General features: G+C 48.1%; 2 protein-coding genes and 1 non-coding gene across 4 annotated transcripts in view; 1 reads left to right on the top strand and 2 right to left on the bottom strand.

Annotated features, from left to right (window-relative positions):
* The window catches only part of SCN4B (sodium voltage-gated channel beta subunit 4), a 20,698-nt gene extending 10,134 nt beyond the window's left edge, over positions 1 to 10,564 (top strand). For both annotated transcript variants that reach the window (XM_012470410.2, XM_012470411.3), the window contains exons 4-5: positions 1,863 to 1,992; positions 6,085 to 10,564. In XM_012470410.2, the coding sequence (XP_012325833.1) occupies positions 1,863 to 1,992; positions 6,085 to 6,178 (224 nt within the window). In that variant the 3' untranslated portion in view covers positions 6,179 to 10,564. The remainder of the gene's footprint in view (positions 1 to 1,862; positions 1,993 to 6,084) is intronic.
* Positions 10,565 to 18,373: 7,809 nt separating this feature from the next.
* LOC135274721 (U4 spliceosomal RNA) lies at positions 18,374 to 18,513 on the bottom strand. The gene has a single exon (XR_010342490.1). It is a non-coding gene; the product is annotated as a U4 spliceosomal RNA (small nuclear RNA).
* A 9,140-nt stretch (positions 18,514 to 27,653) lies between these two features.
* TMPRSS4 (transmembrane serine protease 4) lies at positions 27,654 to 69,734 on the bottom strand. Its single transcript, XM_021671187.2, has 14 exons — positions 69,458 to 69,734; positions 51,902 to 51,935; positions 47,922 to 48,035; positions 43,264 to 43,416; positions 41,705 to 41,834; positions 38,749 to 38,850; positions 37,742 to 37,782; positions 34,770 to 34,929; positions 33,205 to 33,371; positions 31,412 to 31,510; positions 31,059 to 31,201; positions 28,676 to 28,825; positions 28,341 to 28,427; positions 27,654 to 28,228 (listed from the first exon to the last, which is right to left on the bottom strand). Exons 1-13 carry the CDS (start codon positions 69,458 to 69,460, stop codon positions 28,389 to 28,391), a joined length of 1,335 nt encoding a protein of 444 aa, XP_021526862.2. The 5' UTR covers positions 69,461 to 69,734; the 3' UTR covers positions 27,654 to 28,228; positions 28,341 to 28,388.
* Between the last annotated feature and the right edge of the window lie 799 nt (positions 69,735 to 70,533).

Raw genomic sequence — 70,533 nt, 5'->3', positions numbered from 1 at the left:
CGAGGAAGGTACATATGACAAGGAGCCAGGTGGTCCCTGAGCAGACCTGGTGTGGTTAGAGAAGGAGGACGTGTTAACCAGGTCTGGAGAATGAGGGGTGGTCCCACGGAGGGGAGGGCCTGGAAGACTAGGGAAGTGAAGCAGAGAGAAAAAGGGAAGGGGGCTTGCTCAAGAATCCTGACTCTGATGTGTTTCGTGTGTTCCGGGGATTTGCTGCTCTCCTGGATGACACCGAGTTCCTGGAGAGGGAGACACTCGTGAGTTCAATCTTGAGTGTGCAAGGGCAGAGCCAGAGGTCGTCCAATCTGCTTTTCTGAGCCTGCCTATGGTGTCACCTCTTTCTTTCCGTTTGGGCTCCCGTCACCCCACTTGTGCTCAGCCTTTTCAGAGGGAAGAGAACCGGCATTTATGGAGCATTTCTGGGTGCCAGGTCCCGAGTGAGGTGCTCTTACTGTCTTTAATTCCTTTGCTCCTCACCAGCTGCCCTCGAGGTGGATCATCTCTCAATCTTTACAGATTCATTCATCCATCTGTTCAACAAATATTTATGGAGCACCCTGTATGGGACAGACGTTCGAGGTTCGGAGGATGCGATATGACCAAGATAGACAAATTCCTGCCTTTGTGGAGATTACCTTCCTCCCCTTCTGTGTATGGAGATACACAATACCAAATAAAGAAGAAAATGATATTGTAAAAGAGAACATAGCCAGTGTTAAGAAGAACAAATTAAGCAGGGAAGGAAGATGGGGTGCCAGCAGGGTGAATAGGGAAGGGCTCTCTGGAAAAGGCGATAGAATGGAGATACTTAAAGGAGGTGAGAGAGAAGCTATGAGGGTGTCTTTGGGAAGATAGGGAGGGAACGGCAAGTGCAAAGGCCCTGAGGCAGATGCGTGAAGAATCACAGGAGTGATAGATGAGTCAGGTCAAGCCAGATTGTGTAACCACCCTGCTGGAAGGATGAGTGAGGTGGGAGCCACTGGGAGCAGAGGAGTTAAGACCTGAACAGGCTTGCTTAGGCCCCTATGCCAAGAATAGATGATAGAGGGAGGAGATCAGTTAGGAAGCTATTGAGACATCCATGCAAGAGGTAGCTTGGGGCCAGGGCCCAAGGAGGTTGTGAGAGATCGGGTTCTGGAATTTTTTAGTTACAGCCGTCAGGATTCTCAGGTAGGCCAGATAAAGAGTTTGAGTAAAAGGCATCAAAGAAGACTCCAAGGATTGTGGTTGGAGCGATTAGGAGGATGAAGTTGTTGTTGGTGGAGAGGAGGAAGACTGTGGGAGGAGCAGGGTCTGGAAGGAGTCAGGAGTTGAGTTTTCGGATGAAGAAACCGAGGCTAGAAGGGTTCAATGGCCTACCCGACATCACCCGCTAGTTAATGACGGTTAAATCCTGTACTTAAAATCCAGACTATCTGACTCCACAGTCTTCTCACCATCTAAGACGTGTCATAGGGATGTTCTTAATTTTTATCTGTGTGGGCAAAGGAGGTCTAGAAAGAGGCGATGACATTTTTGCATGGCAGTCTGGGGATCAAGTCATGACTCAAACTTGAGTGTTATGGGCTCCAATTCTGATTTGTTCCAGAACTTGTGTGAACGCATCTGTGGGAGGACATGTGCGGGGCGGGGGAGAGGGAGAGGCGCCCCTCGTGTGTGCCCTAGCCTGATGGATACCATGTTCTGCCTCTCCAGCTTCCTGCTGCAGGCCTGGGGAGGGCTGGGGGTCTGGGAGTGGATGCACCCCAGATGCCAGGAGGTGGGGTGGAGGCTACACAGCCCTTGCATTGCCATGGTGCTCGGCTCCAGGTGACTCCAGCACCCTTTGTGCCTTCCCTTTCTTCCCTGCTCGGGCCACACAGTGGAAGAAGTGGACAACACAGTGACACTCATCATCCTGGCTGTCGTGGGCGGGGTCATCGGGCTCCTCATCCTCATCCTGCTGATCAAGAAACTCATCATCTTCATCCTGAAGAAGACTCGAGAGAAGAAGTGAGTTGACCTGGAGCACACTCCTGTCCTCCCACCAGCCCAACACCCTCTCATCTACCCCCACCAGCTTTCAGCCTCCCACCTGCCTCCTCATTCCCCCCTTCCTCTTCCCACCTCTCTCTGTTCTATCTTTGCAACGTCCTCCCCTTCTCTCAGCCCCTTCTTCATTGCTTTTCCACTTCCCCATCCTCCCTATATAGATTTGTTGAGTATGTTCAATTCACTGAGTACCAAACACCAGCCACTTGCTCTTCCTCATCCCACTGCCTTCCTTCCCATTCCATTAGCCTCTCTTTCTGTTTGTACCACCCAACCTAGTGCTTTATCAAAGAACTTAGGGAGCCTTTAAAAAATCAGAGAAAATGTAAGATTCCATGTACAGAGATTCTAAAATGGGAAGACCCTTCTAGGGAGATGGGAGCGAGATTCTTCTGTTGGGAAATTCTGAAAATTCAGATGAGGGTGATTTTTAAAAAGTTTGAAAAGGCAAATATGGCCTCCCAGGAAGCCCTGGGATAAGTTCAGGTATAAAAATAGACATCTATAAGGGGAAGGGGAGGGAAGATGGGGGAGGCATGGAGGGTGCAACCCTCAGGTCCAGAGTTTTTGGAGCAGTATCAGACAGGCTCCAGAGCAGCATGTGGTGAACCTTGCAAAACTAGAGCGGGGAAAGGCATTTGAAAGTTGTGCTCTGAGCAAGACAGATGTGATGAGATGGCTTTCCACTGGAACAGAGAGAGTGAAGGTAGTCACGAGAAGCAAAAAGGAGAGAGAACTGGCTCTACCCGGTGTGCTGAAACATTCTGCTCTGCTGAGAAGAGGAAATTCTGCCAGAAAGGGCACAACTTACTCTGGAAAGAGGGGATGGATGTTAGAGATAGGGCAGGGACATACAGGTAGCAGTGTTGGGGCTGGGGACAGGGGAGGACCCTGGAACTCGGTTGTCAATGAAGAGCTCAAGGGTTGTCTGCCTGCCTTGTGGCCAGAGGCAGTGAGGGCTTTGGTGATCTTGAGAGGACTAGAAGTGTGGAGCTTAACTAGGTTCTGTTTTAACAAACAGTCTTACCATCCATGGATGGAGAACAAATTTGTCAATATATGGTTTAAAAGCACTTAGAAAAGACAAGGGTCCTTCAGAGCCACAGTGGGTTCATCAAAAACAAGACACGCCAAGCTGCATATGCGTGCCTGAAGTCCCAGCTACCTGGGGGGCTGAGGCAGGAGGATGCCCTGACCTCAGGAGTCTGAGTCCAGCCTGGGCAACTTAGCAAGACCTCATCTCTTAAAAAAAGAAAAAAAGGAATGCCAACTGTCTTCTTGATAGGGTACTGGCAGAACAGGAGATTGCTCTGGAAAATAACACTCCCTGTCATTCATCACACGCCTACCGTATGTTAGGAATCCCACCAGACAATTTTATACACTACCCATAATTATTATATTACAAAGTGAGGCTTAGAGTAGTGAAGTGACTTGCCCAAGGCCACACAGCTAGCAAGGGATAGAGCTGGGATTGGAACTCTGACTAATTGGGCTTCAAAGCTTAAACCATTGCCAGGATGTTCTGCTGACTCACTGGGCATATCTAGAGTTTATTCATTTATCTGTTCATTTCATGGCTATTTTTGAGACACTGTGTGCAAGGCACTGTGCTAGGTGCTGTAGGAAATTCTGGAAAGAATGAGATTCTGCCCTTAACTAAAGAACACCAGACACAAATCAATGTGTATATAAATAAATGTAATAGAAGGTAGAGGGGGACCAGTGTCAGCTAATAGGTTTGATAAAATGCTGATGGACAGGGTGAAATTCTGGGGAAGGATTTCTGGCTGAATGGGTGTTTGTAGCAGGCCTTGCGAGATGAATGTAACTTAAGCCCTGGGGAGAGTGAAGGGAAGTTTCTTCCAGATGGAGGCACCACCAAGGCAAAAAGTCTGGGAAGTGGGGTTGTGTCTGGAGAACAAGCCTTTTGTTTGTTGAGAGAGCTGGGTATGGTGGGGTGGGGGGAGGGAAAAAAAAGCCTGAAGAGGGGGTTGGGGACAGACACTTGGGGACCTGGGAGTCCTGGCTGTGATTGACTTCTGACTGCAGGGCCCTGGCATGGTCAGAGAGCCTCAGAAGAAAGGTTCTGGCTATGGTGGGTAGAGGGATTGGGTGGGAGGGCCTGGGGGCAGAGGACAGGCCATAGGGAAGCTTGAGGGGGTCCTGGGAGTGGCAGGGAAAAGCAGAGACAGGGGTTTCTCAAGAACAGGGAGGTACTGGACAGCGTCTCACCATCCATTCTGGGCTTCTCTTTTGCATCGATTCTGAAACGTAGGTGTGGTTTCCTCTGCCTGGAATTTACCCTCTCTCTTTTCCTGCTCATCTTTTTGGTTTCAGCTTAAAGTACACTTCCAAAAAAAGCCTTTTCTGACTCCTAGGAGGAGGCTTCCTAGGTTGGGTCTCTACTTCCTGCATCCCCCATCCTGTTATTTGCCACAGTGACACAATCACTTGTTTAATGTCACATCCCCTTTGAGAGTGCACGCTTCCTGACACAGTGCCTGGTACCCAGTAGGTTCTCAGTAGAGAATTATGGTCTGCGTGGAATACAGTTAGGTGGTTAGCAATTGGCTTGGTGAACTATACATTATGTATAGAGATAGACAGCGAGACAGATAGATAGATAGATAGATAGATAGACAGATAGATAGATAGACAGATAGATAGATGGATCCAAGTCTTTAGTGTATTCCACAGGGCTCTGCCTGCTCGTTGTTATTATTAACATTTGAACTACACTAGGGATGCCGTATTTATCAAACTTCCAGAAGCCTACTGCCTGTGTCGGAAAAAAATGGGACCTAGTAAGATGTTGGTAGGCTGGAGCTGGGAACTAAATGTGGCAAGATGAAATTAATGAGAACAAAATACTCAGTCCTTCCCAAAGGCCTCAAACTCAGCTGCCCAAGCCCAGGGTGAGGGTAGGTTGTAGTTTAGCCATAGCAGCTATGAAAGACGTGGCCATTTTCATGAGCAGAAAGCTCAGAGGGGTGCGGGTGCTCCCTGGAGAGCTCTGTGTGCTCAGCCTGGACATTACTGCGGAGAAGGGACCAACTGGAGTCAGAGCATGTCCAGCTCAGGGCAGTCAGGGTGGAGTGGCTCCCGGGAGGTGTCTTCCCATCCGACAGTCTCTCCTTCCTGCTGCCTTCTGCTCCATCCCACCAAACTCTGCTCAGATCTGTCATCCTTGAGGACAAACCACTGCCTGCTCCACCCCTTCCATAGACTCTGTTCTATTAATACCTCTGGTCACAGAGAGCTCAGGGAGGAAGGTCTGGGGGGTCCTGGGGAGAGGGGCTCTGTGTCCTCTGCATACTCCTTGCTGGCCTGGACCCCTCCCCATGACATAGCACAAAACTGGGGAGGGCAGAACTGGTGAGACCAGGGATGGCAGGGAAAAGCGACTCCTGGAACAGCACCTGGTGCCCTTTGCTTTCTGCCAGGTTGAGACAACTAGGTGACAGCTAAGCTTTATTGAGAACTTTCTTTTCTTTTTGTTTTTTCAGAGTCTCACTCTGTTGCCCAGGCTGGAGTGCAGTGGCATGATCTCGGCTCACTGCAATCTCCGCCTTCCAGGTTCAAGTGATTCCTATGTCTCAGCCTTCCTAATAGCTGAGACTACAGGCGTGTGCTACCATATCCGGCTAATTTTTGTATCTTTAGTAGAGACAGGGTTTTTCCATGTTGGCCAGGCTGGTCTCAAACTCCTGACCTCAAGTGATCCGCCTGCCTCGGCCTCCTAAAGTGCTAGGATTACAGGCGAGAGCCACTGCGCCCGGCCAACTGAGAGCTTTCTACGCCCCAGGCATGGTTCTAAGTGCTCATTTCTCCTTCCAGCAACTCCATGCAGAAGGTGTCATGCCTTAATCTATTTCACAAATGAGGGAACTGAGGTGTGGAGAGGTTAGGCGACAGAGCCTTTGGCTACCTTAGCTCTGTAGAAGGCCAGGGAGAGGCACAGGGCTGGGTGCAGGGCCCATGGCTCTCGCCGCAATCCACCCCTGCTCTTGCTCCTCTCCTCGCCATTGTCCCCTCTCTCTTCCTCTCCAGGAAGGAGTGTCTCGTGAGCTCCTCGGGGAACGACAACACGGAGAACGGCTTGCCTGGCTCCAAGGCAGAGGAGAAACCACCCTCAAAAGTGTGAGCCCTGCTTTCGGCTGGGCAGCTGCAGGGAGCCCCCTTTCTGATGATGAAACTGATGCTTGAGCCCCATCCGTAGAACCCACGTGCCTGAGACATCTGCTGCTTGGCTCAAACTGTAGTCTTTCCGGGCACAAGAAACTGGAGTCCTGCCCAGCCTGCCCATCCCCTTCCCAGTCAGGGCTCCCCAGGGACAAGGGATGGCCAGTGGAGGGGGTCTGTGGAAGATTCAAGAGCAAGAAAGGAGAGCCTAGGGTGGTGTGGAGGGGCTGGTCCCCTGACACCTGGGCAGATGGGGTCTCCTTCGGTCTCCCCACCCTGCACAAGCAGGGCTTTGGTTTTCCTCCAGGCTCCTCTTCACAGGGGACTGGGAGGATCCATGAGGGCTGTCCTAAGAGCTGGGCCCTGGAGATGGGGTATAGGAAGCGGTGGTTTCCTCTGGAGGGGGGAGTGGGATCGAGGACTCTGGAGAAGACCTGGGTGGGGGCTGCTGGGGGCAGGCCCACAGTGAGAGCTGCCTTGGCTTCACAGGATGCCAGACTCGCCCCAGTCCCCCAAGTAGGGAACTTCCTTTCCCCTGCCCCAGGACCCTATCTGCCTATCGACTCCCGTTCAGAGTTTTTCAGCCCTCCCAACCAGGGCTGGCTGCCTTGGTCTTGAGAGATCCTGCCCACCTAGCCCGTTCCCCTGCTCTCCAGGTTACTGAGGGGCTCAGGAAGGGCCCCCTTGAGCCTTCCTGCAGCACCTGAGTGCTCCCTATGCCTTTCCTAGCATTTCTACTTGGGGAATTGGGCCACAGAGGTAGCAAGCCAGTGTCCTGGGTCTCTGGGATGCCTGCCCCAGCCCTGCCAATGCTGGCAACCCCTCCCCTGGCATGGCAGGACCATGGCCACTCTGGGCACTCCAGAGCCCGGCTCTCCCCTGCTCCTCCCCCTCCCACCTGAGAGGCTGCACCCTCCAACCTCCTGTGCCCTCCAGCACACCTCCATCTTCCCTGCCCCCAGGGTTGTTCATTTCCCAGCCCTGGGTCAAGGCCTGCCTTCACCTCAGGGACTCTCTTCCTTTGGATGAGGGGGTCCTTGGGTTCCCAGCTGCTTCCTGCTCAGCTGGGCCACCTCCTCCCACCCTGGGGTTGGGGAGGAGCAGGGAGTAGGGGCCCACAGTTTTCCTTTGCTTCTCTCAGAGGTGGTTTGCACGCCCCTTGTGTGTGGGGCTAGACTGTGCCTTAGTCCTGAGTCTTATCCTTTACCCACGTCCCTCTCCAGCCCGGTGTGGTGGCGCTGGTGAGGGTTCGCCAGCCCTCCCTTCCCCAGGGTCATAGAGGGGGCCGTGAGGCTGGAACTGGTCCGTGACTGAATCTTGGAGACATCTGCCAGGTGCTCCCACCGGGGTTCCCAGCCTGCCCTAGGGGGAAGTGGTGATGGAGTGGGATCTCCTGATGGAGCCCATTGTGTGAGTACCTGTGGGGCAGAACTGGTGAGGCCAGGGATGGCAGGGAAAAGTGACAACAGGCTTCTCTGCCCATCTGCTTCCAATCCCTCTCTCCTTTACTGATTTTCTGATGCCCCGTCCTCTGGGCCCCTAGGAGGGATGAGAGAGGAGTAGCCCTCTTTTGCAGAGAGTTTGGGGTCTGCCTTAGCTCTCCCTATCAAACAGCAGCTGCAAGCCTCCTGAGGGTGGAGGTGGGGGAGTCTGAGGAGCAGTAGCACCTGCGGGGTGCCCGTGGCTGTGGCCAGTACCCCTTAGCCAACCTGCTGGGCGCACCAGTTCCCCATCTGATCTGCCTGTGCTCCTCCCATTCTTCTCTACCCAGCACCTGTCATGGGCTGGGATTCAGATTTTCCTGGCTTTGGGAGCAGACAAACCAGAGCCACCAGCCATTCAGAAAACGTATAGTTGCCTTCATGCAAAACTGCTTTCTTCTTCCTTCTCAATGGCAACATTTGAAGAGGCAGAGCACCTTGGGGCTCCTCTTTCTGTCTTAAGAGGAAGCCAAGGCCCATAGAGTGGGGAGAGGAAGGGTACCATTCTCTCTTTCCTCCCCTGGGTCTGCTGCTGACTTCTAGATGGGTCATGTAGATTCTCTGGGCTCAGCTCTTTCCATCTATCAAATGGGTGTAATAATACTTACCTACCTCACAGGACTGTAGTGAGGCTTGGTGAGTTTTGTCTAAAAACATCCTTTTGGCTTGGAAAGGGATCTGGGAAGCCAGGTATTAATTGGAGGGATAGTTCCAAGTCTGTCCTGTCATCTCTGTGTCCCATCTCTGTAACACACACACACACTCTCTCTCTCTCTCTCTTTCCATCCCACCTCTATTAATTGGAGGGATAGTTCCAAGTCTGTCCTGTCATCTCTGTGTCCCATCTCTGTAACACACACACACACACACACACACACACACACACTCTCTCTCTCTCTCTCTCCATCCCACCTCTATTAATTGGAGGGATAGTTCCAAGTCTGTCCTGTCTTTATCTCTGTGTCCCATCTCTGTAACATACACACACACACACACACACACACACACACACTCACTCTCTCTCTTTCTCTCTCTCCATCCCACCTCTATTAATTGGAGGGGTAGTTCCAAGTCTGTCCTGTCTTCATCTCTGTGTCCCATCTCTGTAACACACACACACACACACACACACACACTCACTCTCTCTCTCTCTCCATCCCACCTCTATTAATTGGAGGGATAGTTCCAAGTCTGTCCTGTCTTTATCTCTGTGTCCCATCTCTGTAACACACACACACACACACACACACACACACACACTCACTCTCTTTCTCTCTCTCCATCCCACCTCTATTAATTGGAGGGGTAGTTCCAAGTCTGTCCTGTCTTCATCTCTGTGTCCCATCTCTGTAACACACACACACACACACACACATACACACTCACTCTCTCTCTCTCTCTCTCCATCCCACCTCTATTAATTGGAGGGATAGTTCCAAGTCTGTCCTGTCTTCATCTCTGTGTCCCATCTCTGTAACACACACACACACACACACACATACTCTCTCTCTCTCTCTCTCACTCTCACTCTCTCTCTCTCTCTCCATCCCACCTCCTTGGAATTATTTAGTCTTTGCAATATTAGAAACCTTGACTCTGATGCTTGAAGCATCTTGTCCATGGCTCCTGTTTAATGGCTTTCAATAGAGGTGATTGAGATTGTAGAGGGGGCATTTTTGGATGCCCCAGAGCCTGGGGGCACTACTAAGAAGGCTAAACTTAGTCCCCACAACAAAGACTCATCCTGTCCAATGCCAACATTACACCCATGGAGAAGCGCTGGCATGGATTTGCACTAGGTTGTATATGGGCAAAGCTGTCTTCCCCAAGTGGACCCTCAGTGCATGCAAGTCTCTGACAGTGGTTTCTAGGGCTTGTGGGCTAGAAAGAGCCATTTACAAAGTGGGTCTTGGGATACCTGGGTACATGCAGCTGCGCTGAGAGTGATGTCAGTGAGACCTAAGACAAAGTGCCGAGCTCCCCATCAACTACAAAATGTGACGTCAGCTTTCCACGTTCTGGGCTTCTCCCCATGTAGGATTCGAACAGAAGGCAGCCAGAATAAACCCCCGATGCTAGAGAGGCCTGGGGAGAGCAGCTGATGGGGCTCAGACTACATACAACAGGCTAATGGGAGCTCTTGTGGAGTGAGGGTGTGAGAGCATGCTTGTGAGATGGCAGGAGGTGGGGTGTGCTCGTGTGGAGTGTGTGTGTGTAAATGCATGCATGTGCAGGAAGTGGGGGTGCATGGCGGTGTGACTGTGGAGTGGGTGGGCTCTGCATGGAAGGGGTGATGTGTGATGGGGGAGACTCCAGACATCTCAGGAGCCATCTTTCTTCGTCTGAGCTGTGCCTGTTGAGGCATCTGGAGACTGAGAAAGAATCAAAGACAGAGAAGACCAGCTGTGCTTCTGTGTTCTGTCACTCCATGACTTCATCTCACTGTTACAGACAGCTGCCAACAGAGGGCTGGGGGGAGGGAGTTCCTGGAGGGGGGACTTCTGGGGAAAATCCTATAGCTTGCTTTACTTTACTTTGTCCCAGGTTGGAGTCCCTACCCTCCCACCTCCCACCTGGTATGCAGTGCTTTAACTATCTTATGCATGGTTATTCCTCTGGCTTGGTTGACAACAATACCCATAGTCAGTTTTCCTATGTAACTATAGATCAAACGATGCAGCAACGGGCCTTGGGAGGCCTCAGGTGTGCAAGTGCCTGTGGGAGGCGCAGATGCACACACCCAGCACTGACTTGTGTTCAAGCACAGGATGGATGTAATCGGATTGTCTGGCCTCTACAACAGGTTTTGCATTGTAGACTTGTATTTGGCTTTGCCTTGGATGAAATAAAAATTATGTTTAATAATTTGGGATTTGGGGGCTTCCATTTTTGACTAATTGGGATTTGGGTTCTAGTCTTATTTCTTGCCAGCTGTGCTTAGGACATGTTTCTTTACCTTCTCTGAGCCTCAATCTGTTTGTGTCTCAGATGTTACCTGCCTAGGTGAAATAACGCATGCAAAATGCCTAAGAACGTGTGTCACATTCACAGGCGTTTGGGTCGTTTTCATTCCCATACGTTCTCTGGGGAAGTTGACAAGGTGGCCCTTTAATACTGGAATCATTGCCAGGGCCCTCTGGTATGGATGACCTTGGTCATGACCCTGTTGCACTACAAATGCCACAACAGCTCCTCCCCCGGGTTCTCTCTCCTTCCCTTCTCCAGGTTAGTATCTGGGTCCAGGTAAAATCTGCTTCACATGAGCACCTACCTTCCAAAGAGAGTTTCCGGGTGCTGAGCATAAGGCCAGGGGCTGGGAAGGAACTGGGAATATGTACCAAAGTATAGGTGTTTGCTTATATTCTTGGACTTTCTCATACCGCAATTTCTTACCAAACCATATTTCTCTATTCAATGGATTCACCTCATTCACTCCATTTCAAAAAGTTGTAGACACTAAGTACTCAGAAGCGCTTGTTGACAGACCTTTTCTTCTCCGTCAAGGACCCCAGTTTCAGTAGATGTCCCTGCCCAGCTCTGCTTCCTCCAGCCTCAGCTACAGAGACTATGGGCTGTGCCCCTGCCCTGAATGGATTCACCACCCGGGTTCCCCATGCAGCCACTCTCCTGCCTTTAGGTACTTCCTGTTGCCCAGGACCTCCTGCCACCTTCCCATCCGCAATACATGGGTTGGATATTGAGGTTTCCTGGGCCAAGCCTGGGTTTAGAACGCTTGGGATGCTATGCACTGAACTTGCAGTTACCCCTGTAAGGATCAGTCCCCAGGTCTGATTAGGTCTCTATCATTGCTCGGTTTCATCTCTACTTCATTTCCCCACTCAATAGCCATTAGAACTGACAGATGGCCCAATGTCTTAAAACCACATTAGGGACTGGGGCTGTCCTGGGCAAACCTGGATATAGGGTCACTCCCTGTTAAGCCCTATGCCAGCCCCGTGCTGACTCAATGGGTACCGACATACACACAAATTAAGGTTCTTAATTTGAGCTGGTGGCAGGCACACAGATCAGGTTGACTTTAGGAGGTCTGTACACCTGAAAATAAAGATAAAAGTGAAAATATGGGCTTAGGGGATCTTTCAGAAGGGTCTTGGTACAAAAGCGGGGAGTTACCTTCTACTCTAATGCGTTGTCGTTAGGAAAGAAACTGGTTGCACCTCCTCCCCTCCCTCCCCGAGCCTGTTGTCTTCTCTCTGTTGCTTTCATAAGGGAGAGGGGAACTTTGCTTATCCCAAGGGCCTAGGCCTTTGCATTAAAGGAACAGAAAATATTTCTTTTGATAGACCTTTGGACCTAATTTCTTTTTCTCTAAATCCTGTCTTTGGCCAACTCTCCTTCCTCCCTTGCATTCTGCAACCCCTAGATTGGGTCAGATTGACTCCCAGTGGAGAACAGCCCTTTAACTCCCTGTGTTCAGATTTCCAGGAGGCTGAGGGCATCTGTGCAAATTCAGATACCTAACAGAGGAGGCAATAGCACAGGTGCATCTGCTCCAAAATGGTAGACAGTTACCAAAAAGAAGTTTGGACCTTAGGAGTAACCAATCCGTCGTATTGTGGAGAAGGTAGCTCATCTAGATCATGGGAAGGGGGAACCCTGGGCTCTGACATTCAGGGGCTAATTGGAGGAAAAGGAGGGCAAGAAGGGGACTGATGAGGAAGCCCCCAAGGGCAAGGCAGAGTGATGTCTTTGAGACCAATATAGAAACAGTGTTAAGAACAGGGTGGCCATCGCTAAGTTAAGGATCAATCCTTGACCATTGGTCACTGGTGACCTCAGTGAGGCCAGCAAAGTGAAATGGGTCAGCAAGATGGGGGTAGATGGCAGAAGCTTGATTCCAGTATGTGGAAGAGTCAGTGGGAGGTGGAAAATGGCCTGGTGCATAGGTTACAATTTTAAGTAACTTAGCTTTGAAAGGCATTGGCCCTGGTAGGAAGGAGGGTAGATGGTTTTCTTTTAAAGATGGAAGAAATAAAAACAGTTAAATGCACATGAGGAAGAGACAGTGGAGCCGGCCAGGCTGCAGTAGTTGTGAGAGAGGAAAGAAAGTGTCATTTGGGTGGACCCAAGGGGACAGGATTCAGTGGTCAGGTAGAATGACTGCCCTTAAGACAGGTCAGTTCACACCTCTGCCATGGAGACAGAAGAAAGAGGGTCAAGGGGAAATGAAGGCAGGCAAATTTGTAGAAGGGTCAGGGCAAGAGATGGAGAGACTTGCTTTACAATCTTTGGCTCCTATGGTGTTATGAAGTCATTTGCAGAGCGGACTTGAAAGCTGAAGACCCTCCCATTCAGGAGCCCCAGGGATCCCACTCCCCCAGGCAGATGGCCAGCCCTTCCTCTGCCATTCTAATTGTACCTGCACACACTGCAACAGTAGAGCGCACAAAGCAGGAGGGGGGATGTTCTCTCACAGTTCATTGCTTAAACAAAGCCACCTGCAGCGCTAACAGGAAAGACGTAGGGTCCCCTTTCACGGCCTGCAAGCAGATATAGAAAGGAAAAATCCTGGACTTAGAATCCAGGAATCTGGATTCAACCTGTTATCCACCAGTGAAACAGCACTGGGCAAGCCACCTCACCTCTTCAAGCCTCAGTTCCCTAACCTGCAAAATGGGGATGAAGACACCTACTGCATGGTGTGAAATAAGTGTGAAATACTTTTTTTTTTTTTAATTGAAATAGAGTCTCCCTCTGTCTCCCAGCCTGGAGTACGATGGCACGATCTTAGCTCACTGCAACCTCCACATCCCGGGTTCAAGCAATTTTCCTGCCTCAGCCCCCTGAATAGCTGGGATTACAGGGATATGCCACCACGTCCAGCTAATTTTTTATATTTTTAATAGAGATGGGGTTTCACCATGTTGGCCAGGCTGGTCTCGAACTCCTGACCTCAGGTGATCTGCCTGCCTCGGCCTCCCAAAGTGCTGGGATTACAGGCACGAGCCACCGTGTCCGGCCTGGAATACTTTAAAAACTACAAAAAGTGCAGGTCACATAAATGTTAAGTAGTTTCTAAGCTGAGCCAGCATTACAGGAGGCAAGCCCAGGTGGGGCCATCACTGAGCTCACACCTTCCTGTTCCTCGTCGGGAGGGGCTGTCAGCTTAGTGGGGCAGGGCTGGGAGGGGAGTGGCCAGTGTTAAGAAATGACTTCCTGGCAGACTTGGTTATGTCAACTGCCCAAAACCAAACTCATGATCTCACCTCAATCTGACCCCAGATCTGCTCCTCCCCATGTTTCCCCATTCATCCAGTCATCAGACCAAAAATATTAGCATCTACTATTTCATCTTCAACCTGAAACCTTTTAGTCAGCAAATCCCATTGGCTTTATGTTCAAAGTATATCATCACCTCGACTACCTCTCGCTACCACCATCCCTACAATCCTGGCCCAGGCCATCCTGGCTCTCCCCTGGATTATTGTAATAGCTTTCTCACTGGTCTTCCTGCTTTTGCCCTTGGTCTTCTTTAATCTAATTTCCAGAGTGGTCCTTTCTCTTCTTTCTTTCTCTCTCTTTCTCTTTCTTCCTTCCTTCCTTTCTTTCTTTCTTTCTTCTTTCTTTCTTTCTTCTTTCTTTCTTTATCTTTCTTCTTTATCTTTCTTTCTTTCTTTTTCTTTCTTTCTCTCTCTCTCTCCTTTTCTCTCTCTCTCTCCCTCTTTCTTTCATTATACTTTAAGTTCTGGTGGACGCAGGGAGGGGAACATCACACACCGGGGCCTGTTGGGGGGTGGGGGAGCTAGGGGAGGGATAGCAGCGGGGTGGAGGGAATGGGGAGGGATAACATTAGAAGAATTGCCTAATGTACATGACAGGGGTTGGATGAAGCAAACCACCATGGCATGTGTATACCTATGTAACAATCCTGCACGATCTGCACATGTACCCCAGAGAACAGAGTGGTTCTTTTAAAACAGGATTAGATGATGTCATCTCTACCTCTGGCCAAGATGGAGACATACATAGGGATTTACCCTTGCACCTTAAAAAACTAAAAAATTGGAAAATACATATGATGCAATGATTTGCAGACCTTGGACAATAGGCAGTGGAAACTGTCATTCCTCAGAGGGAGAAGCAAATGAGAGGAGCTTTACTATTGCTCCAGCTTACTGCCTGGAGCTAGTTTCCAGGCTGCAGTGCCTGGAAGGCTGGGGAGGGAGTCCCAGGCTAAGCCCAGCATTCTCTCTGAGTTAAAGAGAGGTGCTGAGAATCTGGGGGAGGTTAGGATAGTGAGTTTGCAGGACCAGAGAACCTTGGAGGGTCTCCCCAAGTTTTCAGCTCAGCACAGATAGTGTAGATGTGTGAGGAAACTACCTAAGGTGAGGGAAGGAGCCTCCAGAAAGGGTGAGGGAGGAAAATCCCCGGAGCTCACCTGGGGCAGCCTCTCATCCAGGGCTGACCTCACCCGACTACTGAGGCAACGCTCTTTGAATACTCTTCCTCATCTCTCATGAATTAGCGAGTTTTGCCATTCCGGTTGGCTGCAATGTGAACTACTACTGGCCCTGTGTGAGCTCCAGGGATTGCTTCCTCTAGCCCTTTCTGGTGGTTCTTTCTCAGTCTCAAGTGTGCCTGGATCAGCAGCTGAAGACTCACAGGGACCATTTGCAGCTCTCTGGAGCGCTGTCTCTGTGAAGCTGTCTCTTCTCTGGGACGCTGCCCAGGGAGCCCTACCCACTGGCCTCCTAACTCCGTCTCCTTGATTCCGGGAGGTTGCAGCCTCTGCCCGAGTCCCCTCTCCTGGTCCTGTAGCAATTGCAGGGCTCCCTCATTTGCTTCTCCTCTCTCAGGGATCAGTGACCTGTACTGCCTGGTGCCCTGTGTCTGAAAGCCATTTTGTGCATTTTTTTCCTCAGCGTTTTAGTTGTTTCGGATGGGAAAGTAAATCCATTTTGTGTCACTGCATTCTTGTCAGAAGAAATTCACGAGAATGTATGTTCACTCAAAAACCCGTACAGAGTTGCTTATAGAGGTTTTGCCATTGCCAAAAAGAAGAAATAACCTAAATGTCCTTTGACTGGTGAGTGGATAAAACAAACTGCTGTCTACCTACAATACGATGGAATATTCCACAAAATCCCATGCACCCTGGGATTCTCAAATGCAGTATGCCAAGTGAAAGAATTGGCTGAATCTCAAATGCAGTAGGCTAAGTGAAAGAATTCAGACTCAGAAAGGTACCTGCTTTATCATCTGTGACCCATACGCCACTCTGGTGGGGGTGTTGATGAAGAGGGAGGCTCTTACCTGTGTGGAGGCAGAGAGTATGAAATCTCTTTACCTTCTGCTCAATTTTGCTGTGAACCTAAAACCATGCTAAAAAATAATTAAGTGTTGGGTTGGTTGCGGCGGCTCATGCCTGTAATATCAGCTTTGAGAGGCTGAGGTGTGAGGATCCCTTGAGGGCAGGAGTTCAAGAGCAGCCTGGGCAACACAGTGAGACCCTGTCCCACCAAAAACACATATAAATAAATAAAATAAAAGTTAACAATAAAACAAAAAGTGAAATCTTAAGAAAGCCTAAGGCCAGGCATGGTGGCTCACGCCTGTAATTCCAGCACTTTGAGATGCTAAGGCGGGTGGATCACTTGACGTCAGGAGTTCGAGACCAGCCTGGCCAACATGGTGAAACCCCATCTCTACTAAAAATACAAAAATTAGCCCGGCATGGTGGTGGGCGTCTGTAATCCCAGCTACTCAGGAGGCTGAGGTGTGAGAATTGCTTGAAACTAGGAGGCAGAGGGTACAGTGAGCTGAGATCGTACCACCACACCCCAGACTGGAGTGGACTCAGTCTCAAAAAAAAAAAAAAAAAAGGAGGCCGGGCAAGGTGGCTCATGCCTGTAATCCCAGCACTTTGGGAGGCTGAGGTGGGCAGATCACGAGGTCAAGAGATCTAGACCATCCTGGCCAACACGGTGAAACCCCATCTCTACTAAAAATACAAAAATTAGCCGGGTGTGGTGACATGTGCCTGTAGTCCTAGCTACTCGGGAGGCTGAGACAGGAGAATCACTTGAACCTGGGAGGTGGAGGTTGCAGTGAGCGGAGATCACGCCACTGCACTCCAGCCTGGTCAACAGAATGAAACTACATCTCAAAAAAAAAAAAAAAATGCTTTGCTTAGCTTTCCCCATAAATAAATGGCCAAGGTTTGCACTCACCATCACAGTCCTGTCCTGGCTTGCTTTTAGGAGAGGGTGGGGGCACCTTCTTGTGGAGGCAGCTCTGGGTTGCAGTTGGGAGAGCCAGGCCTATGCTCTGGTTCAGGCCTCACCTCTCTAGGATTTAGTCTTCTTCCTTCCTTGTGAGAAAGGGGAGGATCTTCTCTACCCACCAATCTCCTCTCCACATACTCCCTTCCAAAGACAGCGAGGATTTGCTGTGTTAGTCAGGTCATAACTTCCTGGCTTCCTCTTGATCTCCCCAGAAGAATCACTTGTGCTTTGAGTGCAATGTGCAAAGGCAGGTGCAACTCAGTCCACGTCCAGATCAGGAAGAAGTGCAAGCATTTCAAGGTTAGCTGCTGAATATCACACTAAAACATTCTATGTATATATATGTATATATATGTTTGTCTGCATATGTATATATTATATATTTTTCATTATCATTCTAGTTAAGTAAATTTTTGTTTATAATTTTTCCTTTGACCTAGGAATAATTTAGAAGTGTTTTTAAAAAGCACATATGTATTTTATATTTTAAAAATTATTGTGTGGGCTCGGTGTGGTGGCTCACTTGAACCCGAGATGGAGACCAGCCTGGGCCACATAGTGAGATCTCATCTCTACGAAAAGTAAAAAAAAAAAAAAAAGCTGGGCCAATAATAGTGGTGTGTGTCTGTAGTCCCAGCTACTTGGGAGGCTGAGGCAGGAGGATTCCTTAAGCCTGGGAGGTTGAGACTTTAGTGAACTGAGACTGTGCTACTGCACTCCAGCCAGGGTGATGGAGTGAGACCCTGTGTCTAAATAAAAAAAAAAAAAAAAGTAAAAAATAAGCAGGAGCCCACGGCAGCTTAGCAAGGCCTCTGCTGGCAGACTGTGTCACTAAACTCCCTCCTCGCTGGGCATGGCATCTCTGAAAAAAGGAGCAGCCTGTCAGGGACTTATAAATAAAACCCCCACCTTCCTGGGACAGAGCACCTGGGAAAAGGGGAGGTTGTGGGTACAGCTTATCCATCAAGATCAAGTCGGCTTCATCCCTAGGTTGCAAGACTGGTTCAACATACACAAATCAATAAACGTAATCCATCACATAAACAGAACCAATGACAAAAACCACATGATTATCTCAATAGATGCAGAGAAGGCCTTCGACAGAATTCAATAGCTCTTCATGCTAAAAACTAACTAGGTATTGATGGAACGTATCTCAAAATAATAAGAGCTCTTTATGACAAACCCGTAGCCAATATCATACTGAGTGGGCAAAACTGGAAGCATTGGAAGCATTCCCTTTGAAAACCGGTACAAGACTAGGATGCCCTCTTTCACCACTCCTATTCAACATGGTATTGGAAGTTCTGGCCAGGGCAATCAGGCAAGAAAAAGAAATAAAGAGTATTCAAATTGTCTCTATTTGCAGACGATAGGATTGTGTATTTATTTATTTATTTATTCTTTTTTTTTTTTTTTTTAGTGATTCAGTCTCCGTAGAGACTGCCAAAAATTGCCAACGCTGACTATATATCAAGTCGTCATGGCGACGATTGGGAAAAGTTTTCAATTAGCAATAATCGCACCTCAGACAAACCTCACTGGCTACGATACTGCCACTGTGCAAAGCTAGGATTGTGTATTTAAAAGACCCCATCGTCTTAGCCCCAAATCTCCTTAAGCTGATTAGCAACTTCAGCAAAGTCTCAGGATACAAAATCAATGTGCAGAAATCACAAGCACTCCTATACATCAATAACAGACGAAAAGAGAACCAAATCAAGAGTGAACTGCCATTCACAATTGCTACAAAGAGAATAAAATACCTAGGAATACAACTAACGAGGGATGTGAAGGACCTCTTCAAGGAGAACTACAAACCATTGCTCAAGGAAATAAGAGAGGACACAAACAGATGAAAAAACATTCCATGTTCATGGTTAAGAAGAATCAATATCATGAAAATGGCCATACTGCCCAAAGTAATTTATAGATCAGTGCTATCCCCATCAAGCTACCATTGACTTTCTTCACAGAATTGGAAAAAAATTACCTTAAACTTCACATGGAACCAAAAAAGCCTGCATAGCAAAGATAATCCTGAGCAAAAAGCAAAAAACAAACAAAAAACACCAAAAAAAAAAAAAAAAAAAAAAAAAAAAAAACAAAGCTGGAGGCATTATGCTACCTGTCTTCAAACTATACTACAAGGCTACAGTAATCAAAACAGCATGGTACTAGTACCAAAACAGAGATATAGACCAACGGAACAGAACAGAGGCCTCAGAAATAATGCCACACATCTGCAACCATCTGGTCTTTGACAAACCTGACAAAAACAAGCAACAGAAAAAGGATTCCCTATTTAATAAATGGTGTTGGGAAAACTGGCTAGCCATATGCAGAAAGCTGAAACTGGATCCCTTCCTCACACCTTATACAAAAATTTAACTCAAGATGGCTAAAGATTTAAACATAAGACCTAACACCATAAAAACCCTAGAAGGAAACCTAGGCAATACCATTCAGGATATAGGCTGTGAAAGGACTTTATGACTAAATCACCAAAAGCAATGGCAGCAAAAACCAAAATAGACAAACAGGATCTAATTATGCTAAAGAGCTTCTGGACAGCAAAAGAAACTATCATTAGAGTGAACTGGCAACCAACAGAATGGGAAAAATTTGTTTTGCAATTTACTTATCTGACAAAGGGCTAATATCTGGAATCTACAGGGAGCTTAAACAAATTTACAAGAAAAAAACAAACAACCCCATCAAAAAGTGGGTGAAGGATATGAACAGTCACTTCTCAAAAGAAGATATTTACGCAGCCAACAAACATGAAAAAAAGCTCATCATCACTGGTCATTAGACAAATGCAAATCAAAACCACATCTCATGCCAGTTAGAATGGTGATCATTAAAAAAAATCAGGAAACAACAGATGCTGGAGAGGATGTGGAGAAACAGGAACGCTTTTACACTGTTGGTGGGAGTGTAAATTAGTTCAACCACTTTGGAAGACAGTGTGGTGATTCTTCAAGGATCTAGAACTAGAAGTACCATTTGACCCAGCAATCCCATTACTGGTGTGTATCCAAAGGATTATAAATCATTCTGTTATAAAGACACACGCACACGTATGTGTATTGTGGCACTGTACACAATAGCAAAGACTTGGACCCAAACCAAATGTTCACCAATGATCGATTGGATAAAGAAAATGTGGCACATACACACCATGGAATACTATGCAGCCATAAAAAGGATGAGTTCATGTTCTTTGCAGGGACATGGATGAAGCTGGAAACCATCATTCTTAGCAAACTGACACAAGAACAGAAAACTAAGCATCACATGTTCTCACTCAGAAGTAGGTGTTGGACAATGAGAACACATGGACAAAGGGAGGGGAACATCACACACTGGGACCGGTCAGGTGGTGGGGAGCTAGGGTAGGGCTAGCAGGGGGCTGAGGGGCTAGGGGAGGAATAGCATTAGGAGAAATACCTAATGTAGATCACGGGGTGATGGATGCAGCAAACCATCATGGCATGTGTATACCTATGTAACAAACCTGCACATTCTGCACACATGCCCTAGAACTTAAAGTATAACAAATAAATAAAAAAACAAGCAAACAAACAAACAAAACGATTGTTTGCTATTGCCTTATAACTTAACAACATTATAATTGAAGAGCTACATCTGTTTGATAGTCTTAGCCCAGGTTTCTTAGAAAACTTAAGTTTTCTACATTAAATTCACATCTTAACACTTTATTGGAGGGTTCAATCCCAGGGAAGTGGGCATAAGGGGAGCAGCAGGGCTGTAAGGCAGGGAACAAGAGAAAGCAAACACAGGCGATCAGGTGATGTATGTACTGAGCTGACTGTAACTCCATCAGCTCCATCAGCAGCACAGCTGGTTGCTGGATCACAAGACCTGTCCCTGGGGAGCTACAGCTTCTCTGAATAGTTCTATCCTGGGGAAGAAGGATGAGCCATTTATCTGCTGGCTCCTTCCTGTCTCCCATCTACCATTATTCAACATTTACCACACAGATTATCATTTCTATATTTTGTTACTCAGCCTTTCTGGGAAGCCCTGGGGAAGCCAGAGTTCTCTGGGGGTGGTCAGCCAGTCTGAGAGCTGGGGCTGCTATGGCTGTCACCATGGTGCATTTGACAAAGGCCACCCAAGCCAAAGCCCAGCTCTGGCCCTGGCCCAGGGCAGGGGAAGACCACTGGTGGTGTTAGGAGAGGAGGCGGTGGCAGTGGTCAGAGCTTTACAGATGTGAGAATGGAAGGGGCTGGAGCTGGGCTCATTCAAAGAAGGAAGACAGCAAATGACTAAAGCCTAGAGATGGGAGGAGGAGGATGCTGATGAGGCGCAAAGCTAGGCCTGGTGCTCACGTTACTTTTGAAATTTGTTGAGACTTACTTCTTGGACTAGTATGTAGTCAATTTTCACCAAAGTGCTTGAGAAGAATGCTTTTTTGCTAAGTATGGAGTGTGTATGTCTATTAATCAGGCATGTAAATGGTATTGTTTAATCTTCCATTCTTTACTAATATTCATCTGCTCGACATATCAATAATTGAGAGAAGGGTGCTGAAATCTTCCACTTCATATGATGGTGCATTTATCAATTTCTCCTTATAGTTCTATCAACTTTTGAGTCTATTTTATATTATGTTTATATACATTTTAAACAAATCAGTGACTGACAAAAATTTCAAATATACAGAAAAGTAAAAAGAATAGTAAAAGTCTATTCTCTAGATTTCACACTCATTGACATTTTACCATATCTGCTTCAACTGTTTTTTTCCTCCTAAAGTATTTTAAATTACAGCTTTGTCATTTTACCCCAAATACTTCTGTATGCATCTCTAAAAGTTAAGAATATCTTTTTTACTTAACTGTATTATTGTCACACAGAATGAAATTAACAATTCCTTATTATCGTTTAATACTGAGATCATATTCACAGTTCCCCAATTACCCCTTTGCCCAAATGCCTTTTCCTGCAGATTTGTTCAACTCAGGATCTGGTCAAGGCCCACACCTTACATTTGATTGTCTCTTAAGACATAACAGTAATTACATGACATTGATTTGTTGAAGAATGGGAATGTCCTGTGGTGGAATGTCCCACCTTCTGGATTTGTCTTTTAGCTTCCAAGTGTTGTCATTTAATTTGTTCCTAGACCTAAAGATTTAGGTTAAACATTTTTGGTAAGACGCCTTTAGGTGATGCAATGTGAAGATGTACTTCCTATTCAGGTTGAGAGGGACATCGTAGCTGCTTATTCCATTATTAGTGGATAAGGTGATGGCAGTCTGATCCCTTCATTTTAAAGTTAGGTTTCCTATTGAGATTAACAAGGTATCCATGGGATGATACAATGGTATTACACGAATATGCAGTTCTCCGTGGTCTTAGACCATTCAGGCTGCTCTAACAAAATACCTTAGACTAGATAATTTATGAAAAACAGAAATTTATTGTTCACAGTTCTGGAGACTAAGAAGTCCAAGATCAAGGTGTCAGCAGATCTGGTGTCTGGTGAGGGCTCAGTCTCTGCTTCCATAGATAGGACAATGTTGGTGTGTCCTCACATGACAGAGGGGCAAAGAGGTTCCTTCAAGCCTCTTTTATAAGGGACACTAATCCCATTCATGAACAGGGAACTCTTCTGACGTAATCAGTCCCAAAAGTCCCACCTCTTACTACTGTCACCTTGGGGGTTAGGATTCAACATACAAATTTCGGAGGGACCCAAGCATTCAGACAATAGCATCCATTGATGATCCTTGCCTGAATCAATGGTTTCATTAGAAATTGCCAACAGTGGTTTCCTATCACTTGTCTATATTGATTAGCTATACTTTTCTGAAAACAAGAGCTTTCCCTCACCACCTGAGTCACTCTGTTACCTGGAAGTAGATTTCTATGGCAAAGCAGCATAGTGCTAATTTTTCCTCTTTAAATATTTCAGAATAAGAACCTGATGTGAGTTTTTTCTTTTCTATTTTCTTCTTAAACAAAGAGAAAAACTTGTAAACAAAACAGGTTTTCACTTATTATAGCTTACTGGTGAATTGGAACTTTCCTGATTATGTAGTGACTCTCTTTATCCTAAAGTCAATTTTGTCTTTTTCTTCTAAATCCTTATTTAGAAAAATACTCTATAGCTACCCCAGCTTAAATTTGATTAAATGCTTGCTCTCTGTATCTTTCTCTACCTTTTCAGTTTTAATGGCTCTGTAACCTGGTGTTTTGTGTATACAGCCTGATCTTACATTTTTATCCAATTTGCCTGTCTCTGTATATTATTTGGTGAGTTTCACATTTATTGTGATTATTAGTACTTTTTCACCATCCTACTTTGTATGTTCTATTCGTTACATTTTTCTGTTTTTCCCTCCTTAGCACTCCTCCTTCCCCTCCTTTCTCTTTTGTGCTTGCTTGATGTTTTTTGTTTTTTTATTAATAGATTGCTACTTTGAATTGTTTTGGAAGTGACACACTTTTATTTCCATTCTTTTGGTGATTACCCTTTAACCATCTAGAACATAGTACATTTTATGTAGCATAACATTAATATTTAACCTTCCTCTTGAACAATTTAACAGCTTTAGAATATTTTAACTTCAACTATCCCCTTTAATTTACATGCTGCTTGCTGTTGTTACTTCATGTTTCAGTTAGGGTTTTAAAAATTAACCCACGATGGAGCTTTCTTGGTCAAATTGCAACTAGGTAGTATTATATTTATATACAGGGTTTTTTTTTTCTTTGCCAATGTATTTTCCTGCTCATAGCCAACCAATAAATTCTATATCTGTTTCAAAAAAAATTAACTTACAAAATAGATATTATTGTTATTTTAATAATATGTACACATGCCTATAATCCCAGCACTTTGAGAGGCTGAGGCGGGCCGATCATTTGAGGTCAGGAGTTCGAGACCAGCCTGGCCAACATGTCCAGCGAATTTTTGTATTTTTAGTAGAAACCCCATCTCTACTAAAAATACAAAAATTAGCCAGGTGGGGTGGCACACGCCTGTAATCCCAGCTACTCGGGAGGCTGAGGCAGGAGAAACACTTGAACCTGGGAGGTGGAGGTAGCAGTGAGCCGAGATTCTGCCACTGCATTCCAGTTTGGGTGACAGAGCAAGACAAGTTCTCAATAATAATAATAATAATAATAATAATAATAATAATAATAAATAGACAGGGTGTGTTTAGACTTATCTACATTTTCACAATTGCCTCACTATTCCTACTTGTTTCTTGGTTCTTCCTTTTAGGATAATTTTCCTTCTTCCTAAAGTAAATGCTTTATATATTCTTTTAGAGAAGGTTTGTTGATGGTAAAGTCTGTTTTTGTTTTCTTGAAAACGCCTTTATTCTTGAAAGATAGTTTTGTAGGGTTCACAATCCTTAATTGACAATTATCTCTTGGTATACTGAAGATATATACTTCCACTGACCTCCAGCTCCTTTATTGCTATGGGAAAGCCTGTTGTCAGTCTAATTGTGATAGCTTTGTGGTACTGTGGGTGGTCTGGGTTTTCTCTCTGCTGCTATAAGGAGTTTCTTTTTGTCTTTGGCGTTTTTCCACCTTGGTTGTATGGATGTACACTATGGTGGTGTATGTTCTGTGGATTCACACCTTTCATCAGTTCTGGAACTTTCTCAGCTCTTATCTCTTTGGCTATTGTCTCTCTCATTGTCTTGATTCTCTCTTTCTGGGACTCTGGATGTGTTAGAGTTTACCATTCTAGGCTTCATTGCTCCTGGCCTTGTTTTCATATTTTTAATCTCCATATCTCTGTCTGCTGTTAAACTTAGTAACCGCTTCAATTTATCTTCCAGTTCATTTATTCTCTCTTAATTTGTGTTTTAAATGCTGTTTACCCCATCCACTTAGTTTTTCTTTTCTTTTTTTATGAGATGGAGTCTTGCTCTGTCTCCAGGCTGGAGTGCAGTAGTGCGATCTCAGCTCTGCAACCTCCACCTCCTGGGTTCAGGTGATTCTCCTGCCTCAGCCTTCCGAATGGCTGGGATTACAGATGCATGCCACCACACCCAGCTAATTTTTATATTTTTAGTAGAGATGGGGTTTCACCATTTGGCCAGAATTGTCTCGATCCCTTGACCTTGTGATCTGCCTGCCTCAGCCTCCCAAAGTGCGGGGATTACAGGTATGAGCCACCATGTCTGGCCGGTTTTTCATTTTTATAATTATAATTTTCATTTCTAAAAGCTGTATTTTTTTTTCAAATCTGGCTGTTATTTTTGCTTGATTATTAAGATACCCATTTTTAACAGCAAATAAGTGTTGGGGAGGATGTGGAGAAATAGTAACTCCTGTGAACTGTTGATGGGAATGTAAAATGGCGCAGTCTCTATGGAAAGCAATATATCAGTTCCTCAAAAAATTAAAAATAGAATTGCCATATGATCCAGCAATTCCATTTCTGGGAATATACCCAAAAGAATTGAAAGTAGGGCCTCAAAGAGATACTTGTACACCCATGTTCGTAGCACCACTATTCACAATAGCCAAAAGACAGAAGAAACCTGAATGTTTACCAGTAGATGAACAGATAAACAAAATGTGGTATAAACTATAGAATATTATTCAGTCTTAGCAAGGGAGGAAATTCTGACACATGCTACAACATGAAGGAAACCTGAAGACACAATGCTAAGTGAAATAAAGCAAGTACAAAAAAAGAAATACTGCATGACTTCACTTAAATGAGGTCCCCAGAGTAATCCAAATCATAGAGACTGAAAGCACAATGGTGGTTGTCAGTGATTGGGAGGAGGGAGAAATGGAGAGCTGTGTTTAATGGGTGCTGAGTTTCTGTTCTGGAAATGGATGGTGGTGATGACTGCACAGCAGTGTGAATGTACATAACACCACTGAATTATACACTTAAAAGTGGTTAAGATGAGGTGGGCATAGTGGGTCATGCCTGTAATCCCAGCACTTTGGGAGGCTGATGAGAGTGGATCATGTGGTCAGGAGTTCAAGACCAGCCTGGCCAACATGGTGAAACCTCATCTCTACTAAAAATACTAAAATTAGTGGGTTGTGGTGGTGGCACCTGTAATCCCAGCTACTCGGGAGGCTGAGGCAGGAGAATAGCTTGAATCTGGGAGGTGGAGTTTGCAGTGAGCCAAGATTGCACCACTGCACTCCAGCCTGGTGACAGAGTGAAAGGCTCTGTCTCAGGAAAAAAAAAAAATGGCTAAGATGGTAACTTGTGTTATGTGCATTTGCTCACAAGCATAATTTTAATATGTACTACTAGTATTCTTTTTTTAATTTAAATATTTTATAAATTATCATATTGGAGGCCCTATAGTGTGGTAGTTTACAGCATGAACTCTGTATTCTAAGTGCTCATGTTCAACTTACCAGTCTGTAACCTCAGGCAAGGAGCTTAACCTCATTGTGCCTTAGTTTTTTTAATCCATAAACAGAGGATAAGAATAATACCTATCTCATAGATTTCTGTGAGTATTAAATGAATCAGTACATGACAAAGCACTTACAATAGTGTCTGGCACATATAAATACTCCAAAAATATTGGTTATTATTGTAAGTATCTAATATTCTGACACCTAAAGTCTTTGGGGTTCTAAATTCATTGTTTTTTATGCCACCCACTTAAGGTGTTTTTTATTTTTCAACGTCTCTGATCTTTGAGCTCGTATTTGGAGGATCTTTGGGAATCCTGAGGCTCTAAACTTGGGTTATTTTCCTGCTGATCATCTGCCATCTGAGACCACATTTGCCCCCTTCAGTATCTCTGCTTCATGTGGGAGCCCTGGTTCAGCTCCTTTGTCTGCTGCACGTCCAGGTTTAGCTCTGACGGCAGCCTTTATATAGGTCTCAACCCGAGATTTTAGTGTATTGCTCTGAGATTGTCACCTTCATTTCCGCTTATGGTTCTGATGGCTTTGTTTTGCTTTGTTTTCTGGGTTTCTATTTTCTTTTATTTATTACAGGCATTTGAGGAATTTTGTTGTTTCCTAAGAACCTAGTACAGTATGAACAAGTATATTTCATCTAGGATCTGACTTAACTATAGCAAGAGAGTCTCAGAACACCCAAGCTTTCATACAGCTGCCAAAAAAGTTTGAGACCAGCCTGGCCAACATGGTGAAACCCTGTCTCTACTAAAAATACAAAAAACTGGCTGGGCATGGGGCTTAATTCTTTGACTATTTTGAGTGTAGGGGCTTATTCATGCCTATATCCTCATAACCCAGCTTGGGGGACTGCCTCATACTTGGGAGCTGATACTTTTTTTTATTTGAATGGACGAAAGAAGCCACACTGAGGGCTCTCCACCTGGAAGAAGTTGGGACACAGGCACAACATTTCTTTCCAGCCACGTGGGGATCCCTATCAAATGTCACCCTTGACTGCCTAACTCATCTCCTTCCAAAGTCATAGGTTATCCCTGGCTCCTGGCTGATTATCACAGGCAGGGAGGGAGGGAAAGAGGTAAAGGGAGAAGGCCCCATGTGGGAATGAAACTTTTGCTCACACTGGCTTCTCCAATCTGCAGCTCACTCTTGCTGTCACTCAGTAGGTCTCGTCTCCATAACTTTTTTTTCCCCTGCCTCTACTCTGAGACACAATGGCTTTCCCAGGACTTTTTTTCTCCCCAAGCTAAAGAATGAAGGTTCAATGGTCCCAGCTCCGTTCTTATCAAGCATTCCAGCTAGCCTATGCCAGAGATGTCACACAGCTCTTTAATAATAGTGGCCATAGCTGTAAGAACAACAACAACAGTAGGCAATAGCAGTCACACCAACAGTACGGCAGTGCGTTTTCTATTACAACTGGTTTCTTGTTCCAGTAGGCTTGGGAATGGGTGAAGAAGGACAGGGCTGGCACAAACCCTTTCCTCCTCCTCTCCAGCCCACAGTGATCTGGGCTCTCATAAGACAGCTTGCTTCCATTCAGTAAGTAGTGTGGGAAAGTTCCTTCTCAGCAATACCCCTGAGACCTTGGCCCGCAGGCTGGTTTGTTCAGTGGGCTGCGTCTCTCTCTGGGATGCTGGGAGCACCAAGCGTGGCTGAGCTAGGCTGCTGACTTCCTCTGGGTGCCTCTGGGCTGCGGGGATCTCTTCCTCAAAGGAATTGAGGCCCTTTGTTGCTCCAAGAAATGCTGAAGCTGTGGGCAGAGGGGTGTACCCAAGGGAGCTCTTGCTCTGTGTCTGACTTTGGGGGATCTCCAGGTGGGCAGGGCAAGAAGGAAGTGGCTCCCAGCACTGCCAAGGGGCAGCAGCATTACAGCTCAGCCTAGAATAAGAGAGACTGATGAAGAGAAAGTCAGATTATTTGAAACTGGACGAAGTGGTGACATGTGCAAAATGAGTCTTCCTTTTCTGAAGCACTTTGCTTCTCTCCCTACCCTGCAGAGGGCCAGGAGGTCTCATGAGCCTTTCCACTCTCTTCCTTATCAGAATCTTCTCTCTAGAAGGGATCTGATCGTCTCATTCTGTCAGAAAAGAGAAAGAAAGGCTTGATGTGTTCTATTCCCTAAGGTATTTGCATTTAACAGAAATCTCTGACCTAAGGAATTTCAGCCTTAATTGTGGAATCTCAGGCTGTCCCTTGCTTGGAGGGAAAGTTATTTGGGATGTAAAGGGTTGTCAGAGCCATTTAAATCAAACCTAAGGATAGACTGGTACTCCCTGGGTAGAGGACTGGAGGGAAGGCACAGTGGGTAGGACAAAGCTGCCTTACCTTCCGGACATTGTAGATCCAGTTGAGATAGGCTGAGACCTTGGTGTACACTCCTGGAGTGCTCGGGCCTCCGCAGCCATAGCCCCAGCTACTGATGCCCACCACCTGCCACTGGTCAGACTGGTACATCAGGGGGCCACCACTGTCACCCTGTGGGAGACCAGAACAGAGAGTGTTGGGGAGGGCAGGTGAGGTGGGGGGGCTTCTCCCTCCCAGCTCCCTGAACTGGCCCATCTGTTCCCCTGCACTCCCTGCTGCTCTCTGATGTTCCGTCTTCACCCTCTTTGCTCATTAGCACCCTGGAATGCTCTTCTCTTCGGGGGCAGAAGGGCCTGTCTGTGGGCAAGTAAGTTGCAAGTGTGCTGTTAGCCTTCTCTCAGAGATTCACAACTCACATTGGCAAATTAAAGGCTCTGAGTGACACCGTAAAAAAGCCTGGTTATTGGCCGGGCTTGGTGGCTCATTCCTGTAATCCCAACACTTTGGGAAGCCGAGGTGGGCGGATCACCTGAGGTCAGGAGTTTAAGACCAGCCTGGCCAACATGGTGAAACTCTGTCTCTACTTAAAATACAAAAATTAGCTGGGTGTGGTGGTGGATGCCTGTAATCCCAGCTACTCAGGGGGCTGAGGTGGGAGAATCACTTATAGAGTGCCTATTTCGCACCAGGCACTGTTCTAAGCAATTGGGATCCAATTGATGAAAAAAACAAAGATCTCTGCCCTCAGAAAGCTTAGGATCGAATGGGGTGAGAGAGACAGTAACGAGCAAATAACAAAAAAGAAAATGCCAGATAATGAAAAGTGCACTTACCTGGGAGTCCTTAACAGCTCGTTTAGCCCCTGGGACTTCCTCCCTCTGAACCCAAAACTATAGCCAAAATGCCTGTTTAATGACCTCCTTTCCCCCAACCACCGTGAGCTCCCTGAGGGGTCTTCAAAGACTACCATGTAGCTGGGCGCGGTGGCTCACACCTGTAATCCCAGTACTTTGGGAGACCGAGGTGGATGGATCATGAGACCAAGAGATCGAGACCATTCTGGTCAACATGGTGAAACCTGATCTCTACCAAAAATACAAAAATTAGCTGGGCATGGTGGCATGTGCCTGTGATCCCAGCTATTTGAGAGACTGAGACAGGAGAATCTCTTGAAGCTGGGAGGAGGAGGTTGTAGTGAACTGGGATTGTACCACTGCACTCCAGCCTGGCAACAGAGCAAAACTCTGACTCAAAAAAAAAAAAAAGACTACCGTGTTCATGGCACACAAGCGACAACTAAGAGATGCCTCTTAAATGAAGGAATTCAACGACTGGAAATGGAGGTGAGAGTAGGGCAGGGGTTTGAATGAAAATGGTTCAGGCCAAGCATGATGGCTCATGCCTGTAAACCCAGCACTTTGGAAGGCTGAGGTGGGAGAATCTTTTGAACCCAGGAGTTTGAAACCAGACTGGGAAACATAGTGATCCTGTCTCTATTTAAAAGAGAGAGAGAGAGAGAGAGAGAGAGAGAGAGAGAGAGAGAGAAAGAAAATAAAAAAAGAAAATGGTTCGGAGGATCCTCTGGAAGTATGGGGCAGGAAGAAGGTCTACAGGGATTGCTAAGCAGTGCTGATGGTCCACAAGGCCCGGGTGAGGGGCACGCACAGGGGCTCTTCCAGCATCCTGCAGGAGGTAGTTCTTCCCTATTGTGGTTCAGCAGCTTGGGGACAATCACAGAGAAAATGGACCTGGGATTCCTGACCTGAGGGGCTCATCAAGCTGTAGCTAGTGAGAAGAGTGGGTGGGGAGGATGAGTAGTGTCATCTTTGTTGTTGTTTTGAGATGGAGTCTTGGTAGGTCACTCAGGCTGGAGTGCAGTGGCACGATCTCAGCTCACTGCAACCACTGCCTCCCGGGTTCAAGCAATTGTCCTGCCTCAGCCTCCCAAGTAGCTGAGATTACAGGTGCGCCACCACACCCGGCTAATTTTTGCATTTTTTTTTTAAGTAGAGTTGGAGTTTCATCATGTTGGCCAGGCTGGTCTTTAATTCCTGACCTCAAGTGATCTGCCTGCCTCAGCCTCCCAAAGTGCTGGAACTACAAGTGTGAGTTACCGCACCTGGCCAGTAATGTCATCTTTGAATGTGAAAGAGACATTTGAAATCTCTCTGCTTGTCTCCATCCATCCATCCATCCATCCACCCACCCACCCACCCATCTATTCGTCTATCTTTATCTGACTGCATCCTTTCCTTTCCTCCTTCTCTGTCTTCCTCCCATCTTCACATATTGAGTGCCCGTCATATGCAAGGCTTCCAGTGTGGCATGCAGCCTCTGTGTTTTCTCATCTCTCTAGGACTTACATCCTATTCTTAGGACTCCCCATGATCCTTGGAGGCCCCACCTGACAGGTGTCCACTCCCCCTTCTGGGATGCCTGCACACATCATCTTCTCGGTGACTTCCCCCTGGTACGCATCGTCTGCATTGCACCGTGTACTGTCAATGACCTGGACTGACGCCTGCAGCAGTATGTCAGACAGCTTCCCTGGGAGGGTGAAAACACTCACATTCCCATGCTTGCCTTCTATCCCCCAGCCCTGGATTGCCAAACCACTTTGCTTTCTGCCTGGTGCCTTGGTGCTTGGTCCTCTGGGATGGGTTTCTCTGAAGGGTGGTCCTTCTTCCCATCACTTCTGGAAGCTGCTCCCTCGTACAAGGGCATCTCCTGCCTTGTGATCCTGAGCCCAGGACTTACCTCCATTCTGCTTTGTAAAGCCCCATCCAATGACCCAGAGTGGGGTGGCTGGAGTGAGTTCCTCATCAAAGAAGGGCAAGCAGATGGGCCTGACTGTGCCTGCCAGGAGCACAGAGGAAGAAGGAGATCTTTTATTCATAATTTTTAATTTTCTATAAATTATGATGCTTTGTGATGATGGGTATCTTGCTGGTCTGTGGTAGACTAGGTCAGCTAATTCCTGCAGATAGTAAACAACTTGCCTGTGGGCATGCCTTTAATGCACAAACCAGCCAACCCAAAGCCCATATCCCCAACCACTTTCTTTACCTGACTCTCAGACACCAAGCCAATATATTCCCTGCCCTAAATCACCCCAGGGACAGATACCAGACAACCAGAGGCCGACCTCTACAACCTAGAGAATTGTTTACACTATCCAGTCCCAAGCGTGTTCAATCTTGCCTAACCTACCTTGGCCAGACCTGCCCATGGACGGGTGACTCTGGGCCATGCCTTCCCCTCGCTCCTGCCTCCAGGAGGACCTGGCTGCTTTCCCAGGTGTCCTTGTGTGGGGAGGTATGTCCTTTTCTCTCAGGTACTCTAAGTAATAAACTCTTCTTTCTTTCTTTCTTTTTTTTTTAAGACGGGGTCTCACTATGTTGCCCAGGCTGGAGTGCAGTGGCTATTCACAGGCATGATCCCACTAATGATCAGCATAGGAGTTATGACCTGCTCTGTTTCTGACCTGGGCTGGCTCACCCCTCCTTAGGCAACCTGGTGGTCCCCCGCTCCCCGGAGGTCACCATATTGATGCCGAACTTAGTGCGGACACCCAGTCAGCATAGCGCTCTACAGCCCAGAACTCCTGGACTCAAGAGATCCTCCCACCTCAGCCTCCCAAGTAGCTGGGACTATAGGCACGCGCCACCACGCCCAGCTAAACTCTTCTTTCAAAGATAGTTGTGTCTGTATCTGTCACCTTACCACACCTGATTAAAACAATGCCCAGGTACAAATCTTGAAGCACACCCAGGATTCAGGAGAGCCTGGCAGTTCAGCTCTCTGAAAGGGGTCACACCAGGGTCTCTAGAACACTTGGTCTGTGGAATGCTAGTAGAAGTGGCATGAAAAAAGGATTCTGTGGTCAAATCAGTTTAGAAAATGTAGGTTAAATGCAATAAAACAGATTATTTTCAAAACTTCTCATAGCTTTAATAAACAAATGTGCTCCGAGAAGGGAGCTGTAGTGCAAAAATGTTTTCCAAACTTATTTGACAATGGAATCCTCTCTTCTCCAAGGAGCCGGTGCCTAGGGAACCCCACAGTTGGGAATGCTGATCTAAATACTTTTCGATATAAGCTCAAGGCCTCCCACAGAGCTATTCAAAGGTTCTGCGGCTGCCTCACGAGTAATGGCTGCCCTATCCCCGGAGGAGAGCAAACAGGGGCACAATGACTCCTTGGCAGGGATACTGGGCAGGCTTTTGGGTATTGGTCAGTGGTGGGGAATGAGCTTGATAATCTTTTCAAAAAGTCTCCTACAACTGCAAGATTGGATGAAACTCCAATGCTCACTTGAGGGGCTCCACATAGAGAAGACAGGTCTTGGAAGACTCTCTGGGCATGGAGTAGAGGTGTTAGCTCACAGCTTGAGGGGGCCTTATGGCATCAGTGACGTTAGGCTGATGTATTAGTTAGAGACAAGTGGGCAAGCTGAGGTCTTGAGAGGAGAAATTATGTGCCAAGGCTGCTCAGTGAGCTAACAGCAGAGTGGGCGTGAAAACTGGGTGGCCTTGGGCCCTGCTTCTCACCTGAGAAAGTGAGTGGGAACTGCAGCTTTATGAGGGCAATGTCATTGTCTTTGGGGTACATGGGGTTGAATTCAATGATGATGATCTTGGCCACAGCCAGGGATGGGAAGTTGCCCAGTTTGTCTGAGCCGGCCCGCACCTTCCAGTTGAACACGTCGGTATGTTTCCTGGGGGCAGAGACAGCTGGGTTCAGGCCTGATGCAGGTCTGAGGAGGCTTTGCCAAAGGCTGGGTCCCCAGGGCCCTGGGGGCCAGGGTGCTAGGTGTCACTGCCTTGGGAGGGAAAGATGATGGTGGAGAAGGAGCAGTCTTTTGGCACTTATAAGAAGCCAGATTCAAAAAGGGGATTTGACCTTTTTCTTCAGTGAAACCTGCCTGAGGACACTTCAAGGAGGGATGAGAAAGGGGCTCTTCCAATGCCTGAGCAGGGCCATGGCCAATGTCAGTTATTCACTGGGTTCTGGCGCTCTCTCCACCAACCTTTTCCATCATTACCCATGCTGTCAGCTATGTTACATGCTTGGGTAGCTTGTAACATATGGGTGTGTCTTTCTTTTTCCCAATGCCAGGCACAGCTTAGTGTGCAGGGATGTTTTTCCAGCAAAGAATTTATAGCTCTCGCCAGAATCTCAAAAAAAAAAAAAAAAAAAAAAAGTTAAGAAATGGTAACCTAGACTGCCAGTGCCTTGAAGACAGCGATGGAGTCTAATGCACTTGGGTGCATCATCTGATGCTTGGTACCTGGGAGGTGCTCATCAGATGTTGAGTGAATGATTGAATAAAAGTGAAGCGGGGCTGGATGCAGTGGCTCATGCCTGTAATCCCAGCATTTTGGGAGGCTGAGGTGGGCAGATCACTTGAAGTCAGGAGTTCGAGGTCAGCCTGGCCAACATGGTGAAACCCTGTCTCTATGAAAAATATCAAAATTAGCCGGGTGTGGTGGCACATGCTTTTAGTCCCAGCTACCTGGGAGGCTGAGGCAGGAGAATTGCTTGAACACGGGAGGCGGAGGTTGCAGTGATCCAAGATGTTGCCACTGCACTCCAGCCTAGGCGACAGAGCGACTCTGTCTAAAAAAAAACAAAACCAAAAAACGGAAGGGAGTGGCCCCTCCCAGAGGTATGGCCAGGCCTCTCTGTGGACTGAAAAGGAATCTATGCTTTTAAATTTTTTCAAGTTTCTGGACCTAATGAGGAAGTGGCAGTTACTCTAGGCCCTGGAACAACTTCCTGGGAACGAGCAAAAGAACAGTGAGTTCTTGGAACTTCAGGCAGGTGGGAAGAGGTTTTGTGACTTGAATGGCATGCGGGTGGGGTGAGGACTCTGGGTCTTTTATGGTGTCCCACTGGGAAGAGGCCTTGCTTGGTGACCAGCACCCTCTGCTCAGACCACCCAAGTGCCTAACAAAGGACATCATGGCCATTGTCTCATGGGGGCCGCCACACCCTGGCAAATGTCTCTAGTGGGAGAATGAAGAGAAAGAGGGTGTCAGGAGACAGGACCCCAAGGTCTCTGGCCCCTGGCTGGCCTTGGTTCCCCGAGACCTCCTTATAGCTGGGGCCTTACCTGAAGCAATGGGCTGCCGTGAGGATCCAGTGGGGGTCCAGGATGCTCCCTCCGCAGACGTGCTGTTTGTCGTACTGGATGCTGACCTGCCAAGGCCAAGAATCCACAGAGGCCTCCTCCCCACCCACCACGCGGGGGGTCTTCAGGCTTTCCCCACAGGCTGGACGCAGGCAGAGGCAGGGAGGAGGCAGGATGTCAGGCCCTTGGGGATGAGGCTGCCTCCCCTTAGCACCCAACATCTGCCCTGAGCAGGGTCCTTATGGCTGGGGCCAGAGCGGGGAGAGGACCAGGCCAATCTGAGTTATTCATGGGGAGATATCGAGTGTCCCAGACCACAGGCTTTCCCCAAACCTTCCTCTCCGTCTTTTTTGTTGTTGCTGTTCAGGATGTGTTTAGGAGTTTGGACTGTGAACATGGGTGTGTCTGTTGTGCTGGGAATTTGTGACCTTCACAAGTGATGCAGAATTACAAAAGCCCTGCCCAGGTGGCGTGTCCCCCAGCCACACCCACTGACTAACAGTAAACAGACACCCACAAGCTGTTTTGTGACTCGGGAGTGGACTGTCCCATCTCAAACTCCCCCTTCTCCAAGTCAGTTCCCCTTGCCAGGGGAGTCTCTCAATCTGATATTCTGTCTTCCCACTGACCTTGCTTTCACACCCCCACCACACCCAGAACTCCTGTAAAGCCCGTAGGTCCCACCTCTCTACCCATGCTCTGCCTCTCCAATTCTTCTGGCAGCCACCACCACAGTGGCCATTCGAAGCGGGAAAGGCTACTTCCCTTTCCTATATGTCAGGTGCCGTGCTAGGCTGGTGCTTTTCAAACACCAGCTGATTTCAAACACTGCTTTCTCCATGCCACCTTGCCCACTCACCGAAGCCCTTCAGGACCTCCCTTGAGGCAAAGTAGAGTTTCCACTCCTGGCAGCCTCCTGCTGTTTCATATAAAGTCTTGTCTAGCCAAATTGATCTGCTTGTAGTTCTCTAAAAGTCATTCTGTTTTTGATCCGAAAAGATGCCCTTCCCTGAAATGCTGCCTCCTCTCCTAGTTCTCTAAATCAGGGGATCCCAGCCCCCGGACCTCAAACCACTACTGGTCCATGGCCTGTTAGGAACCCTGCTGCACATCAGGAGGTAAGCAGCAAGGGCAAGTGAGCATCACCACCTGAGCTTTACCTCCTGTAGGATCAGAGGTGGCATTAGATTCTTACAGGAGCACAAACCCTATTGTGAACTGCACATGTGAGGGATCTATGTTGTGTGCTCCTTAATGAGAATCTAGGCTGGGTGCGGCGGCTCATGCCTGTAACCCCAGCACTTTGGGAGGCTCAGGCTGGCAGATTACTTAAGGTCAGGAGTTTGAGACCAACCTGGCCAACATTGTGAAACCCCATTTCTACTAAAAATACAGAAATTAGCTGGGCATGGTGGTGGGTGCCTGTAATCCCAGCTATTTGGGAGGCTGAGGCAGGAGAATCACTTGAACTCAGGAGGTGGAGGTTGTAGTGAGCTGAGATCGTGACACTGCACTCTAGGCTGGGTGATAAGCTCTGTCTCAAAAAAAAATAAAAAAGAGAGAGAGAGAGAATCTAATCTCTATTCCTATTCCCCGCTTGGTTTGTGGAAAAATTGTCTTCCATGCAAATGGTCCCTTGTGCCAAAAAGGTTGGGGATCACTGAATTCTAAATCATTCATTAATCTAACCAATTTGTGTCCAGTGCCCTCCGTCTTGGGGCAGGGCTGGGTATTGGGAGAGAGTGGTGGGCAGGACAGACAGACATGGGTTTTCCCTCCTTGAGCCTACAGATGCATTTTTCAGTGTTCAGCCTGGGTCCCCAGTCCCTGGGAATTTCCCTTTCTCTGGAATTCCCACTGGCTGTCCCAGGTGTTGGCCACCCTTTCAGTGTGGTTGTGCTTAGGTCTTGTCTTCTTGGCAAGACAGAGACCCCTCGAGGGAGGACCTGCCACTTATACTCCTTCATGCCTTCAGGGCTACTCAGTGCAGAACCTCAGATGGTGTGACCATCCATTCATTCATTCATTCATTGACCAACCACCACGTGTCAGATCCTACACACTAGGTATTGTGGGATGGCGGTGGTGGGGTACACGATAATGAATTAAACTCTCAACATCCTACAGGAAAGTGTATGCACTCCTAAACTGCAGAGGCAGTGCTGTGACCTTCTTCTTCTCTTAGGCGTTCTAATTTCTGGTTATCCTTCCAGGCCCATCTCAGTTCTCCATGAAGCTGGTAGGATGAGCTGAGCCACACTGCTTCATTTCTTTTCTGATCTCCTCTCTTAGAGCTAGAAGGGTCCCTAGAGATCCTTAATGGGCAGTTGGACTAAATGACTTCTTAGGAAAATGAACTTCAGGGAGGTCAGGTGAATGACTCGAGGCCACACTGGAAGTGAATGGGTCTTCTGGCCCTCTTCCAGCTCTCTCTGCAGCATGTCAACTGTGACTGCTACTCAGTTTTGCATTTTCCACATGTTGTCTTGCATCTCTCTCTTACTTAGTCATAAGCCAGCAAGGATGGGGGCCAGTTATTTCACTCATCTGGTATTTTCTACTTCTAGCCAGCAACTGACAGAGTGAGACACATTCTAACTGTTCAATGAATATTTGCTCAAATAATAAATGTGGGTAATCTGATCTTGGATAACTGAGCTGATTGTGACAAAAAAGGCTATGTGGGCCCTGACCATGGGTGGGAGGCAGTGGGGGCCCCATCCTGCCCTTTTCAGTCTTCCTAACGCCCTCTCCCAGGTCTCCACCGTTGTGGAGCCATGTGCAGATGGTAGAAGGGAGTTCTTCACACCACAAGCTGTGGGAGCATTGACCTGCAAGGCCAAGGGCTGTAGATGAAACTTGGATTCCCAGAAATTTAGGAGTGAAGATGAAGGTCTTCCTGCTTGCTTATTGCTGGCCCGGGCCCCAAACCCTCAGAGATCGGGGGTACTCACCAAGGCAGTGCAGGGAGACCAGGGAGCCTGAGAGACAGGGCCTGGAAGACAGACACAGTGCCCTGTGATTTAACCGTCTCCCACAGCTGGGAGGCAGGTACTCAGGCCTCCTGGTGCTGTTAATTCAAGTCTGGGAATCTGGAAGATGCACGGTGGAGAACACCTGGAGGCTGCATTGACATCATTACATTTCCCGCACTGACATTTCCATTTGATTGGATTCAACACCCCTACAGCTGAGTACCTACTGTGCGCTGGGCCCTGCCTGCTTCAAAGACTAGCCTGGGATCCTGGGACCTGAGAGGGAAGAGGGCAGAGCCCGGAACAGAGTCTACAGCACTGCAAACTTTCCAAATGGAAGAATGGGATTTTGACGGCATTTTAGGCAAAGGATCATTCTGCTACCAACCCTGTCCTTTCCAAGATTTACTTTCGGTGAATAAGCAGCCCTCAGCAACATCCCTGAATGCTAAGAAGCCAGCCTCCTCTCTGAGCCACTTTGCAGCAGTGTGACAGATTTCATCCGGATGCTGTGCTCTAATGCAGGGTGGCAAGGCTCAGGAAGAGGCCACCTACAAGGGCCAGGGAGCCTCTTCCCTGGAGCTTCAAGAAGGAGGGGAGCTCTGGCTGGGTAAGTGTTAGGGAAGGACAAAGTGACATTGGAATCTTGCCTATCGGGCAATTTATTAGAAAAACTACAGCAGTAGCAAAAACTATTTACTATCCAGATTGATGGAAAGGTCACATTATCCATCCCTCTGGCTTCGAGTAGGACAGCACACTTTGTCCAGCTGTCCACTGTGTTAAAAACAAGTCAACACAGAAAACCTCTCCGAAATGTGAGTCTGTAGCTCTTGGCATTGAGTGATCTGTCTGGCTGGGAGTTCTTCCTGATGTCTGCCTTACATTCTCCTGGCTGCTTGGCGTTCCAGGTAAGCTGGTTGCAGCCTGAAGAGCAGTGTCCACGTGTGGGCCTTCTGTAGGCCAGAAGGAGGCCCCTCACTTACCCACTCGAGTTCCGCACATGAAGCTCCTGGCTGTTTTCTGTTATTTCAACAACATCCAGATCCTGGTCTGGGCCAATCTCCACAGCTCTGAAAGTGGGTTTGCTGCTCGCATCAAGAGGGAGAGAGAGTTGTGAGCTGGGGGCAGGGGGCTGGAACAAGATAGCAGAGTTGGCCCCCACTCTCAGGAGACAGAGTGGCAGAGAATGCCTGGTGGGGAGTGGCAGGGGAGCGGAGGTAGTCTAGTCAGTGAAGATGGGGCCTGCCACAATAAAGAACATACCCTTGGCATCCCCTGACTCAAGCCTTGGTGCAGTGCTGATGTGACTTGCTTTCTTGGGCGGGGACTCCAAATTCAGAACCCAGAGCCCTGGAGAAGTGTTAGGGGGGATCTCCTTTCCAAACTCCTAGCTTTGTCCCTATTTCAGATATCCCAGCAATGTCTTCTGGTTCATAGCCGGGAAACAAAGAGGCATAGGGGCCCAGAATAGCTCCCTTCTCACCTGGGAGGGAGTTGGAATGTGGATATTTGGTTCTCCAAACAAGGCATCTAGTCTGACTTTGGTGGTGGGGGTATGTTTTTGGCCCCCTTAGAGATATTTAATAGAACAGGACTGGATCTGTCTTCATGTGAATCCAGACAAACATTTCTCTCAATTGGACCACGCTCCCTCTTTCTCTCTGCTAATCCATGCTTGCCTGCTTTCAAACCTTGGGTTGAAGTTTTTCCTCCTCCAGGAAGCCTTCCCTGATTAATTCCATCTCTCTGATTGTTCATTTACTACATCTGCCTCTTCTAAATCTCTTCCATCCCCAACCATGCTAGTAATGCTAGTAGAAGCTCTCCATGGAGGGCTGGGTCAATCAATGGTACTGGCGGATCGGTACATTCCCAGGCAGGAATGCTGGCACTTCTTGGGAGGACCCAAGTCTTGGACCTGGGAGGACTAGAGTCGGTTTTAAGAGTCCTCATAATCTAGGTTCTGTCCCTGGCTCTGGCACTAGTTTGATGTGTGGCCTTGGGCAGGTTGCATTCTTTTCCTGGGTCTCTCCAAGCCTCAGTTTCCCCCTCTCTAAAAAGATGTGTGGGGCAGGGCGTTGTGGCTCATGCCTGCAATCCCAGCACTTTGGGAGGCTGAGGTGGGTGGATCAACTGAGGTCAGGACTTCAAGACTGGCCTGGCCAACATGGTGAAACCCTGTCTCTACAAAAATACAAAAATGAGCCAGGCATAATGGCAGGTGCCTGCAATCCCAGCTACTTGGGAGGCTGAAGTGAGAGAATCGCTTGAACCTGGGAGGTGGGAATCGTAGTGATCTGAGATTGCCCCATTGTACTCCAGCCTGGGTGACAGAGTGAGACTCTGTCAAAAAAAAAAAAAAAAAAAAAAATGCATGGACCAGGAGAAGGGCCTCCAATCTAGAGGGAGGAAAGAAAGTAGAGAAATCTGAGACCTAGAAGGAGGGAATATGATGGAAATAGACATTCCCAGGAAATGGGAATTAACTTCTGTTCACCAATTCCATCCCAATGAATGATTCTGATGAACTTTGATTTTGTAAAGCACGAGAGTCAGGTGGTTTGGTGCCTTAGTGAGCGCCAAAAGGACAGAAATTCCAGGAGCCTGGCACCTTAAGAACCCCTGGAGACACCTGGGTTTCACCATCAAGCCTCAGCCTGCTGTGCTAGGTAGGGGATTGACAGGTTGACAGGCTGACGCAGCAGTTGGCTGGACTACAGTGGGGAGGAGGGGCTGGCCTCAGCGGGGCTGGGCTCCTGGCTGCGGGAAGAGGAGAGAATAGCAGGTTGAGGCATAACTTTCTCACTCTCCTTGAAATGAAGGTGGCAGGGTATGCTTTCTAGAAGGTACTGGAAGTTGCACCCCATGGAGAGTAGAGAGGAGCAGAAGCCTGATGAGCAGAGAAGAGAGCGGCAAGGAATTCTGATTAATTTGTAATGGCTGCCTGGAGCATTTACTGAAAAAGGACTTTGAGGCTGCATTAGGGATCCATGGGAGAGAGGTCTGTGATTGATTGGTGATGTCTGCCTGGTAGAGTTTTTTTTTTTTTTTTTTTGTCTTTTGGGTTTTTTTTGGCCTAGTCTCTGGGTCCAGTCTCTTAGAATCCTGAAGTTTGAAGCCTGCCAGAGATAGGTTATCTCACTCTGCACTGAATGCATGGGTTCTGCATGAGAATAAAGAATTACCCAGTCTAGAAACAGAAACACTATGAGAACTCCTAATGCACAAAAATTAGGGGTCTTGGGCTCAAATTCCAGCCCTCTACCTCCCAACTGCTACCCTAGCAAGTTACTTACTTTCTTTGAGTCTATTTATGAAATAGATAAAATAACTATCTTTTTGGTTTTCTGCCAAAATCAAATGAATATAAATATAAAAAATGCAAATTACTCTTATTATAATCTTACACCTTTTCATCTACTCCAGATTTGGAACTGCTTTTGAAATTTGCAGAGAGATCTGGGATTGCTGAAGATGGGGCCCCACTGAAATTAGACTCACTTAAGCTAAATCTTAACCAACGAAACTTTGAATAAGTTAATTAGGGTTTTGTATTACTGGGCAGGAACAGTTTCTTGCAAAGTCAGGACAAAGGAGTGAAGGTTGAGGGGTAAAGGAAAGGCCAGGACTGCATAGAAGCTAGAAGTGTGTGTGTGTGTGTGTGTGTGTGTGTGTTGGAGGACAGCACACATTCTCTCATTGGCATTCCATAACCATCCTATGAGGTTGGCATTACTTCCCCCAATTCACTCTTGAGGAACCTGAGCCTTAGGAAATTTAACTTCCTGTTGCTTATAAGTGAAATGCTGGGATTCAAAAGCAATTCTGCCTGGCTCCAATGTCTGTATTCTTTAGGAAAGAGAGAAGAAGGGAGGAAGGAAAGGGGGCGGAGGAGGAAAGAAGAGGGAGGGAAAAAGTAGAGAGACCCAGGTTGTTTACCTGCTGTAGCCCATCTGCCTACAGGCTGTCTCGGCCAGAGCTTCTGTGAAGTTGTCGAAACAGGCAGAGAACCAGTTCCCTGTGGCTGGGTCCAGCACCTGCAGGGTGGATCGGTCCTTGGAGAGGCGGACTGGGAGGAAAGGAACCTGGGTTAGATGGAAGCGGGGCATCTATCTGGCCCATCCCCCTCAGAACTCATCATGAGACCAGCCCAAGCTCCCCGAACCTAGAACTGGGGGTACCACAGAGCCCCAACACTTTCAACATCAAGGGAATTTCCTCCATTTGACTTTGTCTATTTGGGCCTCATTTTGACAGTAGCTAGCATGACCGGATGTCCTGGGGTCAGTCTCCATTTTGACCTGTTGCCCTGGCTTCGTAGTGCCCCTTTTTGATCTTACAGGTATCAGTTTTGATGGTCAATTATGCGGTCACTTTACCCAGTGACCATATACAACTTGTTTAAATTGTATGGACCGCATACCCATCCATGGTCCATATGACTGGCCCAGCCTGGGGAAACTTCTCAGAGAGGGACCTAGGTCCTTCTCCAGGTGAGGTCAGAGTGGGAGGTTGAGTGAGAAGTCCTATTGGCAGTAGGCTGACAGGTGCTCATGGGCATTTGACTTCTGATAAAGAAAGGGCAAATGCACAGGAAGTCACTCAGCCCTGCCCTCAGAAGCCCCATTACCCATCTCCTAGCTATCTTTTTTTTCTTCAGAGCCCAAGCACCAGGGGGATGAAGGTAGAAGAGCACAGTCCAAGAGAGAACATGGGTTTTATGCTCAAAACATCTCCTATTCATTGGGAGGACCTGGCTCAGTCCCGTCACATAGCGTATCTCAACAAACACTAATGAATACAAGGACTAATAGCTGGCGAAGTGGCTGAGTAGTCTCTTTTCTAGTCTCCTTGAAATACAGATCTCACGGAAAGGAGGAATGCCCCAAGGTCATCCAGTCTAGCTCTCTGCCTGAAACTCACCCAGGTGCAGCAAGAATGGGGCAGGCTCAGTTACAATTTTCTGTTTTTTCTGACTCAACGTTTGTTCATCAAATAGTTACTCTTTGCTGCGTGTTAAGTACTGGGATATAACGGTAGACAAGACATGGTCCTGCTCTCAAGAAACTTATACAGCTGGGTGTGGTGCCTCACGCCTGTAATCCCAGCATTTTGGGAGGTCGAGGCAGGTAGATCACCTGAGGTCAGGAGTTTGAGACCAGCCGGTCTAACCTGGCGAAACCCCATTTCTACTAAAAATACAAAAATTAACCAGGCTTGGTGGCAGGTGCCTGTAATCCCAGCTACTTGGGAGGCTGAGGCAGGAGAATCACTTGAACCTAGGAGGCAGAGGTTGTAGTGAGCCGAGACCAAGCCACTGCACTCCAGGCTGGGTGACAGACCGCTCTGTCTCAGAATAAAACAAAACAAAACAAGAACCTTATACAACAAGGATGAAAAGTGACAAGTAGGTGGCAGATGCTATGCAGTGGGTCATGGGGGCCTGAGCAGACCTCCTGCTGAGCCCACTCCTCTTCCCCCTCAGACCCTGCACTCACCTGCCACTGCAGGCCCTTCGGGGAAGCTCTTGACACAGTACTCCTCGTCCTCCCCCAAGGGACAGTCCAGTTCCCCGTCACACAGCTGGCTTCTTGGGATGAAGTAGAGGGGCTGCCCGCAGAGGAAGTAGTATTTATCCAGAATCAGCTTGACTGGAAGGCAGGTGCAGGGAGGGGCAGAGAAGGCTGAGGGTCAGGCTAGAACAGGGAGAGGCTGTGTTTTCCTGGAGATAGCGCTGGGCTCGCAGACATGCGTGTGTGAGTTCCAGGCCCAGTTTTGCTACTTGGTAGCATGTAGACTTGAAGCTTACAGACAAGGAACCTGGGCCTGTGCCTTAGCTTCCTTGTCTGTAAAGTGGAGATAGTAACACCAGCCCCATGCACACAAGATGTCTGAGGAGTCAAGAGAGGTCATGTGTGTGAGGGAAATCGAGAAACAGGCTGGTACCTGCCTCTTACCCACACAGTGCTGGCTTAGTACGCTCTGGTAACAGAGGAAGAACCCGGAGTCTGAAGACCCAGTTCTGAGTCCTAGCTCTGCCACCTACTGTGCAACTTTTTTTTTTTTTTTTGAGATGGAGTCTTGCTCTGTTGCCTAGGCTGGAGTGCAGTGGCGCCATCTTGGCTCACTGCAACCGCCGCCTCCCGAGTACCTGGGATTACAGGCATGTGCCACCACACTCGGCTAATTTTTTGTATTTTTAGTAGAGATGGGTTTCACCACGTTTGCCAGGCTGGTCTCGAACTCCTAACCTCAGGGGATTCACCCACCTTGGCCTCCCAAAGTGCTGGGATTACAGGCATGAGCCACCGCGCCTGGCCATACTATGCAACTTTATACGGATCACTTTCCCTTCTTAGTTCTCAGTTTCCTCATCTGTACAATGGGATGATAATATCTATAATATCTGCCTTATGGAACTGTTGAGAGCATGTAGTATGATGGTAGTTGTGAAAATGTCTCATAACTATCAAGTATAGTTCTAGAGTTTGGGTGAAAGAACTGTTAAATGATAAGAACACTGGACACATGGGGGAGGATCAACACACACTGGGGCCTGTTGCCGGGAAGGCAGGGGGAGGGAGAGCATCAGGAAATATAGCTAATGGTCACTGGGCTTTATACCTTGGTGAAGGGTTGATCTGTGCAGCAAACCACCATGGCACACGAGTACCTACGTAACAAACCTGCACATCCTGCACATGTACCCCAGAATTAAAATAAAAGTTGAAGGGGCTGGGTGTGGTGGCTCATGCCTATAATCCCAGCACTTTGGGAGGCCGAGGCAGGTGAATCACCTGAGGTCAGGAGTTCAAGACCAGCCTGGCCAACGTGGTGAAACCCCGCCTCTACTAATAATACAGAAATTAGCTGGGCATGGTGGCGGGTGCCTATAATCCCAGCTACTCGGGAGCCTGAGGCAGGAGAATTATTTGAACCCGGGAGGCAGAGGTTGCAGTGAGCTAAGATTGCATCATTGCACTCCTGCCTGGGCGACAAGAGTGAAACTCTACCTCTAAAAATAAAATAAAATAAAAGTTGAAGAAAAAAGTAATTAAAATATATAAATAAAAATAACAAAAATTAAGAAAAATAAAGACAGCTCTGTTAAGGGGTTGGTCCTTGGTTTTGTTTTGTTTCTGCTTACTGTCTTTGGATTCTGCCAGCTGCTTTCAAATTCTGTTGTTCTTTTGCCATCTTGGGATGATGGGAATATGTTCAGCGTGTTTAACCCTTCAGGGAACTGATACTTTAATATTTTTTTCTGGCTGTGCATGGTAGTTCGCACCTGTAGTCCCAGCAGTTTGGAATGCCAGGGCAGGAGGATCGTTTGAGTCCAGGAGTTCAAGATCAATTTGGGCAACATAGTGAGACCCTTGTCTCTACAAAAAAAATAAAAAAATTAGCCAGGCATGGTGGTGTGCACCTGTGGTACCAGCTACATCGGAGGCTGAGGCAGGAGGATTGCTTGAACCCAGAAGTTTGAGGCTACAGTGAGCCGTGATCACATGATTGTACTCTAGCCTGGGAGACAGAGCAAGACCTTGTCTCAAACAAACAAACAAGCTTCCCTTAGTGAAGACTCACAGCCCAACACCCTGGCAGGAGGGAACTCCTCCTTCCTCACTGAACTCTCTCTTGGCCTGATGCTCCCCTCTCCGGTCCAGTGTCACCCTGGGCTGGTCCTAAGAGTAGTGGCATTAAATCTAACAATGGTCCCTGCTTGTCACTGTGTCAGGAGCTTTCCATACATTTCCTCATGTAATCCTGGTAACAGTCTTGGGAGGGAGGTATCATTATTAACTCACATTACAAATAGGGACATGGAGAATTGAAGGCCAGGCTTTATTTTCCCAGGCCACATAGTGCTTCCAGTGTATAGCCAGGGTCCTCTAACTCCCTGGGGGAGCTTGAGATGCGATCTGCTAGCCCTGATGCTTCTGGCTTGAGTGAAGCCAGGGAAAAGGAGGAGCCATTTCTTTGAGTTTGGTTTATGATAGGAGCCAGGGTAACATAGAGTCACCCCAGCCTCCTGGGACAAAGCCGGGAGACAGTGTCACCAGTTGAGACTCCAGAAACCATAAGGTTGAGGGAGTCCAACCCAGGATGGATGACTGGGTTACGACCTCTGATTGCAGAATCTAGGATGTGGAAGCCATTTAGAACCTTCTGGGACAGGGAGTGTCCAGCTCTAAATTATGCTTTAGTGCCTGCCTGGCTTTCCCTGGATAACTTTGGCCCCCTTTCTCTCCACTGCGGCAGTGTGTATGCTCACGGAAAGCAAGCTCGCTTTAACATTAACCTGAACAGAGCAGGCTGGCAAGTCTGCTGGTGTCACTGCAAATCTCCATCATGTGGGCAGCCAAGGTCAAGGAGAAATGGCTTGGGGTTATCTGCATCTCACACCCATCCAGGGCTCCCAGGGCTTTGAGTGGGGTTTATGTTACGATCTGCATTTCTACCACCACAAGATGGAAATAGACCTGTTCAAGCAGGAGACCAGGGTCCTGTCCCAGCCTTGTCCCTGACTGCCACTCCGCCTCTCCGAGCCTCAGCACTCTTGTAGAAAGAGGATCAGAGGCTCTCTCAGTGTCCTCCAACCAGGCAGTTGGCTGCTACTGCTGGAAATGTCACTGCAATTACAAGTGCAGGTTCCTGAAAGGCCAGCTATTCCCTGGCTGCACAGGCAGTCCTGCCCCAGTTAACAAATGCATGTCCTGCATCACATTTCACCTGCTGCTGTGTGATGACACATTCTTTTGCAAAACTTAGTTTTTAGCCAGGTCCTTTACATACGTTATCTCATTGGTGCTCATGATGTAGCTCTGAGGAAGGAAGGACATTTTACAGGTGAGGAGACTGAGGGTACAAGGTTGTGCAGCAGCAAGTGGCAGAGCCAGAATCCCTGTCCCGGGTGTCCTGATTTCTAGTCTGGCCCCATGATTCCCAGTCTGGTCCCCAGTGCCCCACTCCCTGCTGTGAAAAGTTGTGGTCAGTAACCTGCTATGCTTATGTAGGTAACAAAGGCAATGACTCCATCGTAGGGTGTGGGAGCCGAAAGGGATCCACATCCCTGCTCCTTCGGTTGAATCTTCTTTATCACAGATAAGGGCCTGAGGCAGAGAGGCCTGGTCAAGACTACACTGGGCCTTAGGCACTGGCCATGGTAAAGGCTAAGCTGAAGGGTGCTGGGTGCTGGCTGCCTGGGGGGGTCTTCCCTGCTGCCTCCTCTTCTTCCCTCCTCACAAGCAGAAATGCTCCCTGTTCTTCCAGCCTCTGCTCAGAGCCACTCAGCTTGCAATCTGCAGAAGACAGGAAGGAGGAGGCAGAGGGCGTGGCGGCCCTGCAAATTGCCTGCGTGGGTTAGGAACATATGCCACTGTGCTCTCCCTCTAGAAGAAATCACCTGGGATAGAAGCCATCTGGAACAGATGGGGGCTGAGTTCATCTCCCCTTTCACTCTTAGAAGAAGTCTCTCTTCAAAGCAGAGGGTGGATACATGATCTTTCTTTCTTTCTTTTTTTCTCTCTCTCTTTCTCTTTTCTTCTCTTCAAATTCCTTTTTCTTTTCTTCTTTTTTTTTTTTATTTTTTAGACAGAGTCTGGCTCTGTCGCCTAGGCTAGAGTGCAGTGGTGTGATCTTGGCTCACTTCAACCTCCGCCTCCTGGGTTCAAGCAATTCTCCTGCCTCAGCCTCCCAAGTAGCTGGGATTACAGGCACCCACCACTACACCCAATTAATTTTTGTATTTTTAGTAGAGACGGAGTTTCACTGTGTTGGCCAGACTGGTCTTGAACTCCTGACCACTTGATCCACTCGCCTCGACCTCCCAAAGTGCTGGGATTACAAGCATGAGTCACCACACCTGGCCTCTGAAATTCCTTTTTATTATACCAACAATTTTTTTTCTGCAAAGCTTTATGCAGATCACCTGCCCCTGACTGTGGGAGTGGGGCCTGCCACTTACTGAGGGGGTGAAAGACAAGTAGAGCTGCCACTTACTGAAGTGATGAGGGTAGGGGTGGGGCTGCCACTTACTGAGGGGGTGAGGGAGGGGTGGGGGACTGTCACTTATTCAGGGGGTGAGTTCGGGTTGGGGGGAGTGGGCCCTGTCATTTACTTAGAGGGTGAAAGTCAGGTAGGGGCTGTCACTTACTGAGGACAATCACAATGATGATACTCGCCAGGCTCAGCAGTGCCATGATGATGGGGATCCCCACCTTTCTGAAGGTCTCCATGGGGGTACGGGATTTGCGCAGGGGGTTGACATCTGCAAGGGCATGGGAGACAGAGGGGAAGAGCATGCAGTCAGCACTTGGTGATCCCCCAAGCCAAGATCCGCACTTGCCTTCTGGCGGGTGTCAGGAATGCCTTGAGGACAGTTTTGGTTAATGCTGGGGGGTTATTCCTGCAGACTAGGCTTAGCTTCGTCAGCACATGATCACCCTGCCTCTTCTCACATATCCAGGCTTACCCATCTTTCACAAGTGCCCCTCAAAGGAGCCTCCAGGTCAGGCTGCCTCCCCCTTGTCTTGCCTGAGCCTGTCCTAGGACATTTCTGGGTTCTGTCTGACCCTCTCCTGCCCGGGAGAGGCCTGAGCCCCTGGGGCATGTACCCATTCACTGTGCTACCATTTATCCTTTTCCAGACCTCCTGACTTAGCTTTTGATTGAACATTAAGCTCCAGGTGGGCAAGGGCCTCCAGCACAGTGTGGGCTTAGTAGAGGCTTAATAAATACTTGTGAATGAATGCATTCTCAGTCCCACAAACAGCAAGTCCCCAACCTGGTCCTTATCTTTAAAAAGATTACCATCTGGGGGAAGAGCCAGGTGGAAGATAATATATGTTATAATAGAGACACCTTCAAAGGTAGACTGGGTTGCATTTAAGGTGGCACTTAAATGCAGGTGGGGAGGTAGGCACTGGCCCAGCTCAGGCAGAGGCATGGAGCTGCCTGGCGTGCCTGGGGTACCAGGGAGTAAAGGCAAGTTGGAAGGCAGGATGAGTGAAGGCAGCTGTGGAGACTCTTACACGCTATGTTAAGGAGTCTGGGTTTTATCCTGAAGGCAGTAAGGAGCCATTGAAAGTTTTTGAGCAGTGGAGAGATAGGATCAAATTAATTTTAGAAAGATGAATCTGGCCAGGCATGGTGGCTTACACCTGTAATCCCAGCACCTTAGGAGGCGGAGGTGGGCGGATCACTTGAGGTCAGGAGTTCAAGACCAGCCTGGCCAACATGGTGAAACCCCATCTCGACTAAAAATACAAAAATTAGCTAGGCATGGTGGCATATGCCTGTAATCCCAGCTACTTGGGAGGCTGAGGAAGGAGAATCGCTTTGAACCCAGGAGGCGGAGGTTGAAGTGAACTGAGATCATGCCATTGTACTCCAGCCTGGGTGACAAAAGCAAGACTCCGTCTCAAAAAAAAAAAAAAAAAAAAAAAAAAAAAAGGAAGGTGGTTGGATCGTTCATCAGGAACGAGGTGTATTGGAACAGAAGAGCCTGGGGTTAGGGAAACCAGGTAGGAGCTTATTGCTGTCTAGAACAGAGGCAATAATAACTACATTCTCCATTGCACATGGTTATTTCAAAGAGAAGGAACTTGGGAAAGGGAAAACTTAGGTAAAATTAATATCAGTAAGTATGAGAGATGCATTCTTTTAGGTCTCCTTGTGGGAAATAAACTGTGGAGGTGCCATGGGGACTTCTCCCCTGGGGGAGCTGGGGCAAGAATTCTGGAAACCCTGGAAAGTAATGGACCAGCTCTCCCGCCCTCACCTTTGCATAGCAGGCTCCCTCTCCTCCTCCCAGTCTTTTCTTCACTGTCACCTCCACAGTGAGGCCTTCCTGGATCTCCCTATTTAAAATGCAGCCTTCCAACCTTTCCTGTCCTCCTTCCTTGCTTTCTTTTCTTCCAAAGCATGTATCACCTCTCACATATGCTATATTTGACATATTTTGTATATTCTCCATCTCCTCCCACCCCTCCATGAAATGAAGACTAGTTGAAGATATAACTTGTCTATTTTGCTCACTGTTGAGTCCCTGGTACCTAGAACAGTGCTTGGTCCATAGCAATTGCTCAACAAATATTTGTCACATGAGCAAATGAATCGTTCTTGGCTCTGTTCTCTTAAGCACATCCCTTCTACTACCTACCTTCTTTTCTTTCTTTCTCCTCTCTCTCTCTCTTTCTTTCATGGAATCGGAGTGCAGTGGCAGTGGCATGATCTGAGCTCACTACAACCTCCAACTCCTGGGCTTGAGCCATCCTCTCACCTTAGCCTTCCACGTAGCTGAGACTATAGGCATGTGCCACCACACCCAGTTAACTTTCATATTTTTTGTAAAGACGGGGTTTTGCCATGTTACCCAGACTGGTCTCAGACTCCTGGGCACAAGTGATCCACGTGTCTTGGTCTCCCTAAGTGCTGGGATTACAGGCGTGAACCACCATGCCCGGCCCCTTCTACCGTTCTTACAGGTCACATGGTATTCTGCCTTGAATGATGGCTAATCACACGTCTGTCTCTATTTCTTTCCTCAGCTCCTCAAAAGCAGAGAATGGCATCCTGCCAGAGATTGGCACCCAATGAATGCTAGTATTAATGTATCTGTTGACAAAGAAAAGCTTAGGACACTTTGTGTTTCCCCAAAAGAGAGTTTTAACTTCAGACACAGAGGCCAGGTGGTGGGGAAGTGGACTGGAAGTGGTATTGCCTATCCACTATGACCTGGCACAAAGTAGCTTATCAGTCCTGTTTGCCGACGCGGTTTTTAAAGTTCCAGCAGCCAGTCTTCAGAATTATCCTCTTTCCTGTGGCCATGGCCATGATGACATTTTGTTCATGAATTCATGCATGATTTATTTATTGAGCACCTATCTCTGGGAACATGAGATTGGTTTGTTTTCTCGGAGAGTGAGTGACCCATGGGAGCCATGGGTTCCTCTGTCCAGGGCCAGACATTCTCAGGGAGCATCCACTTTCCTCACCAGGAAGGGAAGAGTTTTCATACCTAGTTTAAGTTAACGAAGCCAGTGAGCTATGAACAGCCTCCTTGCCGGCTGTTGCTCCTCCCTCCAGCCTGTCCTGCCCGCTGCTGCTAGACAGAGCTTCCTAAAAGCTTGCTTTCATCCTGTCACTTCCCACTCAAGAGCCTACGAGAGACTTCCACATCTGGCTTACATCTTTCAAAGTCAGTGTAATTTGGCCTCTCTCTCTGAGCCACATGGACTTCCACCAACCCCCAATTCTGCATAGGCATGGTCAATCCCCGGTCCTCGAGCAAATTCAGCTTGTTTCCTGGTTTGAGTTCTCAGGCTTGCTCAGGTGGTGGAGCAGTTGGCGCCCTGGTGTTCTTTGGGGACACCGTGGCCTTACTTTTCTTTTAAATTCCAAAGTATAAACTAGGCACCATTTTAGTTGCTAAAGATTACTTTGTTTGTGGTCGTCATTAACTCATGACCCAGAACTGGGAAATAAATAACCTGTCAAAGTAAGCAGGATTGGTCATTTTCTTACTGATCTGTTCATATTAATGTGTTCCTTGCTCATTTGTTTTGCTGATCCAGCAGGCTATCAGGAGTAGATATTAATGGTTTAAAGAAAATGTAATGGAAGAAAAATATCTCCTTAAATTTGGGATCGTTCTATTTATTAACTTATTTTTCTTCCCCTGGAAATCAGGCAAGCACTGCCATTTTTCATGAAAATGCCTCTGGCCAGCTTGTTCCTTGGAGGCATGGTGTGACTGTGAACTCCATGAGAAGAGAGACTTGGGCTATCTTAATTACTGTGATCGCCCAGCGTCCAGCCCAGGGCCTGGCACATGGCAGGTACTTACAGTTTTACTAAAAGCGTAAGAGTAATTGAATGAATGAATTGGAGAATCATTGCTTTGGGGATTTTAGGTTTGTTGGTCCTGTTTCCCCAGAGACCAGACCTCCTACTTCTAGAATGAATACTGGAGTGTTTGCTGAATGATGGATGGATGGGTGGCTGGATGTCACCCATGGCACCTAGCACTTTGGTAAGTGGTGAGGGCCAGGCAAGAGTGGCTTAGGATCGAGTTGGTAACTGAAACTCAGAGGCTAAGGTGGACAAATGAAGGCCAGACCTGAACTTACTTACCGAGGCTGTTCAGAGGTTGATCACTGTCAGGATCCTGTAAATGAAGGAAAAACAGTCAGTGAGTTGAAGGAGGGATCCTCTCAGGCTGGGACTAGCTGCATTCTTGGATCTTGTCTGCATTCCCTTCTCCCTGCTCCCTGAGTCTAAGTTGGCGTTCTCTGTGTTATCCAAATACCTGGTTCAACAGGAAACATTCAGTCATGTACCTATTTGATCTGTTTCAATTAGTTTACTAATTGTAGCAACTGGTTAGCAATTGTAGAAGCAACTGGTTGCTGGTTTGTTGTGTAAATTTTGAATTCCTCAAGATGATTCTGCTCCACTGTCTGTTTTTGTCAATAATCTGTCTATTTTTACTGTGTTTCTGTAAAATACAGTAATACTGTATTTCTGTAAAAACTTGAATAGACATTTTACAAAAGGGAATGCCCAACTGGCCAATAAGTACCAGAAAATGCTTAATATCATTACTTATCAGGCAAATGCAAATTCAAACCATGATAAAATATCTCTATATAAGCACTAAATGGCTAAAATTAAGAAGACTTACAATTCTGTGTGGAGAATGTGGGGCAACTAGAGCTCTCAGACCTTGGTGGGAGTGTAAATTGGTACAAATACTTTGGAAAATGGTTTGGCTGAATTCACTATTGCTAAATATACAACTATTTTATAATTCTATGATCTATGATCCAGCAATTCTGCTCCAGGGTATAGCCAAATGAGTATAAATGTCTAGCAAAAAAAAAAAAAAAAAAAAAAAAAAAAAAAACTGTACATGAAAAATTATAGTTGCTTCATTCATAATAGCTAAACATTAGAAAAACTCAAATGTCAGTCACTGGGAGAGTAGACAAAACTGTGATATTTTCATATAATAGAATATAATTCAGCAACAGACAAGAATAGACTAGTGCTAAAGGCAATGACATGGTTCAATTCCACAGACACAATGATGAGGGAAAGAAACTGGTCACAAAAAGTATGATTCCATTTACATAAAGTTTAAAAGGCAAAGTTAATCTATAGTGCTAGAAGTCGGAATAGTAGTTATCATTGGGGAGGCGGCAGTTAGTGATTGGAAGGAGCACAGTGGAGTCTTCTGGAACATTGGAAAACTTCTGGTTCTTGTTCTCGGCATTGGTTACATGGGTGTTTATACGTGCAAATGTTCACTGGGTGGTAGAGTTTAGAGCTGAGCGCCTTACTACATATATGCTACCGACACTATGATATTTCTGAGTGGTGGTCTTAGGTGGTCTTAGATGGTGGTCTTAGGCCACCATCGACGCATGTGCACAAATATGTGCAAAGGCATTTCTACTCACACCACTTCACGTGTGCACTTGTGATACCCTGCTTTTTGCCAGCTAAAACTAACTCTCCTTTCCCTGACTAAAAGTTGTTCAGGTTTTACGTTAGCCTTTTTGAGCTGAACAGACTCCATCTTGGCTTCTGCATTTTAGTAACCTTCTCCCCATCAAGTATGTAACTATAGTATAAAGCAAGGTCAGACTGACTCTGGGCACCCAGAAATGCCTCTGTTGATAAGAGGCCGAGTAAAGTGGTATCAGCAGAGCCTGGAAATGCAGCTGCAGTGAGCGCCCAGAGCCCGCCTTATCTCTAAGTTGTATGTCTTTCATGACAGCTGTACTCCTCACACTGGCACTGTTTTATTTCGTAGGTATCAGTTTTTCTTTTTAACTCTTTGCTTACCCTGTCTTTGTGAAAACTTTGTTTCAGCTAGGTTCCCCCCTTCCTGTTAAAACCAGTGTATAAAAGACCACCTAACTTTTTCTTCGGGGCCGAGAGAATTTTGGGCTTTAGCTACTCTCAGTCGCCAGCTTAATAAAGGACTCATAATTCATTCTCAGAGTGTGGCGCATTCCTTGACTTGCTCGGGTACGACACACACAGCCACACAGAGTCACCTGCAGGAGCCTCTGACACAAAGGCTTGCATACAAAGTACATGCACACCCTTTGTGCCAGGCAAAGGTTAAAGGGAGGGTGCTGTCCAGGTTCACGCCCTCTGATCCCTCCCCTCGCTCTCTCAGGCCTCCCAGAAAGCTTCCTTCTGTTTCTTCATTTTCCAGGTCTGGTCTGGTTTTGGACTCCTGGGCTAGATGAAAGCAGCTGCCCTGCCTGTGGTCTGGGTCTCCACCCAGGGACTTGCCTGCCCTATGGTGCTGAGGTCATGACCCACCTTGGTGGTGGTTGGAGGAGTGACAGGACCTTGTACATTTCCGGCTGGAGATTTTTTCTGTTCCTCTTGAGAGTGAGAGGGCCTTTTTTAATCCCTGAGTGGGTGACCCAGATTAGATCCGGAGGGAGGGTCCCCGGGTGTTGCCTGCTCCCTGGCTAAACATAGTGGACACAGCAATTAGGAGAAGCTCTTTCTTTTCCCCTTGAACTTGAGCCTGTAGCCTGCTGGAGGAACATGCTCGGCCTTGCCCTTGGATGCCTCTAGGCCATGAGCGGCCAAGTGGTATAGCACATAGTCAGGCTTTGCAGTCTGCAAGGGCCAAGTCAGAATACAAGGCCTGCCTCCTGTTAACTGTGTGCTTTCAGGCAAGATCCTTCACCTCTCTGAGCTCCAGGCTTACCCTCTGTAGAGTGGGGACAATAAAACCTGCCTCAAAAGACTACTGTGAGGATTACATGAGTTGTCTGGTGGGAAATGCTGGGTTCTCACATGGGGACTTCCTTTCGTCTGCCCTCCCATTGAAACCGCCTTTGCAAAATGATGACGGAGACAGTGAGAGAGATCTAACTCAACCAACTCCATCTTGCTTCTAACCTCCAAGCTGTCTTCGTTCCTTAGTTTATTGTTTAAACAAAGTCGGGGACAGCCCTTTCCCAAAGCAGACCTCCTTCTTGCCTGGGCACTAGACTGTAACATTAGCCACAAGATCAGAAATTGTGGTTTAGGAGTCATGCAGCTGGAGGCTACAAGATTCTGACCCTCCCCAAACTGCTCCTAAGATCAGTGCTTGAGGTATTGTGCAGATCCTGCACTTGATGGATCAGCTGGTACCACCCACATCAATAAACTGGCTCATCCGATCTTGTGGCCCCGACCCAGGAACTGACTCAGTGCCAGAAGATCTCTCCAACTCCCTGTGATTTCATTCCTGACCAATCAGCACTCCCGGCTCACTTGCTTCCCCCGACTCCAACCAAGTGAACCTTAAAAACTCTGCTCCCTGAATGCTCGGGGAGACTGATTTAAGTAGTAATAAAACTCCAGTCTCCGGCACAGTTGGCTCTGTGTGAATTACTCTTTCTCTATTGCAATTCCCCTGTGTTGAGGAATCGGTTCTGTCTCCGCGGCGGGCAAGGTGAAGTCCTCGGGCAGTTCCGCCATCCTCTGCACCTCTGCAGTGTTTGGTACAGGTGTTTACCACAGTACTTCTCTCGTAGGGTGGTCAGTGTCTCCTTTTCTTTTTTCTTTCTTTCTGGTTGCTTTTTAAATTTAACATTTTATTTTTAATTGGCACATAATGACCTTCTCATTGCCTTTGTACCCGTGGTGTTTAGCACCAGGCTAGTACCCTAGTAAGGACTTAATAAATGACTGTGAACTGGACTGAACGTTGAGCTCTGCATTGTAGTTCATTCCCAGCCATCTCGCCTCCACCATCACCAGGGCTGGATGGAGGAGACTGTTTCCAGGCTGAAGACAAGACCCAATCAGGCAACTCTGCATTGTTGTGGCTAGAGTCGAGTTACAATAATATCAACAGTAATTCACATCCAATTGGCATGTAACAGTTTACAAAGGCCTTTCGTCTAACTTGTCAAGTCAAGGGTAAAAAGGATCCGTATCAGTTGTCTGCTAACCAGGATGGGAAACATTAAAGAATTAATTATTAAACTAAACAAAAGCTTGTGAAGCATCTACATTGTACCAGGCACTACTCCAGGAGGATTCAAAGACAGATAAGAAATCATCACAGCCAGATGGGGAAAATAGTGCCCAAACAAGATGGCCGAGGGTCTGTCCCTGAGAAGCTTGCTTCCTGGTGGAGAGGAGGATTAGGGGAAGGGGAGGACAGGCCATACACAGATACACCAGAAAAGATCAGAGAGGGGTAGATGCTGTGCAGAGAGAAGTCCAGGGTGAGAGGAGACAGAACCTGGATGGAGACTGAGAATGGGAGCTCTAGGAAGGGGCTCAGGAGGGTTAGGGAGGACCTCGCTGGTCTCCCTAGAGGAGGTGACAAGAAGGAGCCAAGTGGGAAGGAACAAGTTTGAGGGGTTGGAGGAACTGAATAGAGATGAGCGTGGCTGGAGCAAGGTGAGGACATGGGGATAGAGGAGGTTGGTGGTAAAAAGACGCCATAGGTGTTTGAAAGACACAGGCAATAGGCCTTGCCGAGAGATTGGGTGTTCTTGGGTTTTAGTTACGTAGGTGAGAGGGTGCTTGCTGAGCTGTGGGAGGCTAGAGGAGGGGCTGGTGGAGCAGGGAAGTGGGCCCTTTCCTGTCAATTCATTCTTTTCCACTCAGTCTACCTGTGCACGCATGCCTGCATTCATTGAGGTAGGTAGGGCAAATTTCTTTTACTTATTGGTAATTTGACAAATATTGACTAACACCTTTGAGGGACCCAGAATTGTGCTAGAAGCTGAGGCACAAAGGAGGCTTATATTCTGCACTTTCTGGGGCCTTGGATTCCTTATCACTGAACTAAACAGTGGCTAATTTTGTGTGTGTGTGTGTGTGTGTGTGTGTGTGTGTGTGTGAGAGAGAGAGAGAGAGACAAGGCCTCATTCTGTCACCCAGGCTGGAGTGCAATGTTGTGATTTCAGCTCATTGCAACTTGTGCCTCCTGGACTCAAGCTGTCCTCCCACCTCAGCCTCCTAAGTAGCTGAGACTACTGGCATGCACCACCAAGCGCAGCTATTTTTCATTTTTAAATTTTTTGCAGTGATGAAGTCTCACTGTATTGCCCAGGCTGGTCTTGAACTCCTGATCTGCCCACCTCAGCCTCCCAGAGTGCTGGGATTACAGGTGTGAGCCACCATGCCTGGCCCTTAATATGTTTTCAATTGCTATTAACTGAGTGGTAGTTGTAGGAAAAAATTCCACACCTGTTTGAAACCAAAAGAGAGAGAGAGAGAAAATAAACTAAAGCAAAACCATAAACTACAATGACGGGGACTGTGACTATCTTGTTAACCGTGGCTTCCCTGATGTCTCCTACAATGCACTGTGCATAATGAGTGTTGAAAAAATATTTGTTGGGTGAAAGAATTAATGATTATATCTCTGAAGACTCAGTCTCAGGTCAGTCTTTATGAAGCTGACCCATATATTCACACAACGACATATTATGCTGCAGTCAACACAAATGAACTATAGGGAAACAAGATAATATGGATGGTATTAGAATGTAATATTATGGGGAAAAGTAAGCACAGGCTCTTTTCCATAGAGAAGCAAGGGAATGATGAACATGGGGTTTGGGATGGACTTGCCTGGGCGGGGAGCTTCTGCATTGTCTCTGGTCTATGAAATATGTACAGCCAATATTTGTTGAATTAATAAACACAAGACACTTCCCCTACCCACCTCAGGAGGGGGACGGATATGTGTGTGCGGGAGTGGGAATCTCATGGTTAGAGGTAGGTTACTATTAAGTCCTAGCTTTTGTTGGGAATGGTGGGTTTATGGAGGCTTATTACGTTGTTAACACCAACTAACTAGCAAGTTACAAATGTGCCCTGCAAGGAACAAGAGTGAAAAAGTCATGAAGCAAAGATCCTAGTTCCCCCAGTGCTATGCACCCAAGACTCAAGGAGAATATAGAAAAGCCATCATTTGGCTATGCTGAGTGGCTTGAGGAGGTCAAACTCATGTCCTCACTGTGCCTGAGTTTTTCCATGAGTGGCTCATTCTTTGGCTTTTCTTGAAGCTCTTTGGCAAACATCTCTGATGCAGAGAGATCAGAGATGATGGGCAGATACCCTTCTGGAAGAGAAGCTGCAGAAGGTCACGAATACTGGGGCTGATGGGCAGGGAGGAGGTAGGTGCTTTTTAGTAGGCCTGTGAGTGTTCATTGGGGAATATCAACGTCAATGACATCCCTGAGCAGGATAGAAATAGGGACTTATGGCCAGCTGCATCTCCTCTGCGCCCAGAAGAAACAATCTTGAGCTAAGGAAAGGAGAGAATGGGGCCGAGAGATGTGGGTACCAGGTAAGAGTCAGAGATCCAGCCAGACCCCATCACCATGATGGGTCCCTGCCATGACTACAAGATGCAAAGCTGAAACAAGGCAACTTCCTTATTTTCAGATGAGAAAACAGAGGCCAGATAGAATTGTCTTAACCTGGAGTTAATAGAAGGAAGGAGGAAATTGAGACATCACGAAACAACACATGCGCTTCCTTCTGCTCTGCTGGAGATGTATTTATTTATCCCCAGCTTGAACTCAGCTTCTGGCTACAATTGTTACAGCCCACGCCCAGCCCAGGCCAAGCAAAGGCATTGGCCTTTCCCTTTCTGTTTTGGCCACTGGCTGGGCCTGGCCTGTCTGCTCTGTTGATTCAGTCTTCCGCAGAGCTCTGACTCATGGGTCCTGCCCAGCCAGTGTCTGACCCAGGGCTCATCCGGGAATGAAGCTCCTGCTGTCTGGAGTACAGTGGAAGGGCAAGAATGCCCAGGCCCCCAGGGCCCAGGCAGCGGGGAGGTGGTGAGGTGGGGAGGCGGAAGTGGGTGGGTTTCAATTGCTAGAAAACCTGTCATGGCCTGATCAACTCAGAGAATCTTCTTTTCCTGCTTCTCGGTTTGTTACTGGCAGCAGAAAGTCATTAATCCAAGACACAAATGTGGAGGCAGAACCATTAGTTACTGCAGTTGGATATTATTATATAATTTACCATGTCCTTCTTTCATAAATGCTGTCCTATATAATCCCTGGAACAACCCCGAGAAATTATCCCCATTTTACAGAAGAGGCAGCTGCTATGGCTTCAGAGCAAGTAAGGAACAGATCTAGCCCCTTGGACCCAGTTTCTGGACTTGACGGACTGCTAGTTTCATTTCCCCACGGTTTCAGGAACTCATCTGGGTAACAGTCATTAGCTGGTGCTGGGTCCTTTTAAATCACTCCTCCTTTGCAATGCAGCCTTGTTGGATATAATCAGCACGCAATCGGCACACAGAGATTGGCCCCAGCATCTCCCCAGCTCTTCCTTGGTCTGAAGGTAGAGTGACTTTGCTTGGTTCTAGGTTCTGCCATATCATCCATGAGTGGGGTCAGGAGACCTCCCTCAAAGAGCATGTTGGGAAAGGGGCCTATTGCAGGGCTTGGTTCCTAGGCGGGGGTTTACTGATATTAGCATTAATTCTTCCCTTTCTTCCATTAAGTTTCCATCCCTCTCACCTGCTTCTCCTTCCTTTATTCCTGTTCCCCACCCCTACCACTGCTTCAGATCATGGGGAACCTCCCGGTTGGGCTTAGACCAGCTCCAAAAATAGAATGGACATCTTAGGGCCCGCTTCCTTTTTAGCTCAGAGATGATGAAGCCAGATAGGAGGCAGCTCTTGTTTTTCAACGGAGTGAAGATTAAGCAGCTGTAGAGAAGCCACCAGCCTGGGAGTATGAGTTCTCATCTTGCCTTGTCTTCTGACTTGTTGTGTGGCTTTGGGCACACCCCTCAATGTCTCTGAACCTCAAGGTACTTTTGGGTAATTGGGAACTATCTTTCAGAGATGGGATGAAAGGGTTAATACCCTCTCAATGAAATAGACAAGTCCACCAGGCTAATAAGGACGAGAAGAAGAGGCAGCAGCTGAAGGAGGCTAAAGGCACAGAAAGCTCAGCCAGCTCCTGTCTGCCTCCCTTGCCAAGCAGCCTGTCCCTGGGGCCTGATTTCTCTCTTCCTCCCTGCAATGCTGACTTGGCATTGCTTGCTCTGAAAGAAGTCAGTAGGGGCAGAGCTGGAATGACCGGAGTGTGGACAAAGGGAGAAAAGTAGGGGCACATTAAAGGGGCCTCCTGACCCTGTTCCTGTCTATGGCAGCGTCAGTCTTCCCTGGAGTCCAAGGCCCTGGCTTCCCGTGGTCTCATAGGAAAACCTAGAGCCAGAGATGCTGCTGTTGCTAGGTGATGGGATAAACAGGTCCTTTGAGACTTGGGCAGGTGGCAGCTAGGTTGCTGAGGCCAGTGACAAGCAGTGGGGAAAACCCAAGGGAAGGGGTGGGAAAAGTTCTTTGGGTGAGCCGAGAGATCCAGACGCGCTCGCAGTCAGCTTGCAGAGTGTGGCCCGGCCACAACGCTCAGGGAGCTCCTCTGAGGGAGCCTCACTCTGCTCTCTGACCCCGGAACCTGCATCCCTCCCTTAAACCAACTGCAAGCAGCTGTGTCCTCTCCACTTGCAGCTGGAATAGGCAGTTGGATGCCTTTGCTGTGCTGGAAGCAGGGATCTCTCTCTTGGATGTCTCAGCCATGACAGGTAAGGGGAGGAGAGGGCCGCTGAGGGCTGGAAGATCATGGAGCAGGAGAGGAGGGAGTGAGGTTGCTGACATGAGTCTGGCTGTGATGCAGCTCAGAGGTGACTGATTGTGCCTGCTTCCAAGTGTCCTGGGATCTCACCTGTTACTCCGTCTCCAGGCAGGTCGGCCACCAGCTCAGGCCACATGCAGTTGGGCGTCTAAGCTCTTGCACGAAGGGGATTTTGGAAGCATCCTCACAAACGCTGCCTTGCGTTAGGCATTCTTAGAGCAGCGCTTTTTTTTAGGTCTAACCTCAGCCCGGCTGCCACATTAGAAACCATTTTGCCTTGTTCTAAACAAGAAAGGTGCTGACCTTTTGGCAATTTGAGCCGAGCACCTCAGCCCCTATCCCAGCACATAATGGCTCCAGGGCAGAACTGGGGCAGAAGGGGTCAGGTAGCCTGCCATTATCCCCTGCCAGCCTGCTGTTCAGCTCCTGTCATTAAAGAATCAGCCTTTGTGTTTGGGTATAGCTCTTAGCTCCAGGTAGGGCCGGGGAGGCAGTGAAGATGTAACTATCCCTATTTCACAAATGGAGAAGCTGAGGCCCAGCAGTTATGCTCTTTCCCCAGAGATGATATGCAGGGCAGGACTGAGGTATCTGTACATGCCCATTGGCTGGATTAAACTGAACACTGCCCTGGCTCCCACTGGAGGGCCTTTGCTTCCAGACAGTGCTGCTGTTTACTGCAGTGCTTCAGATCCCTCCGTGATCCTTCTCTTGGTCCTGGGGGAAGCAGCCCATTCTCTCCCACCTTTCTGAACTCTCAACAATTCTGCTGCGCTCAGCTTTCCTTCTGTCCCAGGGTGGCAAGTTCATCCGAGTCCACCTTCCCTTCCCGGAAGTGTCTGATGGGAAGGACGGTGCCGCCGTCTTTGCACACCTGAGGACAATGCCTGGACAATGGAGTGGACTTGAGAAGGCCACAGGGGTCCCGCCACACAGTTCGGCCTTCCAGCCTGACAGGGACTCTGATGGGTTTGCCATTGAGAAGGGCTGATGGATCTTAAAGCTTAGAGGGGTTCTCTCAACTTTGCAATTTACTTGAAATGAAGAGCTACCATCCATGACACAGTCTGAGGTTAATCTAAAAAATTCAAAGGCAGAGTTTATACCATCTTTGAAGAATCGTACTCACTTTTGCTTGTCCTGAATTGTCCTTTAAACTTGAATGCGGAGGGAAATGGTGGGGAGGGAAAAGGAACTTTGGTGTTAGAAGATCTGACTCCTCTATCTGTGGAATGACTTTGAGTAAGTCACTTAACAGCTCTGAACCCAGTTTCCTTCCTTGGAATGTGGGTATGATAAAAGCGACTTCACAGAATGATGGGAAGAAAGGTTCAGTAAGGTGCTCCACCTGCTCAGCACCATGCACCTTTTCAAGCCCCCGGGAGCCCCAGCTGGTCCTTGCATGATTTTACAGACTTGCTCATGGTTCCTTAGGTTGGTCTTTGCAGTATGAGGGGTCTCAGCTGCCTTGATCGGAAGGGGGTTGTCCCTTGATCCTGCTTCTTCTGAGCTCCGAGTCAGGCACACTGGCCTGAATCCAGCCACATAGTCTTGAGCAAGTTAATAAATTTTTCTGAGTCTCAGTTTTCTCATCTGTAAAATGGGGAGAATATGACTTACTTCACAGGGTTGTTGGTGAGAATGAATTATGACACATATGCTGTGCCTGGCTTGGTGCTTGAAATGCAGAGGAGTTTAGTAAGTGAAAATTAGTGCCCTCTGCCCCAATTACCCTACAGGCATGGGGAGCAGAACTCTACACATGCACGAGGAGGGTATGCACCGTGGTTCCATACGGGGGCAGGGTTGAGCACTCCCGTTTGTTCCGGAGGCCCCAGTGGTAATCAGCCTTGGTGGGCCGGTGTGGCTGCTGCAGCCAATATCCTGGCACAGGTCTCAGTGGCTCCTAGATCTCTTTCCTGTGAACTCTGAGCTCAGGATCCTATAAATAGGCCTTTAATAGTGCTTCAGTGTCTTCTCTGTATCTCTGACTTTGTAGTTGCATAACCTGAAGTTCCTTTACCACTTTCCTGCCCACTCACAGAACTCTTTGAGTTCTTCATGAAGTTTTTCCTTGCTGAGATTTCATTTGCCAGGAGAGGCTGTGTTTTACTGTGCTCAGAGCACAGGCCATGGAATCCTGCAGCCTGGGTCTGAATCCTATTTGCTCATTGGCCTGAGGCTTTAGGCAAATTATTGAACCACCAAGAGCTTCAATTTCATGTGTGTGTGAAAAAGAGGGAGAGAGAGAAAGAGAGATGTAGTAATCTCCCTCCTAAAATCCCCCAGAAATGCACAATGTACAGTACATTGCCTGGTACATGGTAAGAGTACAGTAATTGTGGGGTTTGTTTGTTTTGAGACAGAGTCTCGCTCTGTAGCTCAGGCTGTAGTGCAGTGGCGATCTCGGCTCACTGAAACCTCCGACTCCTGCGTTCAAGCGATTCTCCTGCCTCAGCCTCCCAACTAGCTGAGATTACAGGCGCCTGCCACCACTCCTGGCTGATCTTTTGTGTTTTTAGTAGAGACGGGGTTTCACCATGTTGGCCAGGCTGGTTTCAAACTTTTGACCTTGTGATCTGCCTGCTTCGGCCTCCCAAAGCACTGAGATTAGAGGCATGAAGCACCATGCCAGGCCAGGAGTACAATAATTGTTAACTGTAATAATAATAACAACAGTAATAATAGTTTTCTCATTTAGTAAGGCACCTTTCTGGGTGCTGGAGATCTAGCAGTGAACCGGAGGCAAAGCTCTTTTGCCTATGGAGTATATTCTATTATTTTTACTAATTATTAATAACAGTATTAAAATAGAACCTGGGTAGTTCATGACATTGTAGATACTCATACTCAAAAATTATTTATTGTTAATGGGGGAGCTTTATTAAGAGCCTGTCATGTATGTCATAGGAACTGAACAAAGAGGTATTTTTATGATTTCATGGGTCCCGGGGCCTGGTTTCAGCAGGGGACTCTGGAGTAAGTGCATCTAGGGAGAGTGATCAGGGCAGTTAGGTGACTGGAGGTGATGCCACGTGACCTATGTGAACTCTCTCTGAAGAGAGGGTGGAGGACGCAGTTCAGAGAGGAAAGGACCAGTGGCAGCATGAATGCTTCAAGCGTGTGTGGCCGTCTGAGAAAGGCACCAGACAGTTAGAGGAGGAATGGGGAAAGTTACAGAAAGTCTTTTCTCCTGGCAAAGGAAAGATTGTTTTCAGCAACTGCAGCTTCTAGAAACAGAAGTGTGAGCAGGATTGTGAAGGTTTCTGTGGCAGATGAGGGCCAGGGTCAGATGGGGGCGCTGAGCACCCCCAGGGGATTCAACGGAGCCCCCCAGCGGTGCAGCAGAGGAGCAGGGAGGCAGGGCAGAAGTGGCGGTGGGGTTTGGCGGGGAACAGTCCCTTCAAACTTTGCAGCTCTCTTTTTCCCTCTGTGCGCCGTATGGGGGTTCTGCATCTGATTTCAGTCGATTGGGGAACCCAGTCGTCTAGAAGACCTTTAAGGTTCTTTCCTTAGGGTCTGTGATTCTGAAGAGCTCACTTTCAGTCTGAAATTTCTCTTGTATCCTCCCACAGATAAGATTAGATCTTGGTCCACTTATAATATTCTCTCTTTAAATCAATTTTCTATCCTTCATAGTCTCCTGGGTTTTTTTCTCTGAGCAGCATTGGGTATGAAACTTTAGTCTTCTTGAAAGTCTAAGTTAATTATAGCCACTGGGCTCCCCTTTGACTTGGCTGAGTGACCCTTTCCAAGTCACGAACCTCTTTGAGCCTCAAGTTCCCTCTCCCCTCCCCTCCCCTCCCCTCCCCTCCTCCTCTTCTTGAGACTGAGTCTCACTCTGTTCCCCGGGCTGGAGTGCAGTGTTGTGATCTCCGCTTACTGCAACCTCCGCCTCCCAGGCTCAAGCAATTCTCGTGCCTCAGTCTCCTGAGTAGCTGGAATTACAGGCATGAGCCACCACGCTCAGCTAATGTTTGTATTTTTAGTAGAGATAGGGTTTCACCATGTTGGCCAGCTGGTCTCGAACTCCTGACCTCAGGTGATCTGCCCACCTCAGCCTCCCAAAGTGTTGGGATTACAGGCATGAGACACTGTGCCCAGCTGAGCCTCAATTTCTTCATCTGTAGAATGAGGATTACAATGTCTCAGAGAGTTGTATTAGCCTGATGGGAGATTTTGGACGTGAAAGTGCTTCTCAAAGCACAGCATGCTGCCCTCATTGCATTTGGATAGAGATGCATGCTGCCGCTGTAGCTCTAGCGACTCCTACGTGTCTGGATAGGTTCTCCTGGCAGCCTGGCAGGACCCTCCTCTCAGGGCACTGGAGATGTGATTGTGGGTGATGTCAGGGTGGAGATGGGATGAAGGTGAGGTGGCTGACCTCGGCTCTGTAGTTGCTCTCTTCTTGTGGACATCAGTGGGTGAGTGAGTGTCCGGCTCTGCCTGGGATGTGGGAAAGCAGTTTCGCCTGCTCCGGTTCCATCTATGGAGTGCACAGAATTGAAGGTCTAGATTTTGCATATTCTCTGAATCTTCCATGGTATCTTGTCAGTACCTAGCACATAGTAGATGCTCAGGGAACACATGCTGAATGAATGAATGAATGAATGAATGCATACATACAGATTTAGAGGAAAAAACTGAGGCAGCTTATTGGTTGGCTCAATCGCATCAGCAGGCGAAGCCCAGCCAGACTGATGTGCAGGATATTTTGTGACAGGAGACATCACTGCCACCCCTGGACAGGTGCCCACTCCTGGACAGGGGCCATCGTGTCTCTCACCCTCTTCCTCAAGTGTTCCTTTCATCTGCTACCCTTCGAGAGTTTCTAGTTGCATGTGGATTACACGAGGAAGCTGGAGCATGCTCTGGGAGCCACGGGCGGGGGAGGACTGTTGGGGTTTTCCGTCTTGTTTACATATTTCTCTGCTGCCTACGTGCTGGTTAGTGAGAGCAGCAAGCTGAGAGGTGGAGTTAGACATGTCTCAGGGGGATTGCCACATTGGCTCTGCCCCACTCTTCCCCTTCCCTATCACCAGGGTTTCCAGGCAGGCTCAGACCTGTGCCTCCCTCATGCCCAGCCCCCTCTGGGATAAAAACACTTCAGTAACTCCTCAGATAGAATCTGGCATGTTTTCCAATTGGACCTGGTGAGAACCTTGTTTTCAGTGTCAGATAAATCAGAAATTGGCTATAGGGGATTCTGTCTTTGATCATTTATCTGTCATCCATCAATTCACTCATTCATTCATTCACGTTTACTAAGTGCCTACTCCATGCCATGGATGGCATTCCCTGGGCTAGGTTTGCAGCTAAAAACAGAAAAGACACAGACCCTGTCCTCAAGAAGCTCCCATTCTGGTGGCAGGCAACAGGTTTATAAAAAAATGTGGCTGATGAATGCACTTTAGGTTTAGAGGAGTTCACTGTCTTGGGGAATCCTTGCTTGGGAACTTGAAGTGTTTTATTGAGGCCGATGTTTTCACCTGAGCAGGAAGGAAGTCTGAGGGCAGAAGAGGCACCTACGAAGGCTAAGCCATGGAGATTTTCAGGCCTGAGAGTGTTTGTTTACTGCTGTCCTGGGACGGTTCTGGGGCTTTGGGAAGCTTGTTGGCAGTTCCTGAGCCCTGTTTTTGGTCTGTTTTCCTCATCTCTCCCTTTACCCACTACCCCCCTGAGCTGGTCTCTCCATTTCTTACATTCAGCTCCTCACATCTCTTGGGCTTTGGCGTGGGTCTGGACTAGGGAGGTGGCTGCTGGGTTCTCAGCCACGCTAAGGGAGGACTGAGAGGAGGAGAGAGACCTGGGGACGTGCAGAAGCCCTGATATTTAACCCTTCTCTAGGTCAGCACCCAGGCACAGACCTTCACCCCCAAGGCCAGGAGGGAAGCACCCTGGGAGATGGACAGGGCCCGGGGATGCAGCTTCTGCCTCTGCAGGTGCTGCTCCCGTGGCCTGGAGTGCCAGCGCCTTTGCTCCAGCCACAGCACGAGACCCTCTTGTCCCTACACCCTCATTCTTTCTTGCTGTTCACATGCAGTTCCCTGTGTCTGGAGCTCCTTTCTGCTTTCTCTGCCTATAGAGAACCTGCTCATCTTTCAAAGTCCAGTGCAAATAGTTTCTCTTCCAGGACAATTTCCTGACGGCCCTAGAGAGAATCTATTGCCTTTTCAGCTCCAGGGCTACCTTGCAATCACTGCTGGTCTTATACTTGTCACACTCTATTTTCAGCACCTGCAGAGTGGAACCTAGGTATTGTGTCCCCACAACCCCCAGCCCCATTTAGAGGCTGGCTAATGACAGGGGCTGATTAAATGGTGGCTGGCCGGAGCTTCTTTGGATGGTGGTGTCACAGTGACATCAGGTCCTGTCACCCAGGTGGCTGGGGATCCAGGAGAGCAGGCAAACAAGTGGCCCCTCCTTACCTGTCTTGCCCTTTAGGGCCTTCCCACCGCCCGGCTCAGTTTACCACCTCAGAGCCTAGGATGGCTCCATTGGGGCTGAGTGAGCTCCTGGACTCTGTGCCCGAGTCAGAAGTGGACTCTGCAGGGCTCCCAGCACCCTGCTGCCCATAGGCTGGCTGCTGACTGCCACATTTCTGAGCCCAGCCAAGCCCAGCCAAGCCCAGCCAAGCCCAGCCAAGCCCCTTGAGTCTGTACCAAGCTGGCACAGAAAAGAGGAGGCAGAGGGAGGACCCCCTTTCTCTAGAGCAGCTGGAAGTGTCGAAGGTTGACCTTAGGTGTTAACGCCCACGTCTGGTGGCTCAGGGTGCATTTGGGTCTCCGGAACAGTAATGAGTCAAGGCCAGGATAGTCAGTTCCAGGGTCCCTGATTTCCCTCCAGGCCTCAGCTACAGAGTAGATAGCATGGGACACATTTCCTTCAGGGACAGGGCTTAGGCTCTGACCTCTGTCTCTGCCGGAGTCCCTACCCCAGCTCTTCTTGGCCATACCCGGCTTCATGGGTTCCAGGGAGAGCCATCCTTAAGATGCATCAGCTGGAAGGACTCTGACTGTGGGCGGGGACGGTGGGAGTAGGGGGGTGCTGTGGGGATGGAAGGAGGCAGGGAATTGAAGGGAAGGGAAAGCTGAGCCTGGCCACAGTAGATCCCATCCTCCCCTCAGGGCTGGGAGCTATGGCTATCCTGGCCTGATGATGGGGAAATGACAGGGTTATTAAGCATAGGTGTAACGGCTAGCTCCGGGGCTAGAAGCTTCCTTGACCGCACCCTGGAGACTGGCTATGCTGCTGCCTTGCCTTTGGGGCCCCAGGCCTGACCTGACCTCTCCACCACTGTGCCCACCTGCCCTCTCCCACTCCTCCAGCAATGCCTAGCTCCTTCCCTGGTGGCAAAGGGTCCGTGTTGGGTGTGCTACCCAGCTGTCACTTCCTGGCGTGGACTCATCTTTAGTCCTAAGTCCTTACATTTGTACGGAGCTTCACGGTTTCCAGAACCTATTCACATGTATTAGCCATGTAATCTCTCTGCTAGCCCTGTGCATGTGCATGGGGGTGTTGTGAGTCATATCGGTTCCCTGGACAGGGGATAAGAGAAGTCTCAGGAAGATGAATGCCTCAAGACAGCAGAGCTAATCAGGGACCTGGCCTCAGCCGTCTGATTCTAGTTAGTGACCTGTCCTAGAACTGATTCCCTTCTCTGTTGCTCCCCCAAGAGGCACCCCAGGTCTCCTCAGTGCCACCCAGAAGCAGCTCACAGCTAGGGAGGCTTCACAGCTGCTCTCCTCGCCTGGGAGCCCCGGGGGATGCAGCATCTCTGCACACAGGCCAAGCTTTGGGGCGCTTCCTTGGATGGGAAAGCAGGAAGCTTGTGCTTTGATCCTGGCTCAAAGGGAAGCCCCTTCCCCTTTTTGAGCATCACCTACAACAGCACTAGGAATTGTTCCTGCCGGAAGTTTTAGAAGAGTGTCGTGGAAAGTGCTCACATTGGGAATGGGAGACATTCACTTGAGGGCCTCTGCAGGTCACATATGTTCCCCTTGGACAATGGCGTCTCCTTCCCTCTCTTCCTTTCCCTTTCACTTTGGTGGCTGAGCAATTGCTGCCTCTTGGCCAAGGATTGGAGAATGAAGACTCCCTGGGTTCCTCCTCAGGCCCAGCTATTATTCTCTTCCCCTCCATGGTTCTCTGTTGTCCTTCTTGAAAGATGAGGTTGATTCTCTTTGCCCCGAGACAGTGAAGACACTCAGGTATTCAGAGGAGAAGGAGGAGAGAGGCTGAGGGCATGAAAAGAGACCAAGCAAAAGATCTACACAAATACCCTAGATTGTTTGAAGGCATCTCTGCACAGTTTTCTTTTTCTTTTTGAGGTGGAGTTTTGCTCTTGTTGCCCAGGCTGGAGTGCAATGGTGCGATCTTGGCCCACTGCAACCTCAGGCTCCTGGGTTCAAGTGATTCTCCTGCCTCAGCCTCCCGAGTAGCTGGGATTACAGGTGCCTGCCTCCACGCTCAGCTAATTCTTTGTATTTTCAGTAGAGATGAGGTTTTGCCATATTGGCCAGGCTGTTCTCGAACTCCTGACCTCTGGTGATCCGCCCACCTCGGCCTCCCAAAGTGCTGGGATTACAAGCATGAGCCACTGTGCCTAGCCTGCACTGTTTTCTTTAAAAATAAAAGGAATCAGTTTCCCCAGGGATTGGTAGAGGGCCACCATGGCATCAAAACAGTCCCCTGCCTTGGAAAAATAGTGCCAACCTCTAATCAACAGACCTGGAGACACTGGGCAAAAGAACATGCAGGGTTCAGGAAAGAAGAGTCAGGAAGGACAGCCCTGGCTGTGTGCTCGGCTTCTTTGGTGGGCTGGTCCAAGGACCGTGGCCATGGAGGGAGAGAGGATGGCAGATGGGTATGAGTCATGTACCAGGCTGGGGTGTGGAGGGGGGGATTTGGGTGTCGTCTTTTTTTTTTAATCTAGAAGATGTCGCAGAATTCTCAGTTGATGACCTCTTAGGCTGCTTAAAAGGCCCTCTATGGGGAGACCCACCCTCCCCGTGTCTTGGGAGCAGAGGGCCCCCACACTCACCATGCTGGCTCTGTGGTCGCCCAGGTCGTCTCCCTGTAGCCTGGAGCTGAGATCGTCACCCCAAGGCAGCAGGAGGGCCTCCCCGCACAGGTCCTGGCTGGCCAGCAGGTCAGAAGACCCTGGTCAGCACTGGCTGGAGGAGGCCCGAGTGCTGGGCGGACCTTGGTCCTTCAAGGTCAACATCCTCGTTGTCCGCCTAGCAAGCTGCTGCCTCTCGCCGCTGTATTCCAGGAGTGACTGGGGGACTGTCCGTAGCGCAATTAAAACAGTCCGACAGGTGAAGTTGCCAAACTGGAATGATTATGTGTCTTGTAACCTGACGCCCGTCTTAGGGGCTGGGACATCACCTGAAGTCATTCATGGGCCCTTTGGCCTCAGAACAGGTGACACACCTAAGACGTCACAAAAGCCTTCCCGCCTGAATGACTTCCACTCAACTGGGTGTTGGCTGAGGGTCATGCCAGAAGTTTCCGCTCCCCTCCCCCTACCTTCTAGGTACATGACTTCTCACTGTGTGGGTGCTTTCGTTTGGGGTTGTGGAAAGTTGGAGTAGTCTGGGGGTTGGGTGACAGAATTTGCAGCTCAGTACAAAGGGATCATTGCCAGGTGTGGAGCAACATGATTGGAAAGTCTACAGAGAAGGAGGGGGTTTCTTCTCTTAGGGGGATAAGATATGCCCCCTTTCCCTGGATCCCAGAAGGGAAGCCGTCCTGCACAGAGCCAGCATGCTAGAGCTCCTCAACCTGCCTCACTGGCTGTTAAATATTTTGAAAATAACTATTGGTGCTGTGGCTAGAGCCCAGGGTCCTCATCCATAGGGTTCTTTTCTTTTCTCCTTCCTTTCTTCCTTCCTTCCTTCCTTCCTTCCTTCCTTCCTTCCTTCCTTCTTCTTCCCTCCCTCCCTCTCTTTCTCTTTCTTTCTTTTCACAGGGCCTTGTTCTATCCCCCAGGCTGGAGTGCAGTGGCATGATCTTAGCTAGCTGCAACCTCTGCCTTCCAGGTTCAAGCAGTTCTCATGTTCCAGCCTCCCAAGTAGCTGGGACTACAGGTGTCCGCCACCACACCCAGCTAATATT

This window comes from Aotus nancymaae, unplaced genomic scaffold (genome assembly GCF_030222135.1).
Source record: "Aotus nancymaae isolate 86718 unplaced genomic scaffold, 86718_ANA_hifiasm-v0.15.2.pri h1tg000012l, whole genome shotgun sequence".
Classification (NCBI taxonomy): domain Eukaryota; kingdom Metazoa; phylum Chordata; class Mammalia; order Primates; family Aotidae; genus Aotus; species Aotus nancymaae.
This window is presented reverse-complemented; position numbering and strand designations above follow the sequence as displayed.

What these genes read in the sequence shown, in the direction of transcription:
- TMPRSS4 (XM_021671187.2), bottom strand. An exon ending in CGAAGGGCCTGCAGTGGCAG is followed by an intron (nt 41,835 to 43,263) that starts GTGAGTGCAGGG and finishes CTTTCCTCCCAG; the next exon opens with TCCGCCTCTCCAAGGACCGA. An exon ending in ACGGCAGCCCATTGCTTCAG is followed by an intron (nt 33,372 to 34,769) that starts GTAAGGCCCCAG and finishes CTCTGCCCCCAG; the next exon opens with GAAACATACCGACGTGTTCA.